At 32.2% G+C, this 71324-nt stretch overlaps 9 protein-coding genes across 17 annotated transcripts in view; 7 read left to right on the top strand and 2 right to left on the bottom strand.

Moving 5' to 3' along the window:
• LOC115722082 (uncharacterized) overlaps nt 1-872 on the top strand; it is a 1169-nt gene extending 297 nt beyond the window's left edge. The window contains exons 1-2 of the mRNA XM_030651205.2: nt 1-241; nt 352-872. The exon at nt 1-241 is cut by the window's left edge and continues 297 nt beyond it. Coding sequence (XP_030507065.2) covers nt 1-241; nt 352-872 — 762 coding nt within the window. The remainder of the gene's footprint in view (nt 242-351) is intronic.
• Nucleotides 873-16648: 15776 nt separating this feature from the next.
• LOC115711021 (uncharacterized) lies at nt 16649-25914 on the bottom strand. The gene is made up of 2 exons (XM_061108606.1): nt 24217-25914; nt 16649-23704 (listed from the first exon to the last, which is right to left on the bottom strand). Exons 1-2 carry the CDS (start codon nt 24505-24507, stop codon nt 23255-23257), a joined length of 741 nt encoding a protein of 246 aa, XP_060964589.1. The 5' UTR covers nt 24508-25914; the 3' UTR covers nt 16649-23254.
• Nucleotides 25915-26001: 87 nt separating this feature from the next.
• On the top strand, nt 26002-29101 carry LOC115712599 (eukaryotic translation initiation factor 2 subunit alpha homolog). The gene is made up of 7 exons (XM_030640904.2): nt 26002-26587; nt 27218-27274; nt 27350-27436; nt 27513-27659; nt 27757-27861; nt 28479-28577; nt 28744-29101. Exons 1-7 carry the CDS (start codon nt 26207-26209, stop codon nt 28891-28893), a joined length of 1026 nt encoding a protein of 341 aa, XP_030496764.1. The 5' UTR covers nt 26002-26206; the 3' UTR covers nt 28894-29101.
• Nucleotides 29102-29139: 38 nt separating this feature from the next.
• LOC115703957 (probable methyltransferase PMT23) lies at nt 29140-32760 on the top strand. Its single transcript, XM_030623330.2, has 8 exons — nt 29140-30295; nt 30416-30565; nt 30730-31000; nt 31088-31198; nt 31336-31510; nt 31664-31918; nt 32063-32257; nt 32373-32760. The coding sequence occupies exons 1-8, from the start codon at nt 29774-29776 to the stop codon at nt 32560-32562; spliced, it is 1869 nt and encodes a 622-aa protein (XP_030479190.2). The 5' UTR covers nt 29140-29773; the 3' UTR covers nt 32563-32760.
• LOC115703955 (protein VAPYRIN) lies at nt 31188-34877 on the bottom strand. 2 transcript variants are annotated; one of them, XM_030631182.2, is made up of 3 exons: nt 33645-34877; nt 32914-33344; nt 31188-31477 (listed from the first exon to the last, which is right to left on the bottom strand). In XM_030631182.2, coding segments are annotated over exons 1-3 (1431 nt in total). In that variant the 5' UTR covers nt 34644-34877; the 3' UTR covers nt 31188-31476. The 2 variants fall into 2 exon arrangements, with proteins under 2 accessions (XP_030487042.2, XP_060964588.1); XM_061108605.1 differs by lacking the exon at nt 31188-31477 and having other exon boundaries at nt 32746-33344.
• An 852-nt stretch (nt 34878-35729) lies between these two features.
• On the top strand, nt 35730-38987 carry LOC115703954 (probable methyltransferase PMT23). The gene is made up of 8 exons (XM_030631181.2): nt 35730-36334; nt 36454-36603; nt 36691-36961; nt 37061-37171; nt 37291-37462; nt 37572-37826; nt 38384-38578; nt 38699-38987. Exons 1-8 carry the CDS (start codon nt 35927-35929, stop codon nt 38892-38894), a joined length of 1758 nt encoding a protein of 585 aa, XP_030487041.2. The 5' UTR covers nt 35730-35926; the 3' UTR covers nt 38895-38987.
• A 2357-nt stretch (nt 38988-41344) lies between these two features.
• LOC133033623 (uncharacterized) lies at nt 41345-44265 on the top strand. 8 transcript variants are annotated; one of them, XR_009685775.1, is made up of 6 exons: nt 41345-41623; nt 41735-41966; nt 42049-42699; nt 43051-43185; nt 43297-43716; nt 44072-44265. XR_009685775.1 is itself a non-coding variant. In XM_061108604.1 (6 exons), the coding sequence occupies exons 3-6, from the start codon at nt 43090-43092 to the stop codon at nt 44111-44113; spliced, it is 351 nt and encodes a 116-aa protein (XP_060964587.1). In that variant the 5' UTR covers nt 41345-41966; nt 42049-42699; nt 43051-43089; the 3' UTR covers nt 44114-44265. The 8 variants fall into 8 exon arrangements, 3 of the variants coding, with proteins under 3 accessions (XP_060964587.1, XP_060964586.1, XP_060964585.1); XR_009685777.1 differs by having other exon boundaries at nt 41345-41966; nt 42049-42154; nt 42236-42699; XR_009685778.1 differs by having other exon boundaries at nt 41345-41966; nt 42049-42357; nt 42590-42699.
• A 10292-nt stretch (nt 44266-54557) lies between these two features.
• Nucleotides 54558-60369, top strand: LOC115706800 (sister chromatid cohesion 1 protein 1). Its single transcript, XM_030634535.2, has 20 exons — nt 54558-55019; nt 55458-55526; nt 55614-55672; nt 55761-55805; nt 55927-55946; nt 56093-56169; nt 56428-56551; nt 56898-56973; nt 57109-57187; nt 57337-57443; nt 57620-57681; nt 57800-57958; nt 58292-58457; nt 58532-58614; nt 58697-58862; nt 59000-59078; nt 59203-59348; nt 59425-59509; nt 59596-59708; nt 59841-60369. Exons 1-20 carry the CDS (start codon nt 54967-54969, stop codon nt 59921-59923), a joined length of 1851 nt encoding a protein of 616 aa, XP_030490395.2. The 5' UTR covers nt 54558-54966; the 3' UTR covers nt 59924-60369.
• Nucleotides 60370-61338: 969 nt separating this feature from the next.
• On the top strand, nt 61339-62571 carry LOC115702014 (uncharacterized protein At5g39865). Its single transcript, XM_030629476.2, has one exon. The coding sequence runs from the start codon at nt 61524-61526 to the stop codon at nt 62253-62255; it is 732 nt and encodes a 243-aa protein (XP_030485336.1). The 5' UTR covers nt 61339-61523; the 3' UTR covers nt 62256-62571.
• Nucleotides 62572-71324: the final 8753 nt, after the last annotated feature.

Genomic DNA, 71324 nt, shown 5'->3' with positions numbered 1-71324 from the left:
CATCCTCAAGCTACAAGCAACTTGGTTGGAAAGGTTATAAAAAACAAGTTTGTAAACCCAAAAAGAGATTACACTCCAACAGAAATTGTGGATGACATGGCAGATGATTACAATGTCCCTATACCTTACCAAAAAGCATGGAGAGCTAGAGAAAAGGCAATTGTGGATGCTCGTCGCTGCCCACAAGAATCATACAGTGAGATACTATCAATTTTATACATGATGCAAATATCAAACCCAGGTAATAAAATACTTCGTCTACATAAAGTAATAAATAATTGATATGAATAAACATAATAATATGCTACATAGGTATTTATATAATAAACTAATTGGTTACTTTTGAAACAGGAACAATTACAGACCTAGTGACAGATGAAGATAACAAATTCAAATATCTATACTTTGTAGTAGGTGCTTCAATAAAAGGTTGGCAACACTATACTCCAATAATAGTCACAGATGGAACTTTTTTAACAAACCAACATGGAGGCACTTTGTTGATAGCAAGTGCACAAAATGTAAATAGACATATATTCCCACTTGCATTTGCAGTAGTAGATTCCGAAAATGACAGCTCTTGGGAATGGTTTTTTCACAAAATAAAGAAAACTTATGGCGAAAAAGAAGGTCAATGCAACGTATCAGATAGACATGAGAGTATACTAAAAGCAGCAAAAGAGACCTTTCCAGATATAATGCATGGGGTATGTTGTTACCATTTGATGAAGAATATAAAAATGAAATTCAAAAAAGGATGTGATGAGCTCAAGATTGCATTTAATAGTGCATCTAAAGCTTACAACATAGAAGATTTTGAAAAGAGCATGCAAGACTTGGATAATATAGATGTAAGAATAAGAGATTACTAGGTGAATGAAATTGGTGTCGAAAAGTGGACAAGACTATATGGCATGAACAGGAGATACAAAATAATGACATCAAATATTGCCGAATCAGTCAATGTGTTACGAAAATTATAAACACTATGCAAGTATACGCAATCAAGTAGTAAACTCACACAGGTGAGGTCGAACCACAGGGAATTGGACTAACTACTACTAAACTATACCTATAATTCTATTTGGCAAATCGAAAATAATTAAGATTTAAAAGAATTAAAGAAATTCAGAAAACTTATAACACAATAGAGTTTAAGCAAGATGAGATAATAGGGAGGAGAATCCTGTTGTTGTTTACCCAAATCGTTAATGCCTAATTCCTATCCTATTCTTGAAATGAATGACAGATTATAAAGTAACCTAGCTCTTTTCAGATCTTCTAGGTTCTAAATCACATGTTATCTAATTAATTCCTTAATTAAACTAACATGAAATCAGCATTAGGTAATAATCTACTCGTCACATAAGTCATGTAAATACTCTCGTTTCACATAGAACATCGATTATCCAAATTTTAGCATTCTCAATTCTCACTTTTTAGATTTCGAATTGAGATCATAAAGCATGCACAAGGTGATCAATCTTAAACATGAAATTAAACACAAATTAAGATAATTTCACAAACAAGAATGAAGGAATGGCAATTAAACATTAACTAGGCAAAACATTAAACAACAATCATCATCCTCCCTAAATGGGAAATTTAGTTCAAAAATAAATCCATAACCATTCCTATAACAATATTCAACATAAAGAAATTAAAGAGGAATAAAGAAAGAAACTATTGGTGGATGAATTCTGGATCTTCACGTGAATCACTCTACTCTTCCTGCCGCTCTCTACTGTGTTTTAAGGTTCCAAATCGCTTCCTTTGACTTCTAATCGTAGTTTTCTATTTATAACTAATTTTTAGGGTTTGTCGGACAAAAATACCCCTGACCGTACGGACACTCGCCGCGACCAAAAGTGGTCTCGCCGCGGCCAGAAGTGCATCAAAAAATCACGTTTCTGTTAGGTTTTATGCCCTAAATAAAACTCATTTCAATATATTCAGATTTACTTATTAATATAGATCAGAAATAACATTTAATGTTGCATGGTTCACATGATTTATTTCATGATTATATGTACATAATGTATAAATTCATCTGAAACCCTTTTCACATACTTGATCCTGTTTATTGTGCCGTCAACACATTGGAAAGTAAACATGACTATGTGAATAAAGATTCCTATATTTATCAGACATAGGGTTTTACTGATATGATAATCTACAACAGAGTTTACTTGCATTTGGAGAAGTGCTATGTTCTTTCCAGAGCATTGTTAAAGTAAAGCTCAGGTTGGATGCATGGAGTATGCATCGGAAGGGACCGATATTGAACTTTGACTTAGATTTATTAAACTTACCGTAATATCTATTCAAGTCAATATCGCCAAGTTGATCCTAGATCAAATGTTCTTAATCCTGTTATGATTAGGCTTAATCTTGAAAGGCTATTCCTGTTCTTTGATTTGTTAGTTAAGCCTACTTTTAGGTCAGGGTGATACGTACATTTTGGGAACGCGGTAGTGCAATTGAGTGGGAGCGCTAGCATAAACATGGAATCTATAGCTTCTATCTGGCGAATAGTAAGCAAAGGATGATCTCCTTCGAGCTTGACCAAACGAACATAAATGGTGGAGTACTCATTTCACATAAGCTAAAATATCATTTATACGGGGTCAAGTGTTTTAAGGATAAAATACATAGTAGGGTGTTACGGTAATCTAATCCCTTTACAGTGTAGATCATTCATATAGAGGATCATTGATCAAATTAGGATTATAACAATGGATAACTAATGATGTGTCTATATGGTGGAACATATAGAGCATTCTATATAACTGAGAGTGCAATTCTAAGTTCTATGCGTGGATTCAACGAAGAATTAATAAGTTAGTGAATTTTAGTAATAAATTCTTGATCTACTTATTGGAAGCTCGGTTATATAGACCCATGGTCCCCGCACTAGTTGAGATAATATTGCTTGTAAGACTCATATAATTGGTTTTGATTAATCAATTATAATTCTCAAATTAGACTATGTCTATTTGTGAATTTTCACTAAGTAATGGCGAAATTGTAAAGAAAGAGTTTATAGGGGCATATTTGTTAATTATGATACTTTGTATGGTTTAATTAATAAATATGATAAATGACAATATTATTTAATAATTATTTATAGTTATTAAATAGTTAGAATTGGCATTTAAATGGTTGAATTTGAAAAGGGAAATTTCATTTTTAATGCTTAAAAAAATACCTTTTAACAAAATTTAGACTCATAATTAATTTATACAATTTAATGCTATTGTTTTCAATTTCTACCTAAAATGCCCCCCTTTCATTTTCCTTCTCTCTTTGTCTCTTTCTCTTCCTCACTCTCTTTCCCTCAAACTCAGGCAGACCACCAACCACCACCACTGAACCTCTTCTCCTCCACCACCGAACCTCCTCATCTACCCAAAACTTAATCCAACAACCCCCAAATCTCACCTACCCAAATATTTTTCTCTTCCTCCTCCTCGACTTCTCTCAACCACCATCGCCATTCGCCACCGCGCACTTAACCCTCCCCTAATCAAAAGCTCATTGAATTCGTATTTGTTTGAGACATTAGATGGTGGTGGAGGGTATGATTTTCTGGCCAAAATGGAATTATCGATAGGTTATCGATACTTTGTCGATAGTTTATCGATGGTTTTGTCTACGCACTGCTTTTTTTGTGTGCAAACAGAAATCATCGATAACTTATCGATAACCTATCGACAACTTATCGATAAATGTCATCGATATACTATCGATAACCTATCGATAAATGTCATCGATAAACTATCGATAACCTATCGATAAATGTAATAAAAAAATCCAATAAAAAAAATAAACACGAAGATGAAGACGGAGACAGAGGTTCGGGGCCTCTGGGTTTTTCGATGCTTGAGTGCTATGGAGGTCCGACCGGTCTTGGGCCTCTGGGTTTCGTCTGGGTTTTTGGATAGATGAAAAGGTTCGGTGGTGGATGAAAGGAAGTTCGGTAGTGGTGGTTGGGTGGTCTTGGTGCCTGGGTCTGGTTGGTCTCGGTGGTGTGAGGAAGAAGAAGAGAGAGTGAGGAAGAGAAAGAGACAGAGAGAGAGAAGGAAAATGAAAGGGAGGGTAGTTTGGGTAAAAATTGAAAATAATAGCATTTGATTGTATAAATTAATTAGGAGTCTAAATTTTGTTAGAGGGTGTTTTTTTAAGCATTAAAAATGAAATTTCCCTTTGAAAATTGGCGTTTTTGAGAAAATCAGATGCAGAATTGAGAAAACAGCAAAATCCAAGTAAGGCCCATTACTGTACATGGCCGGCCACTTGGTTTAAATTTTTAAATTGATACTTTCATTATTTTAATGCCAAATAATTCAAACCTAACCCTAGTGGAATGCTATAAATAGATAGTGAAGGCTTCAGAAAAATTACACTTAAATTTTCTACTTTTTCATTCAGAAAAAACTGAGCCTTCTCTCTCCCTATCTTTGGCCGAACCCACTCTCTCACTCTTCCTCATTGAGATTTCGAAATACTTAGTGTATGATTAGTGCCCACACACATCAAGTGATACCTCAACCATAGTGAGGAAGATCGTGAAGAAAGACTTTCAGCAAGAAGGAGGTTTCAGCATCAAAGATTCAGAGAAAGAGATTCAGGTTCAGATATTGATAATGCTCTACTACAAAAAGGAATCAAGGGCTAGATATCTGAACGGAAGGAGTCATTATGTTCCGCTGCACCCAATGTAAGGTTTCCTAAACTTTTTTTTGATAATTCAGAAATTCATTGCACCACAACACAATTTTTTACAACCTAAAAGTGCCTTAAAATAAAAGGCCTTGAAATTTTTTTCTATTCCAGCTGCTGTACAAAACTTTAAAAAACAACTATACAAACTTTATAACCTCTCAAACCATTCTCTATCTTGTTGTGTAATTTTTTTCGGCCATATAGACAAAATTCTGCTTTTAACAAACCACTTAACTTGCTTGTAAACCTCTTCCACACCAGTTTTTTTCCCGCCATTGATGCTCATTTCGGGTCTGCCAGAGTAAGTAAACCAGAGCTGCTAAACCAGCAGCCTTCACTTTCTTCTTGAACCTGCTACACTTTGCCTTCCTCATCCTCTTCATGAGACTTTGGAGGGATGTTTCCTTTGTATTCCAGCTGAGCCAACGCAACACCTGTGACAGAGAAGCAGTAGCAAACACACAGCCAAAGAAAAGATGTTCTATTGTTTCTACGGCTGCATTGCATAATATGCAATTATCAGATTCAATCACTCCATGCTTGTATAACCTGTCTTTGGTTTTGAGTCTATTCATCATAGCTAACCAAAGTACAAAGCTATGCTTCGGTGTATTTAATCTAGACCACACTTCATTACACCAAGATACCTTTTCGAACTCTTGAGCAAACCATGTTTGACCCTTCCCAATTTGATATTCATGTGCTGAAAAATCACTCTGTTGCACATAATATCTGATTTTGTCTTTAAGCTCAACCATTTTCCTCCAATACCAACTTGCATTCAAAGGAGCTTTGTAATCCCACCACGAATCTTGTTTGATATACACACAATGAATCCATTTCACCCACAAGTTATCCTTCTTTTTCTCTATTGCCCACACATGCTTCACCATAGGTGCTGCATTCCAGTGAGGAATGTACATCAGCCCCAAACCCCCTGTTTTCTTTGGACAGCACACCTTTTCCCAAGCTACAGCCCCAGCTCCGCTCATCACGCTTTTCCCTGACCATAAGAAGCTCCTACAAATTGCTTCCAGCTCCTTAATGATTTGCTTAGGGAGGAACATAATTTGACACCAATATATGTGAATGGAAAGCAAAACCGATTTAATAAGTACCAATCTCCCTGCAAAGGACAAATGTCTCGAGCTCCAAATCCTAATTCTTGCTACCATTTTCTGAACCAGGCTACTACTATTAGAAGCCGAAATCTTCCTAGCACAGATTGGAACACCAAGATACTTGAAAGGCTCATTTTGCTTTGTAAAACCTGACATTTCAAGCACCCTTCTAATTTTATTTTCATCCATACCACTACAATACACTGCAGATTTAGAATTATTAGCAACCAAACCCGAAGTGATCGAGAAGAGCTTGAGAGCTTGCATCATTAAATAGACACTTTTGAAATCCCCTCTGCAAAACATTAGAACATCATCTGCAAAGCTTAAATGATTCAACTCCATACCAGCACATCTTTCATGGAATCCGAATCCATCTTTCTTCCCAACTTTCCTCATCAATCTACTGAAATACTCCATACCCACTACAAACAACAAAGGAGACATAGGATCACCCTGCCTAAGCCCTCTCTTAGCTGCAAAGAAACCATGCATGGATCCATTGAACATAAGAGAGAACATAGGAGTTCGAACACAACTCATTACTAAATCAGTAAACTTTTTAGGAAACTTTAAGGCATCCAACATTTCCTCTAGAAAATCCCAATCCAAAGTGTCATAAGCCTTTTGCAAGTCAAGTTTAATCAAACAATTAGGCTTAGCTCCTTTTCTTCCATAATTCCTAATTAGGTCTTGACAAATCATGATGTTATGAGCTATATATCTACCCTTAATAAACCCTCCTTGATTCAGAGAGACTAAATCCGGAAGGATGTTCTTAAGCCTAGAACATATTAGTTTGGTAGCAATTTTATACAGCACATTACAACATGAGATAGGTCTAAAGTCACTCACCAAATTAGGGCTCTTGATCTTTGGGATGAGCGTGATCACTGTAGAATTTATCTCCTTCAGAAGCTTCCCTGAATGCAGAAACGATCTAATGGCTTCACACACCTCCATCCCAATCATTTCCCAATTATCCTGGAAGAAGAAACTCCCAAACCCATCCGGTCCCGGACTCTTGTTCCCAGGAATGCTAAAAACTACTTGCTTTATGTCTTCATTTGAATACTCAGCTAATAAGGCTTCAGCTTGGACAGCCGAAACAGTAGGCCCCTCAGCTATGACAGACAATTTCACTTTCCTCCTGTTTTGCATTTTGGTTCCGAGAAGCTATTTATAGTATTGCAGAAATGCCTCAGTGACATCCTCCACATTATCCACTCTAATCCCACTTGCATTCACAATAGATGTGATCCTATTTTGAATTCTCCTTTCTCTTAGGCTAGAGTGATAAAATTTTGTATTCTCATCCCCTTCCTTAATCCAATTCACTTTGGATTTTTGTTGAAGGAAGGAAATAAATGCCTTATGGACTTCCTGGTACTCTTCTCGAGCTTCCAATTCCTTTTGTTGAGCACCCCGATCCCTAGGATTCCTCTGAATCTCTACTTGACACTCTTCCAATCAGGCCTTGGCCTGCAATTCTTGATTATGTATATCCGAGAAGCCTTGGTGGTTTAACTGTTTCAACATACCTTTCAAATCCTTCATTTTGGACACCACCTTGAACATGCTTGACCCCTGAACATCAATCTTCCATGTATCCTCCATCCTTTGTTGAAAAGAAGGATGACTTGACCACATCCGAAAATATTTGAAAGGTTTCCTACCATTTAGAATAGTAGGAAATATAGTTAATATCGTCGGAGTATGATCAAATAACCCTTCATTGAGGAACAAAGCTTCAGCATTCTCGTATGTATCCAACCACCTCTGATTAGCCATTATTCGGTCTATCTTGGAATAAACCCGCTCTTCTCCTTGTTGTTTATTATTCCAAGTAAAGAAACTACCACTTTGCTTAACATCCTCCAATTGACATTCCCCAACACAATCTTTAAACTTGGAATGACTATAATGCTCTCTCTTCCCAATCCTCTCTCCTTTTTCTAGGATGTCATTAAAGTCCCCTAACACAATCCATGGCTCTTGCCTTTTTAACTCTATTAAGTCTTTCCATAAAACATTTCTCCCCTCCTCATGGTTAAAACCATAGACAAAGGAAACATAGAAGCAATTTCTCTTGTCTATTGTAGTAACCCGAAGATGAACCAGCTGGCTAGAGCAAAAAATAATGTCTACATGGTAACTCCCAGGATTCCACGCTACAATCATCCTTCCCCCTTTAGCCCAAGCAATGTTCGAGGTAAAACACCAATTCCTAAACATTCTTATGTACAAGGCTCCAAGCTTTGGAGCCTTCACTCTCGTCTCGAGGAGACCAACCAGCCCTATTCTATGTTTCTCAATAATGTTCTTCACTTCTTGTTGTTTCTGCAGACTGTTGATTCCCCGGACGTTCCAACTTAGGATTCTATCCATGAGTAAGAGGAGGTTCTCCCCCTCCTCTTGTATCACCTACTTTCGGCCATTTCTCATCATTCAAAATCCCTTCATCTTGTAAGTGCCCCTCTATTTCATCTAACACATTGAAAGCATTAGATGTTTGAGGATCATCTACTGTATTCTGCCCAATTTTCCTCCATCCATTAGCAACCTGCCTAAAACCATCATTATCCACCATTTTTCCTTTATCTTCTACAACTTTCTCCATCTTTTTCTCTTTTACTACCCACTCTTGTTTTTTACCTCCTTTCCTCCTACACACATCTGTGTTATGCCCCATACCATTGCAATTTTTACAAATAATTGGCTTCCACTCAAAAATAATCTTCACCGAAACCTCATAGCCCATTTCATTCTCAAAGTAAATCCTCTCGGGAAATTCTTGATCCATAGTCACTTCAATTAAAACTCTCGGATATGCAAGCTTATCTCTATCCTTGGTAACATTATCCACCATAATAGGCTTTCCTACCTGCCCTATGATCTTAAAAAGAGACCTCTCTCCCCAATACTTAAGTTCCAAATCCTCAAGTTGAACCCATACAGGAACAGATCGAACATCCTCTTTCTTAAGATTAACATCAGGATCCCAAGCTTTCATTATAACTGGCCTCTTATTAAAGAAAATATATCCCCCTGATAAAACTTCATCTCTAAATTCACAACTATCAAATCTGATAATGAAGATACCATAAGAGATCATACCTATTTTATCCACCTTTCCTTTCCAAATCCTTCTAGCAAAGCCATCCAGAACCGAGAGAGGGGGATTTGCACCAAGCACATAGCAAACAATAGCAGACTGCCAGTATGAAATTTCTTCTGCAATGTCCTCATCTGAGATTCGCACCTTCTGCTCTGTTTTATGCCCTGAAAATGCTCCTTCCAGGTTTCTGATGACCCCTCCAGATCTGAGAATTGGTGGAGCAGCCCTTTTGCCAGAAGCTAACGAGTCCTGGCACGCTCGATTCGCAGATAGAAAATGACCAAAATCCTCAGCAATCTCTTGTTGAAGAACCTCTTTCCAAGATGACTTCGGAGATAGAGGCTGAAACACATCTGGTTCGTCATCTCCTTCTTCCTCCGTGAGTTCCAAGGGTTCAACACCAAGGATCGCTTCCATGGATTTCGTCTTCTTGACATCCGCCGTCGACGTCGCCCCTTTCTTCTTAACCTTCTTCCCTGAACCTTTCGATTTCCCCACATTCCGTGCCCTCAATTTCGCCATGGCACCAACTCAAGTCGAGTTGCAGAGCGCCCGAAGAGAGAGAAAATCTTAAGGTTTCCTAAACTTTATATGTGTTTATTTCATCGTTTTAGAAAGTTCATATTTAGGGTGTTAATAAATATACTTGTGAGTAGATCTAAGATCCTGGTAAAATAAATTCCAACAACTGGCCTCAGAGCCATGGTAATTGATTTACTTGCAAGAAATTTGGACTTTAAAACGATTGTTTGATGTTTTGGATCGTATCATGTTGTATTGAGTGTTATTTGATGATTGATTGATGTTTGTGAATTTTCGTGAAAAATAATTGAATATCTGTTTCTAGAATTATTTTTATTGGATAGTATAGAAAAAATTAAGCAAGTTACTTTTTTACAGAACTCAATTCGATTTAATTTGAATTAGTTATGATTTTTTGAAGATTCGAAAAAATCGGAGTTGTGCTGAAATTTTCCTGCGATCGCGAAAACTGTCCGTACAGCTCACAATTTTTTCGTTTTTCTTTGTTTTTTCATGCTTTTTCATGGAATTAACTTCTGATTTTTTGTGTAGTTCTGTATTTATACTATTACTATTCCTAATTCAATTCTAATTATCATTTTGAATTAATTTAATATTTTTTAAATTTAATTCAAGATATTAGTGTAATTTGAATTTGAAAATAGTTAGTATCTATTTTATTTGCTTAATAATCTATCTTATTTTTTTAAATTTGATTATATCTTATCTTATTTTTAAATTTAAGGTCAGATTTTAAGTATTTTATATTTACTTTTTTTTAAATAATTTGACCTTATTTAAATTTAAAATAAGATAACTATAATCATGTAATTTTAAAAAGATGTAAGATATTTTGCTAACTTTTAAATTTTGTTATTTTATTTATTTAAATTACATTTAAAATCTTAAAAAGCTATTCATTTATCTTTTTTAATTTTTTATTTAATTTTTATTTATAAAATAACATTTAAATTTTAAAAGTAGTTAGCAAATTTTGAAATGATATTTAAGTTGGTTGAAACCTAATTTTTTCAAAATTGTAGGTTTAATTTTAAATTTAAATTTTTTAAAAAAAATTTCGAATTATTCAAATTTTATTTTAAATTTTCGAAAATAAATATTTTATTTATTTAATTAATTATTTCGAAATTATTTATTTATTTAAAATTAAATAAATCCTACATCCAACTATCCAGCTAACCTTGTTGCAGGAGTATGTGTTTTAGCTTATTTGTAAGTTTTCAAAACCTATTATTACTTGATTGCAAATAGCCATGGTTACTTTTTGCCAGATCTAATGATCTGATGGCTCCCTTGGTCAAGTAAATAATTTGTAACAGGTATATTTATAATCTTCTTTCATCTGTGTATGACCTAGCAACATGATAGGACCCATCCAAAGTGTGCCTGTGTGAGCCTATGTGTTTAATTTCATTATAGATGCATATAGGTTGTTGTTGCTAAAATAAATTATCATAGTTCTTGATAGAATTTATTTAGGCCCATTTAGTTTTTGGGCCTATTCAATTAATAACAGTTGTTCTTATTAAGGTTAAATTCTTCTCTTTTGGGCCTTGTGTGAGAGTTGGGAGCCATAGTAGTGGGTACGACATACTGAACCCAGCACCCCCTCACATGAACCACCCCAATTGTGAAGGCCCATTTGTCTGATTTGAATAACTGTACTAGGTTAATTAAACCAGTTTAACCTAATAAAATTGATTAGCAACATAATTAATTTCATTTATTTTGAAATTAATTTAAGAAAATTATAGTTTCAAGAATTTTTTATTCTAAGCTAAACTATATGTATTTTCTTGTATTTAATTAAATATAGAATTATAACCGTCTAGATTCTTTCTGAAGCTTAATTTAAATTTTTCATTAAATATTCCTATTTAAATTGATATTTAGTTATCTCTAACTAATCAACTTAAATCTGAATATCTTTTGGATTTAAAATTTCAAAATTAAGTTGAGGAATTTTAGGCATTGGTTATTAAGATTCTTTAGATATTTTTTAAGTTAATATCTTTTCGAATATTAAATTAAAATGGAATATTTTAGATATTTTTTATGTTAATATCTTTTCGAATATTAACTTAAAATTTAATATTTTTGAATTAAGTGGTTACAACTTAATTTTTGATATTTAATTAAATTTAAATTTGAAAATATTTAAGTTCTAGATTTTTTCTAATACAACTTAAATTAGATATTTTTTTAAATTTTGTGGAAAAGATACTTAGTCAAATAAGATATTTTCTAGATAGTTATTTCTAGACTACTTATTATTTCTAATATTAAATAGGAAAATATTATACATTATGAAATTAATTATTTATATAATTAATTTTGGTACAATTTATTTTAAGTATATTTTTCCTAATATTAAACTAGAGATTAATAATTAAGCCTTCTCTACACTTAATTATTTATTTCTTGAATTTAATACATTTAATTAATTTGAAAATTAAATATCTAAGTTGATTTTCATCATCATACTTAAATATTTCTTTTTCATGACACTTAATTAAATGGAAAATTATTTTTAGTTGAAATTTATTATTTTTTTTCAACTAAATTTAAATAATTTTCAAAATATATTTTTTTCTTTATTTTATTAATCAAATTTCGAAACTGCATTTCTTAAATGCTAGAATTTCGAATTTTATTTGAAAAATAGATTAAAGTTGTAAATTATTTATTTTAATTTTGGACCAACTTAAATCAATGATTTTTTCATTAATTGATTAATTTAAAATAAATAAATTTAAATATATTATTAGAAATTGAATTAATTAGTCAAAGGAAAATCTAGATAGGTGATATTTTTGCTTGAAGTATTTTTCTAGTGTATTTAATTAAATAGAAAATTAATATTTAAGTTGATTTTCATCATCATACTTAAATGTTTGAAATTTTTCTTATATATTTAATTAAATAGGAAAATTATATTTTTTGTTGTAAATTAATTTTATTAATTAATTTTGGGCCAACATTAAATTAGAATAATTTTTCCAGAATTTATTTTAATATGCAATTTCGAAAATTGTATTCTTAAATACTTTAATTTTTCGAAATGCAATATATATTTATAGAAAATTAAATTTGAGTTGTAAATTAATTTAAATTAATTTTGTAACAACTTAAATTAAATATTTTTCTAAATATTTATTGGAAATTATTACTAAGATAGAAATAATTCATATTATTTTCATATCCATCTAAGTAAAATTTATAAATATTAAATTAAAATTTACATTTAGAATTTTTTTTTATTCTAAATTGGAAATTTTAATTAAATAAATATATATTTAAAATAAATAGATTAAATAAAGCAAATCAAAGAAAATACAACTCACTTCAAATAATGAGCGTTATTATTATTAAGATATTCGATCTCCATTGTTGGTCTTACAATAGTTAAATTTTTTCAATATAACCTCGAGATGCTAGACTTCGTCCCCCTATGGATGGTTATTCGTTGAACACTTTTAACACCGTAAGATTTCATTTGATAAGTGTTTTGTGAGTTTTCGTCTCTATTTAGACTCTCCCCTACGGTGACTACTTAGAGATAAACTCATAAAACATGAAACAATGGTGGAAGCTCATAAAATGAGAATAACCTTGACTCTCGCCTACCGGGACAACGTTGGATTCTTATTTTGATCGAATAAAAAGTTGCTAGAATGGTTTCTATTTTAGCTGAGCTGACAACTCTATTCAATAAATGATACTTTGACTCTCGCCTACCGGGACACTGTATCAGTTTGTTGGAAACCTTGGAAATTATTTAGGATTGTATGTTTTAGTATTTTCACTGGTCATTCCTACTTGCTATATGTTTAATAATTTCTGAATTGTGTATGAATTTATATTGAACCATGTTATTTTCTGTTATTAAATTGTAGTTTAATTTCGAATCTTCATTGGTGGTCTAACATGTTTGTTTTTCTAATGAGATAAATCCCTAATGGATTTTCACCATTAGGCATACATAATAGTGTAAGATCTCGAAAGATAAATATTGTATATGTAACATCTAGCTGTTCATCAATTGATGACACCTTAGACTAGTATTTTTACAATATGAAACAAGAAGATTACATAAATAAAATTACTTTGTCTTTCGCTAATCGAAGCATCGTTGGATTCTTATTTATAAACGAAATTATCCTAATTCCTCTTAGCTTATTCATTTTGAATTAGCTCAATAATATATCAATGGATGAATGGTCTATAAATCATTTCATGTCATTATATTTTCTCTTAAGAAATTAAATGACGCATATGATTATAATCCCGAAATTCTATTCCCAATTGATATAAATCATCAATCTTATAAATCTCCTACTTGTATGGGCAAATCTGACTTAGAGTTTGTATTAGTAGTGCTGGTCCAAGATAGAATTACTCATTATATTTGGTATAAATTTAAGTCTTTGACTTTAATTTTAGATTCCAAACAGAAATTTTCTTATATTTCTAATTCCAGAATACAATACAGTTACACTTTCTCAAGTGTTTAATATCCATCTTCTATTAATGGATTCAAACTGTATGGAATATGAGTTAGGTATTCTGTGACCAGGATCCACTTGCAGTATTCTAAGAACTCTTTGATGTAACTATACCTAAGACATCAAAAGACTCAACCACATTTTTTCTATTAATCTATGGCATTTGTATCTTGTTCATAGTGGATTTGACAAGATCAATCTCTGCAAAGAGTTAATATGCCTATATCCACTGAAAGTAGTTCATCTCATTCGCAGATGGATGTACATTCAGGGGTGGATATGAATTTTTCGTTGTATTCTTAAAACAATAACTCTAGATTATACCTTTTAGCAAGAAATTTGAAATGATTAAAAATTTCATTAATTTCTAGCAATGGATAAAACCATTAAGGTAAGTGGTTAAAGATCTTGCGAACTGATAGGGGTGGAGAAATAGTTAGTTGATATGCAGTTCAAAGATCATTAAATTGATTTTTGAATTATATCCAAACTTACCTCCCCAGAAATTTCGAGTTGCATATTGATGATTAGTTACTAGTCATTGCCTAAATCCTTCTATGGTAATACAATTTCAGAATGATGTACTGGTTGTATACTTAATGTAAATCATTACTAGATTCATGGATGACCTAATCAAAATCTTAAGAAAAGCTAGAACTATTAACCATGGTTTGTTAGCTATTCTAAGTGATTAGGGGTGGACTATCCCATAGTCAATAGATAAGAAAGTGTTTGTTCAAACAAATACTACTTTTCTAAGATAATGACTAAGTCTGAAAACAAGTAGCAAATAAAGGAGATATTTATTTCTTGATTCCAAAAGTGTTATATCATCTTATATGACATATGATGATCCCACTGCCTCTGTTGTCTTGTCACAACTGAAGAGATCAATACCATTAAGTTTTCTTAGACATAATTCACGGTACCTTGTCGTAGTGGGAGAGTTTCTAGGAACTCACCTTCTCATGACTTGGGAGACACTAGTGATTAAAATTCATTGTGAGTTTAAACAAGTAATGGATTGTCAAGATAAGAAACTAAGAAGAAAGCCAAAAGAACTATGGTGTAATCCATTCACATGGAGTAACCTAAAGTTTCTATTACAAGGACATAAAAGGAAGTTTTAGTTAATAAGTCTATTCTATGGACTTAACAAACTTCATGTTCCTAGTATTATAGGTTTGAGTTTATCTAAACCTATGGCTTGTGGTATACCTGGTAATTACTTACTCTAATGCAAGCAACTTACTTTAGTAAGATGCTGAAGCATTTTCTTTCTAATGGCAATCTATAGAAGCTTCACAACTTCTTAGGTATAGATTTTATTTATCTAAGGAAAAGTCTTAACTATTCCAGAAAAGATAAAGCCATGAAAGAATTTCTTAAATCAACAGTGAGAGGTCTTAGATATGCTTTTGTATGCCTTAGACCAGACACATGCTGTTGAGTGGGAGTAATGAGTAGGTATCAGATTAATCCAGGAGAAGAACATTGGAAGACAATCAAGTAAATCTTAAGATTAAGAAGAGGAACTATATGTTAGTCTATAAGGGTGTGTTTAAAACTCTTAGACTACACCATATCAGATTTCGAAATTTGCCTTTGTGCTAGAAAATCTTTCTGATAAGATGGTGGTTACTCTGGGGGTGGAATAGTGATTTTGGAGAAGTGTAAAAACATATCTGAAGTCTTTAGGTCTACCAGGAAGGGACTGAATGTTAAAGTTGCAGGAAAGGTACTTATTCAGTCTAAGGAAAGTTCTATACATTTTTGGCATCATTTCAAATTGCCTTAACTACTAGTGTTAATTTCCTGATTGACAAAAAGTAGTTGCCAAAGGTATAGAATCCAGTATCCCAAAAGAGTAGACATATAGAGAGGAATTTCACATTATCAATGATTTTGTGATTAAGGAAGAGTAATAATGGAGGAAAGGTTGTGTTTAATTCAACCTTTCAGATCCTATTACGAGGAGTTTACTACTACTACACTTGATTTGTATATCAAGGTGTTGAGATTATTTGAAACGCACTTTTTGTTTTATATTAGTGCAAGTGGGAGTTTGTTGGGTTTTATGCCCTAAATAAAACTCATTTCAATATAATCAGATTTACTTATTAATATAGATCAGAAATAACATTTAATGTTGCATGGTTCACATGATTTATTTCATGATTATATGTACATAATGTATAAATTCATCTGAAACCCTTTTCACATACTTGATTCTGTTTGTTGTGCCGTCAACACATTGGAAAGTAAACATGACTATGTGAATAAAGATTCCTAGATTTATCAGACATAGGGTTTTACTGATATGATAATAATCTACAACAGAGTTTACTTGCATTTGGAGAAGTGCTATGTTCTTTCCAGAGCATTGTTAAAGTAAAGCTCAGGTTGGATGCATGGAGTATGCATCGGAAGGGACCGATATTGAACTTTGACTTAGATTTATTAAACTTACCATAATATCTATTCAAGTCAATATCGCCAAGTTGATCCTAGATCAAATGTTCTTAATCCTGTTATGATTAGGCTCAATCTTGAAAGGCTATTCGTGTTCTTTGATTTGTTAGTTAAGCCTACTTTTAGGTCAGGGTGATACGTACATTTTGGGAACACGGTAGTGCAATTGAGTGGGAGCGCTAGCATAAACATGGAATCTATAGCTTCTATCTGGCGAATAGTAAGCAAAGGATGATCTCCTTCGAGCTTGACCAAACGAACATAAATGGTGGAGTACTCATTTCACATAAGCTGAAATATCATTTATACGGGGTCAAGTGTTTTAAGGATAAAATACATAGTAGGGTGTTACGGTAATCTAATCCCTTTACAGTGTAGATCATTCATATAGAGGATCATTGATCAAATTAGGATTATAACAATGGATAACTAATGATGTGTCTATATGGTGGAACATATAGAGCATTCTATATAACTGAGAGTGCAATTCTAAGTTCTATGCATGGATTCAACGAAGAATTAATAAGTTAGTGAATTTTAGTAATAAATTCTTGATCTACTTATTGGAAGCTCGGTTATATAGACCCATGGTCCCCGCACTAGTTGAGATAATATTGCTTGTAAGACTCATATAATTGGTTTTGATTAATCAATTATAATTCTCAAATTAGACTATGTCTATTTATGAATTTTCACTAAGTAAGGGCGAAATTGTAAAGAAAGAGTTTATAGGGGCATATTTGTTAATTATGATACTTTGTATGGTTTAATTAATAAATATGATAAATGACAATATTATTTAATAATTATTTATAGTTATTAAATAGTTAGAATTGGCATTTAAATGGTTGAATTTGAAAATTGGCGTTTTTGAGAAAATGAGATGCAGAATTGAGAAAACTGCAAAATCCAAGTAAGGCCCATTACTGTACATGGTCGGCCACTTGGTTTAAATTTTTAAACTGATATTTTCATTATTTTAATGCCAAATAATTCAAACCTAAGCCTAGTGGAATGCTATAAATAGATAGTGAAGGCTTCAGAAAAATTACACTTAAATTTTCTACTTTTTCATTCAGAAAAAACTGAGCCTTCTCTCTCCCTATCTTTGGCCGAACCCACTCTCTCTCTCTTCCTCATTGAGATTTCGAAATACTTAGTGTATGAGTAGTGCCCACACACATCAAGTGATACCTCAACCATAGTGAGGAAGATCGTGAAGAAAGACTTTTAGCAAGAAGGAGGTTTCAGCATCAAAGATTCAGAGAAAGAGATTCAGGTTCAGATATTGATAATGCTCTGCTACAGAAAGGAATCAAGGGCTAGATATCTGAACGGAAGGAGTCATTATGTTCCGCTGCACCCAATGTAAGGTTTCCTAAACTTTATATGTGTTTATTTCATCGTTTTAGAAAGTTCATATTTAGGGTGTTAATAAACATACTTGTGAGTAGATCTAAGATCCTGGTAAAATAAATTCCAACAGTTTCTGCCCAGACTTTATGGCCGCGGCCATGGAAATCTCGCCACGGCGAGATGGAATTTTCTACTTCGATCTCTTTTAGTAAAATGGGCATAACTTTCTCATATGAACTCCAAATTAGCTAATTCGAGATGCGTTGGAAAGATAAAAAAGAGATCTAAAACTCTTATGTTTTGACTTTGTCCAAAATCTGATCAGAACATATTCGAATTCAAGCTTAAAGTTTCAGCTTTATTCTCTTTCAAAATTTTCTCTATTTTATAGATGACTGTTTTCCGAAATTTGTCCAATTTATACATCCCAAGTGTAGAAACCTGAAATCAAAGAAAACAAGCGTAATTATATTCCAAAAATTATAATAAAAAAGAAAAACAACTATAAAATGTGACCCGAAACTTAGGCTAAAAATAGCCTAACACAATCCAGCCTTGAAAGCAGTAAGAGACCTACCCATCGCAGCTCTACTAGAATGCCTACATTCATTGGTGCAAAGATGGTATTGGGAAAACAAGAATAGAGCCCAAAAAACTACAACAACACTGGCAAAAATACCTGAAAAAATATTAAAGAAACAAAAAGATATGAGTTTAAAGTACAAGGTAATTATATATACAGAAAAATAAAAATTGCTTACAAACATATTTACTCTGCTGTAAACTTAATAATGGTTTATTTGATTAATACAGGTTGAAAAAGCAAATCTTCTGGTATACCAAGTACACGACAACACTAGATCTCACATAGTAAACTTGGAGAACAAAACATGCAGCTGCCAACGATTTGAATATGATGAAATGCCTTGCTCTCATGCAATGGTTGTACTAAGCAAAAGGAACCTGTCTTGCTACAAATATTGCTCATACTACTACACAAAAGAAGCTTTTATGGCAACATATGAAGACAGTATACTCCCATTAGGTGAGGCAACATCATAGAGTATACCAGATTTAATAAAAAAATATTGTAGTCCTCCCACCTAAACATAAGAGAGCTGTTGGAAGACCAAAGAAACAACGATACAAAAATGGACTTGAAGCAAAAGCACAAGTAGTATGCGGTCAATGTCGCCAAAAAGGACACAACAAAAGATCATGTAAAAATGACCCAGTACTAAAACCACCAAGAAAAAGAAAAAGATCATAAGATCTTGATTACAGCATAAAGCTTTGCCTTTAAACTTTGAAGTAAAATAAATAAATGTTGATGTAAACATCAAACATGGTTACTAAATAGACAGTATACAAAAACAGTTTACAATGATAATTGTTAGTTGATAAAGCTTTTCAATGTATTAATACCAACTTTTAATAAAATGATTACCATTCGCTTAAATTCAAGTAAGTTTTTTTTTTGCCTCCTCTATATGAAATAATATGTTAAAAATAACAAGTTACCAAATATATGTATACATAAATGTCATTTGGTTTATAAGATCAAACAAATTAAACAAATATCACATAAAAAAAGCTAGAACACTAAAACTAACTTCTAATTCCAAAAGATTAACATATTGTCTCACAGAAGTACAAAAACTTAAAAAACTGCAAACATAATGTGCCAATAAACCAAAAGGTTACTTCAAAAGTAAAATAGGCAAGAGTCTCCTAAAAATATTACTGTTCCAAAAAAGTTACTTAAATAAACACAAACCTAAAATCAAAACAACATGACATAAAAATACACATAAAGTTCAAAAAAATGTAAACTAAGAATCCAACATGTTGTTCTATTACAGAATTCTATGGCATCCTTCCTGGCTTCTACGAAGTAGACTCGTACCCACCCAACTCCTTCTTCTTTGCATGAACAAACAGATCAACACAAACTTCTAACGAGTGAATGCAATGTCCAACTTCTTAGGAATCTTATCAATCAATCCATGCATAAAGAAATGAGCATACTTTATGACAAAAACACCACAATCACTACATCACAGAATAAACCCATAACAATTGTCAGATAACAAAAAATAAACAATAACATAGAATCATAATTATAAAATAAACAAAGATAGTTACCTATCCTCTTGTTGTGGTAAATTATCAACCACGACAATATCAAATGCATCAGTATCTTTTTTACATTGCCAGTGCCTACTACTCCTGTCAATATCTTTTCTCCCCTCATAGAAATTAACATGTGACAGCAAGATAGGAATTATTACAGCAAATGCACGAACAAAACTCTCTGAGTTGTTCTTGTACCTCCCAAACCTCATAGAATTCAACACTTTTAAGCATCTCATCTTAATGTCAAGAATACACAATATCCAATGAGCAAGAACAATCATGTTAACGGGCATTAGAACGAAATCAAGCTCAGCCCAAAGTTTACTGCATAACATATAAAACCCGGCTATGTATGCAGCTGCCTTAGAATCCTTCTTAACCGATTCAATATTTTCACCATTTGCAACAAACTCATTATATAAATCAAAAATTAGAGAAGCAAATCAGTAGTGTTACCAGAAATTTTCACAGACTGATCATACTTTAACTTCTTTCTCAAATAGTAGAAACAAACATCAATATGCTGCAATAAACATAGAACAATCCAAACTTATAAACAAATACACAGAAAAAGTAAACAATAAACAAAAAAAAATATAATAACACACTAACCGAGCATGACAAGTTCTTCCCAACAGTAAGCAAATCATAGATACACATCTTATCGTCGATTTGACAAACCACAAAATCCAATGGAACCTTAAGCTTCCTATGACATTCTTTAAACTTCTTCACTTTGTTTTTATCATTAAACCCAACCTTAAACCACTGATCAAAAGATTTAGCTTGCACATCATCGATCACATTGAAAAAACCAAAGCCAAAAGCACATGATCCAGGACGTCCACCTTTTGGTTTACCAATACTACCTCAACCAAATTCTGTGGTATACGGACTGTTGTATACAGAACTAGGTTTCCTCTCTCTATTTCCAACTGTAGGAGTTGTTTCCTCTAATTTTATAGATTTTCCCTAGCATTCAAAACAATTGCAAACAAATAAAATAATGTGAAAAGAAAAAAAAAATCAAACTAACAAATAAAATAAAAAAATTAAAAAAAAAAACCTTTTTCAAACTGTCTTCATAGGAAACCAAATGATCATTAACAACCTCCATGGTAGATACAGAAAAACTTTCTTGAGAACCATATTTCTTCTCACCACCAACATCAATCATAATATCATGCAAAAAAAAAATACAAATATATTTAAAACTACTAAACCAAAATCAACACTTAGAACATAAACAAGAATAACAAAAAGTAAACAAACATTGTCCAAACCATAGGTAGATAAAACATCAGCATTTGTTGCCTCTAATTTATTTAAAGACTTATCCTAGAAACAAAAAAAAAAAATTAAACATGACAAAATGAATCAAAATATAAAATAAACTAAATAAAAAAAGTATACAATAAACAAAAAAAAAGGACAAACCTTTTTAATGCTTCCCTCATAAGCATCAATCTTTTCATTTATAATCTCCAAAGCAGACACAGTAATACTATGATCAGTTCCTTGACTATCAAACAACTTTCCTTTACTAGCAACACCCTCGACATCATTTACACTTGCATCTACATCAACTGCTTTCCCTTCAACATTATCTTTATTACTCCCATCTGCAACATCTTTTGCTTCTTCAATATTCTTTCCCTCAACATTGTCTTTATTTGTCCCATCTGAACCAATAGTTTTAACAGCATCACCACCCCCCCAAACCCTGTAAATATACAAAACAAAATAAAGAACATTTGACATAGACCAAAAAGAACAAAGTAACCAATCATCTAAATAAAGAAAAACCTAATAATAAATAAACTTGCCTGGTCATCTCCACCATCATCTTCATCCTCCTTAGATTTTTTAACAACATCCTTAAAAAGGTCATGATCATCAACAACCTGTTCTTCATCATTCACTTTATCAGTATTCTTTTTTTCTTCAGTAAACCATTCAGGGTTACTAGAAATAAAACTCATAATATCAAATGAATGAGCATCATCATTAAAAACCTACAAAAAAAAAATAAATAAACCCATTAAACAATAGAAACATTAATAAAACAAACATAAAATATTCAAACAAAAACAATAAATAATAAACAATATACTAGTTTACAAAACAAAAATAACCTGGGTATATTGAATATTCTCATCAAGTCCAATAGTTTCCATTGCATCTTGATTTTTCACACCAATAACTTCAACATCATTTAAATCATCATTCTTGCAGAAAAAGAAAACAAAATCAAAACAACATATGAAAACAAAGAAACATGAAATAAACTAAAAATAAATAAACATAATAAAAAAACCAACCTTGTCATCACTCTCATTAGGACTATCATTTCCATCTTTAGAAATTTTTGCATTTTCAATAGCTTCCATCAATTTATTAAACTTCAATTCCATAATAATAAAAAAAAAAATCAAGCCTTCACTGATCTTTGAGTCAATATACGACTGAAGATTTAACTGCAACTCCTTGAATCTACACTCCAACACCTTATCCAATACTTGAATAGACTCATCAGTCTTCTTTTGCCTAGAAACAAAATCTTTCATCTTACGCATCACACCATCGACATCAAAACTACCAGTAAACTCCTTCTGTACACCTGAAGATCCACCTCTATCAACATTAAACTTTAACAATGGAACATCATCAAAGTCATCTTCTGACTGTTCTCGGCCAATAAACTCCATTCCAGTAAGGACCAATAAACCATTCCTTTTAATATCAGTAGGCACAATATGTTTTCCTTTCAGCTAGCAAAACAAAAAAAAATAATTAGTTTACAAGATATAATTAAAACAACAAAATAAACAATTTACAAAATATATAAAATACCTTATTTGAAGATAGAACTTTCCTCTCAACTTCACTTGAATTTGGATTTACAATACTCTTCCATCTACAAAACCTATATGGTTTACCAGAATCATAGGAACAAAACCGAGCCTTCAAGCACAAAGGAATGGTTTCATACAACCAAACCAAGAATGCAAAAGGTAAACCAGGAAGTTTATAAGAGCGATGAACCTTTTCCAAATATTTCCCTTTAACCTTAGCAAGAGGCTTAGAAACACCTTTTGCCTTCTTAACACCCCTTAGCCCAATTTTTAAATTGTTCAAAGTTAATTCAAACACTGGTATACCCCATGGGAAACTACCATACTCATCAACCCCAATTATGTTTAGGATCTTAACAGGAACTTTTTTTGAGTAAACGCTACTAATCAAACAATTAGTAACAAGGTACAAAACAACCATCTTCACAACATACTCATCTGACTTAAAATCACTATACATAACCTATGCTCAATAGCACTAACCGTCACTGACTGATCACAAAAATATCGATCAACAAAAGCATTTTCTCTGTGTGTATAGTTACTCAAATCAGAATCACCAACACACAGTAAACTAGACACAACAGCAAACTCAGCTAAACTGAATCTGAAATTCTCATCACCAAACTTAAACCGCATTTCTTTTTCATTTTTCTGATATACCTCCCTATGTAAGGCATTATGAACTAGTTGAGACTGAAAACCAACAGGATGACTATCTAAAAAATAACCAAAACAAGTATCATGAAAAAGCTTACGTTGATCTTTAGTCAACTTGGAATTGATATTTTTGACAACAATGTTATCTTGATTAGGGAATAACATCACTTTTCCCTGAATCTTTTCACCAGGCTTGAAATATAAATCCCATTCCTGTAAAAACAAAATGAATTACAAAGAAATTCACACATTAAACTAAAAAATAAACGTCAAGAAACAACTGCACAGTATGCAATAATCATTAAAATTTGTAAACCAAATTTTCCATTGTAAACAAGAAAAATACACATCAAATACTTAAAACACTATAATAAACCATAAACATACAAAAATAAACACAATAAACTAAAACATAACCTAAATAAACAAAATCGAAAAACATTAACAAATAAACTAAAAATAACACATAAACAGTACCCTAAAAACAAATAAACAAACCTATAATAAACAAAAGAGATGACAATATCATGAAAATAACAAAACATAAATAACATCCAAAAAGACACAATAAAAACCGATTACCATATAAACTAAAAAAAATTACAATCAAACATCAAAAACATTTCAAAACATATAACAATAAACTATAAATCTAAAAATAAATTAGATACCTAAAAATTGTAAAGCAAATAGAAACAAATAAAAAAATAAAAATCATAACATACCTTCAAATCATTACGAACTTCAACCTCCAAGTCTTCACTATCATAATCCTCAGGCAAATCTTCAGCAACTTGCTTCATCTTTTTCATATTTCGAACATCTTCCTTCTTCACTTTCTCAACAACTCTTTTCCTCTTGGTTTGCAATGCAGAGCTACGGCTACCATCAAATGATCCACCAGAATGATCAGAATCATCACGATCTCCATCATCAGAAACATTATCCATTTTTTTCTTATCAGGAGCTATCTTTATAGAATGAGAAGGAGAAATTGAAGAACGAGTTTTAACCATTTTTTAAGTTTACAGATGATAAGAACACCAAGACAATAAACGAAAATGATGCACTCAAACACTCTTACTAACACGAAAATAAACCACCCCAAGAAGATGAAACCCTAACCCGTATACTCTGCATAAAAGGAAAACAGAGCAAATAAAACTGAAAATGTATATTTATAAACAAACTTTACCTATTTATACAAACACCTAAAAAACCATAAAAATCGTAAAATAAAATATAAAAAATAAGAGAAAATAATGATTATAAACCTTTAAAAACTGACTGCAATTTGAATTACAACTGCAAAAAATTGGGCGCCTGAACAGTTGAAGCCTGCAGCAACAGAAGACGTGAAGGACGTGATATTATGGCGTCAGCACACATCACACACGTCAGTCAGCTTTTTCAATTTATTTTTTTTTAAAAAAATGAATTAAATTGAAAACGGTACCCAAAACGGTACACTTTGGTATAAAAATGAAAGCATCACATTTTTTATCTTTCTTAATTTTTTTTTACCAAAGTTCTTTTACAAAGTTGTCATCACTATTATTATGACTTTAAAAGATAATGGCTACCATATATACAATGCATATAATTAATTATTGTTGTTTTTATTAATTGTTATGTCCAATTAATTTATTATACAAATATTATATTATCTATTCTATATAAAATGTGGCTATATAACAGAATTCTTGGTTTATGAGAAATTAGTGGGTGACTTTTTTTTTAAATAAAAAAATAAGAAATTATTAGATGTTGCCACGTGGTCAGTAGTTATTTAAACCTAAATATAATTAATTAATAATAAATTTGTTCATATTGTTTATTTTTTTATTAAAAATTATTTTCAAATCTTGATATTTAGAATTAGTTAAATTTTAAATATTATTTTAAATTAAATTTAAATGTTTTGATAGTTTAACGAACATTTTCATTAATTTCGAAGATAAATTTAGGACGAATAATATTTTTTTTAATTATTACAAAGTAGTAATTTTTGTTTTTATTAATTTAAATCACTATGCTTTCAAATTTCAATGATTATCACTACATTGAATATTATTAATTTTAAAATTATGATATTAAAAAAATTAAAAACTAAAATAAAATTAACATACGTGACTTGATATGTAACATCTATCTAGTATATATATACGTGGATGTAATTCTAAAAACTCCTAATACATAAAAACTAACAATTAATAATTTGACTATAAGTGAGATAAGATGACGATGACAACTTTGAATATAATATTAATCACAAATGAGATACGGTAATGACATTATATTTGAAATGATATGATGTATTTTTTATATATTTATCAATTACTTTTTTTTTAATTTCTATTTTATGTGAAAATTAGTAATCATATATTTTTTAATTTTTTTTAAAAAAAGTTAGGAAAGAAAATAGCAAATTTTAAAATTTAATATCAAACTTTAAAATTTGATATTATTTTCTAACTTAAATATCACTAAACAAAATAAAACCGCATGTTCCGGTTTGTTTGCTAGCTTCCCAAATAATAGTCAGCCTTTGCAATCGCACAGTGTCTTCGTAACATAAAACCCTAACTCCGAATTTTCCAGCGCACCAAACAGTACCCGGATTCCCTACTCAAGACGAACCCTCCTTCATTCCAAAAAAAAAAAAAAAAAGGAAGGAAAAAAATCCAGGGTAATAGCCTTCACTCAACCCTAACAATGGCTTCCCATCCGAACCTAGAGTGCCGCATGTACGAGGCTAGATATCCAGAGGTCGACATGGCCGTCATGATCCAGGTCAAAAACATCGCCGACATGGGAGCTTACGTTTCGCTCCTCGAGTACAACAACATCGAGGGTATGATACTCTTCTCCGAACTCTCCCGCCGTCGTATTCGTAGTGTCAGCAGCTTGATCAAGGTTGGCCGCATCGAGCCCGTCATGGTTCTTAGGGTGGATAAGGAAAAGGGTTACATCGATTTGAGTAAGAGGAGAGTTTCTGAGGAGGATATTCAGGCCTGTGAGGAAAGGTACAACAAGAGCAAGCTAGTTCACTCCATTATGCGCCACGTTGCTGAGACGATGGGAATCGATTTGGAGGTATTTTCATTTTTGATAATTCAATGATTTTATAATTCAAGAACAAGACTCTTAATTTATTTTTGGTATTCCTGATGTAATTATGTCTATAGGAGAATGATGGGTTAATAGTTTGGTTTAGTTGCTGGGAGAAAAGAATGATTTTATACTGACCATAATATGAACAATGAATTATTTCAAAGAAGCCAAATGGTTATGTCTTTCATAGGTGGGGGTTAATTCTTAACACCTAATTACGTTTGTAGAAGTATTTATTTGATAAGAGCATAATAGTAGTGCATTTATGCATATTGATTTTATGGTTGAGCCCAGTTTTGTATGCCTGCCTTCAAGTGATTGATTTGATTAAAGATACAATTGTTTTTATTCTTGACTCTTTGATCAACGTTATTTTTAGCTTGTTTAGCAGCTTAGTTATTAGAGGTACCATTCTATGTATGATTCTAATTTTTTTCCTTTTAACCAATATTTGATTCTTTCATGCCATACGAATTTTTTTACCGGTATTATTATAGATATAGATATAGGGGTTAATATATAGATACAGATATATGTATATATGCACATGCATATTTGTTTATACATTATTTTTGTTTCATTTGGTTTTCTGAACTCAATCACTTGTTGCAGGATTTGTACATTCATGTTGGCTGGCCTTTATACCGAAAATATGGTCATGCTTTTGAGGTGAGTTTTTGACTAATTTTAAGGTGCTTTTGGCTTTTACATTGCAGCACACAGCCTAATTGATTGAATTTGCAGGCTTTCAAAATAGTTGTGACAGATCCCGATACAGTTCTAAATACACTCACTCGTGAAGTCAAAGAACTTGGCCCTGATGGACAGGAGGTAACCTTTTTCTGTAACCTTAGGCCGAAATTCTCAAGTTCATGTTTATAGCTGCTTTCTTCTTTTTTTTTTTTAGGTGACTAAGGTGGTTGCTGCATTGTCTGAGGAAGTTAAAGATGCTCTTGTGAAGAACATTAGGAGAAGAATGACTCCACAACCTTTGAAGATCCGTGCTGATATTGAGATGAAATGTTTCCAGTTTGATGGTGTTCTTCACATCAAGGTCTGTTTTGTTTTTGCCTATATACATTTATGGCTTTCATTTCTAAGTAGTCTTTTTGTTATTTATTCATTTATTTATCCTTTTCGACATTTTGTAGGATGCTATGCGGAAAGCTGAAGCTGCAGGCAACGATGATTGTCCTGTCAAAATTAAGCTTGTTGCTCCTCCACTTTATGTTTTGACTACTCAGACTCTTGACAAGGTAGTGCAAAGTTTCATTTAGATTAATGACTGTGATTATCCAAATCATTTTATGCATATTTGCGAAATATGAAACTGTCTGTATAGACCAGCTGCAAGTAAAACTCTTAGTCTTAGGTGAAGTTAGCCCTTTTACACCCTTTCTTTTCTTTTACCCCTGGAGTAATGACTCCTATGGAGAGTCTGTAGCTGTAAATTTGTGCCTTTAGACTCTACCTCGTATCACAAAATTACATTACCTTATTAAAATAGGGAATTAGGGGAATGAATTCTATTTGACATTTAATGTTTGTGCAAGTATTATGTAATAATTCAAGTAGCTGGAACTCAGTTATGAATTTGTGATAGCAAGTGATTGCGTACTATTCAGATTTCAGTCCAGCTATATTCCTCCATTTGGAAAGTGACAATAACCTTCAAAAGAATCCCAGCTCCCATTTTAGCCTTCCTTGAAAAGAATCCCAGCTCCCATTTTAGTCTTAATTTCTGTAATAATATTCTATGCTGTTCTTTTTCTGGCTCACATTTCAGAACACTAGAGGAAGTTATCTTTTTCCATAATAGAGTTTCATTTTAGTTTTTATTTTTTCTAAGAATGTCATTTTCTAATGTGGGCAGGAACAAGGGATATTGGTTCTAACCAATGCTATCACAGCTTGCTCAGAAGCAATAGAGAAACAGAAGGGGAAACTCGTTGTCAAGGAGGCACCCAGAGCAGTGAGTGTCAATCTTCTTTTTTCTTTTAGCTATGTTATGTTTGTCGGCATTCATGTCTCGGTTGAGTATGAATTTATCATCGAGTCTTCTGATGCAAAAACTGGATAACCTGTTGAATGCTCAAAAATTTAAGTGGTTAATCTTGTGTGATGTATCATCGATGCAGGTGAGTGAACGTGATGACAAATTACTGGCTGAGCATATGGCTAAGTTGCGTCAAGATAATGAGGAAGTTGGTGGTGATGATGAAAGCGAAGAAGAAGAAGACACAGGAATGGGGGAGGTTGATATCGAGACTCCTGGCATTACTGAGTGAAGAAAAGAAGAAAAGTTTAGCTTTGAAAGAGATATTGACACTTATTTTTTGATCAATTTTTAGTTGTTTTATTTTGCATTTAATTTCTTTTAGTCTTTTTCTTGATCGATGTATAAAAACCTGTGATGAGAAATTACATCCCCCTAGTTCTTGAATGTCGGTTGACGACATTTTCATTCAAGATTGAGTTATTTTTTTGGTCGAAAAAGTCTCGTTCCTCCATTTATTGCTACAGTCACTCTTTTGTTACTCAATAATTGACTGTGATTATTGAGTTTTTTTTTTTTGTTTTGGGTGCCTTTATTTTTCTGTGAATTTGCGAGACTTATTTATTTAATTTATCTATAGCCAAGGAAACTAGGGGCACTCCCATAGGATGCATAATTTTTGTTTGTTTACTAATCTAAACTGTAAGCCAAATTAATTAAAAGAAAAAGAGAGAGACCACAGTGATGAGGCATGAGTTGAATATTTGGCATAGTCATATAATAATTAAAAGCCGAGCCTGTCGTTAAAAAGATATATTTGTTATAATACATGTTAATTAAGCTCAGATAACTATATTTCGAAAGCATTCGTTAAAAGTACCGCGTATTCGTCCTTTTCTCTCTCTCTCTCTCTCTCTCTCTCTCTCTCTCTCTCCGTCTCCGACCGTTACTTTACCTGCTTATTTACCCATACCATAATTTTAGTCTCTCTCTCTCTCTCTCTCTCTCTCTCTCTCTCTCTCTCTCTCTCTCTCTATTTATAATTACAGAGGAATTCAGTACAGAATACAGATCTAGTTTCTTCCAATATTTGGTCAGCTGATTTATTTAATAAATGTCGTTTTCCGTATAATTGACGACACCACTCATTTCAGGAAAATAAAGAAAAAGAAATGGCAATCTCAGTCCACAATCTCTTCCAAGAGAGAAAATACCCATTCATTTTCGCACTCTCTGTTCTCCTCTTCTGCGTCATCTTCCTACTCTTCACCAACACAATCCAATACCCTCTCTTCCTCTATCCCGATACTCAATCCCGACCCCTTGTTTCACTCCCCGTCTCCGGCTCATCTTCTCACCCTCCTCCTCCGTCCGTACAACAATCCTTCAAGCTTCCCGATTCAGTAACACCTTTTGTCCCGCCTCCGCCGAACAACGAAGATGTCGGATTTCTCCGGGATAACGCTACCACTACTTCTTCTGACGATGGGGGTTTCGAATGGAAGCTCTGTCGAGATCCCGAGGCCGTCGATTACATACCTTGTTTGGACAATTACAAGGTGATCAAGGCCTTGAAGTCCAGGAGGCACATGGAGCATAGGGAGCGGCATTGTCCAAATCCTAGTCCAAGGTGTTTGTCGCCTCTTCCCAAAGGGTATAAGATGCCAGTTTCATGGCCTAAGAGCAGGGACATGGTGAGATTGATACTTCGGTAAGCTTTTACATATGTCTATATGTATAGAAAAACTCGACTCATAATTCATGGTTTTGAATCGTTTGTTACTAATTTTGATGTATATATTTTTTAATTTCAGATTTGGTATGATAATGTTCCACATTCAAAGCTTGTTGAGTACAAGAAGGATCAAAACTGGGTTCGCAAATCAGGAGATTACTTTGTTTTCCCTGGTGGTGGTACCCAGTTCAAGCAAGGAGTTGATAACTACATTCAGTTCATAGAGAAGGTGACAGAAACGAACAAATAAACTATTATTTGAATGCTTTTATGGTTCCTAATTCCCAATCAGTGGATTCATTTCTTGAGAAACTTAAGCAGGCTTATATTACCTTATTTGTTATAAAATATATTTTACGTATAATGATTGTAATTGTGTTTGTTGTGCTTTAGACTTTGCCCCTAATTAAATGGGGAAAGCACGTGAGGGTTATTTTAGATGTTGGGTGTGGTGTTGCTAGCTTCGGCGGAGCTTTGCTGGATAAAAATGTTCTTACCATGTCATTTGCCCCAAAGGATGAACACGAAGCTCAGATACAGTTTGCTCTTGAACGGGGAATACCTGCTATTCTTTCAGTCATTGGAACTCAAAAACTGACTTTCCCAGACAATGCTTTTGATTTACTTCATTGTGCACGATGCAGAGTTCACTGGGATGCTGATGGTACTTTGTTTTGACTCCCAAGTTCTTTTCAATTCATTCAACCTTTTTCATGTTTTAGTTTTGACTAGTGTGGTTGGGTATGATTAGGTGGAAAACCATTGATGGAACTCAATAGGATTCTTAGGCCTGGCGGGTTCTTTGTGTGGTCAGCGACACCAGTGTATCGTAAAGACGAAACCCATCAGAATAAATGGAAAGGTTTGTTAGCTGAAACCTATCTTAATGCGTGATCTGATCAGTGAGATACTTACATATCAGTATTAATTTAATACCTGGAAAGTTACAAAAAAATAGACTAAAGCTGATAAAGATATATGTACTTGTTTTTCTTGCAGCTATGGTGAATCTGACGAGCTCTCTGTGTTGGAAGGTTGTTGCTAAGACCCTTTCTGATACGTCAAGAATTGGGATTGTCATATTCCAAAAGCCTGTCTCCAATACTTGCTATGAGAAACGCAAAGAAAAGAATCCACCTATCTGTGACAATGAAAATAGGAAAAACAATTCATGGTATGCTTCCATAAAATATCTAACAATCATATAAAATGTGCTGCTGCTACTTTTCACTGATTGTCTTCTTATTGTAGATTAGATGGTGTGTGATTATGGCCTTAAAGAATTCATTTTTCTACACACTTTTTATTAGATTACACTGTGTGACAGGTACGTGCCCCTAAGCAGTTGTCTGTCTCCACTTCCAGTCGATAGCATGGGTAACATATTCAGCTGGCCTGAGCCTTGGCCCAAGAGGCTCAAGAGTGAACCTATAAGCTTATCAACTGAACAAGATGCGGTGCAAGAGTTCTACAAGGACACCAAGCATTGGTCTGGACTAGTTTCAGATTTTTATTTAAAAGGTCTTTCTATTCAATGGTCAAGTGTGCGGAATGTTATGGACATGAATGCTGGTTATGGGGGGTAATCTATTCAATCATTTAGCTTAAATCTATTATTTTCCATCATTACCCCGTTTCCCCTCCATCCTCTTTTTCTTTCAATCTTGAATCTGCAAATAATAAAAACTAAAGCTATAAACTAATTTTAAGTTTTGTTTTTTCTCAGTTTTGGTGCAGCTCTTATTGATCAACCAGTATGGGTAATGAATGTTGTCCCTATTGATATGCCAGATACATTGTCTATAATTTATGACAGAGGGTTAGTTGGAGTATATCATGACTGGTGTGAGTCTTTCAATACCTATCCTCGAACATACGATCTACTACATTCCAGCTATCTCTTGGGAAACCTTACACAAAGGTATTTGGATACCTTTTTCTTGCCACTCTGATATAAAAATTAAATGCAAATTATTACGTTTCTTTAGTTGGGTTGGTTTTAAAGTCTGCTTTTGTTTTCCTTTGTTTCTTCCCAGATGTGACATGGTAGAAATTGTTGCGGAGATTGATCGCATATTGAGACCAGGTGGATATCTACTGGTTCAAGACACAACAGACACGATCAAAAAGCTTAAGCCGATTTTGGAATCACTTCACTGGTCCTTAACCCTTCATCAAAATCAGTTTCTTGTTTGTAAGAAGGGTTTCTGGCGTCCAAGTAGTTAAAGGGGTATGACTGATCATTTTCACTGAAAAATCTTTGTCCCACTCCCAGGTTTATATGGGTCCAGTGCAAGTGTAATTTATACAAGGACGATAGAACCCCTAGCACCTATTTTTGTTTACCGCTTATAATTGATATCCTATAGTTGAAATAATTTTACTTCAAATTACTATAATTAATATATCTTCATAATTTCTTTATTTTCCTCTTTCTTATTTTTGGTAATATCTTTCAATTTGTCATAGTTCTTTCTGTAATAATTCAGCAACAACTACCAAATTCCTATATATTTTAAAGATCATTATTTTACTAGTGGAAATTACGAGGGAAGAAGGCCATTAAATTTTCCATACCATAGATTTAAAGTGGTAAGAGAAAGCTCGGAGGAAGCTCCTTTGCTAATGAGAAACTCTGCAATTTCCCGTTGCCCCATAGTTGTTGCCATATACAGAGGCGTGACCTTGCTATTGTTCTCAACATCCACATGAGCTCCTTTACGTACCAACATAACAACTGCCTCTAAACTTCCGCCTACAACTGCCGAATGCAGCGGAGAATGCCCTTCATCATCCCGGGAATCCAAGTCCCCACCAAATTCAACAAGCATTGCAAGCACATCCTCATGGCCTTTCATGGCAGCAACGTGAAGAGCTGTCAGACCATACAAATCACGATAGTTTATGATTGCGCTGGTTTTCAATAGCAATTCAAGGCACTCTGTGTCGCCCCGCCTTGCAGCCATTAACACTTCCTCTCCCCTCTCCAAAACTTCCACCACTTCACTCTGCATTGTTTTTCAAGTGAGAAGCCTTTATAAGTCAACTAAAGTGATGGTGATTTTTAAAACAGAACCTTATTTTTGATATAAAATTGATTGATTATTATTAGTTTTTTTCAAAAAAAACTGATTGATTAACACAACTTTTTGTAATGTTATATTTTAGGTGGATATCATTACTCTTTCTTAAGTTATAAACTTAGAAAGTGTTAAAAAGAGGAGAAGGTAGTGGCTTTCAAGTTTCATCTTTTTCAACAGTTCTCGAATAACTAACTATAACTGTCTTTGTCGGTAGTATCTACTTACGTGTCTCTTATCTCGAGCAACATCAAGGGCCGAACGTCCACGATCATTTCGAATAGTGGGGTCCGCACCCATTTGGATCAGCATGCCTACCATCGAACGGTCACCATTAGCCGCTGCTCTATATAAAGCCGTGCGGCCATCACGGCTCCTAGCGTCCTTATCCGCACCGGATTCCACCAACACCCGCGTACACTTGATATGTCCCTTAGCTACAGCCACATGCAGAGGAGTCCTTCCCTCCTTATCTACGCAATTCAACGAACCAGATCCCCTCCCTCTCACCAAGTCCAAAACCTCCTCCGCACGATCAAACGACGCCGCCACGTGTAACTCATCCCAGCCTTTACTCGCCCACTTGGAATCCACTCCACGAGAGTTCGCCTCCTCTTCTTCCAAAACCTCCGTCGCTCCAATCTTCAACCCGGAATCGAGAAGCAAGTTCACCATTCCTTCCGGATCAGCCAACTCGGTCGCGACTCGTAGGATCGACTCAGACTCCTTGGCCGAGAATCCGGCCAACACAGATTTCTGCCGCTTGATCAAGTTCCTGGCGGCGTCGCAGTCACCGAGGGAGACGGCGCGGCGGAGGAGAACGGGGCCAACAAACGCGACCTTAAGCTTATGGTCTTGAGTGGATAAATTTGGCCTGGAAGAGAACCAGGAGTTGACGGAGTCGGGATTTGGCGGCGGTGACGGAGATGCAGAGGCGGGGAAGAGAGCGGTCTTGATGAGGAAGCGGTCGGAAGGAGAGCGAGGATAAGAGTGAGGGAGTTGGGTTTGAGGCTTGAGAATGACTTGGAAAGTGGCGTAGGATAAGGGAGGGATGAGTCCTGTTGGGGGATTAACCATGAATTTTTGTGGGGAAGAGGTCTGGATTTTGAATGCAACTGGAGAGGTGGCGCATAGGGAGGTAAGGCGGACGTTAGCGCGGCATTTGCAGTTAAGTGCGAAGTCTATGCGGACCTCTTGGTCGGAGACCTGTACTAGCTTTCTCTCCATTAATGGAAGTCCTGTAACTGGAGAGTGAATGTGGAGAAGATGAAGAGATGAAGAGAAATATACTTCACGTGAGTTTAAGTTGTAATGGTGGTCCCATTTGTATTTTCCCAAAACACAAATATTTGGCTTTAAACTTTTTTTTTTGCTGAGTATATTTGGCTTTAAACTTAATAAAACTAGTTTTATCTCATTATCTGTGTTTCTTGAATGAAAGAAAGTTTGTTAAACTTCAATCTTCTGACTAATTTTTCGAGAAAAGTTTATTATAAATTTCACACCCTTTTCTTAATTCCAGATAGAGCTGACATTACAAATAATAATGCACAAATTACTCACTTTAACTCAGGAACTAAAAAATAATGAAAGAAAACTAAAAAATAAATTTAAATGTTGTTTTTTAGTTAAAAAGTGAGCATATTATTCACACAAAAAGTATAAATCGATATTTTATCATTTATTGTAAATAGATATCATTTTAATTCATTCAATTAAAATGAGTCTGATTTAAATTTAGTGGGTGTTCTATTTTTCAATTTTTGGTAACAAATTCTTTTATTTTTAGAAAGAAGTCTTTGTATCTTTCCCAGAGCACAACACAAATATTACAGCATAGTTTGGATTGAAAAAAAGTACCTACAACTACAAGGCTACAACAACTAATCAATAATTATTATCTATTTATTTCAACAAGAGTCAGGGTATATATATAGTTCATTCATACCACTATTAATGGTCACTTGCTACGACACCTTATATAATTATTAGAAGAAAGATCAGAAAATTTTAAATTTATTGATGAAAGCTTCGCCTTTGGGATTGGGATACAAACGTCCATTTTACTTAAACCTCATTCACTACCACAAATTTTTTTTCGAAAAATGCCATAGTACTAAATTATTATTATTATTTTTATTCAAATAAAAGTTGTAAAAAATAATCATAAACAAAACACAAAATTTAGTACACAACAAACAACGTTGCGTTTCATTAGATTTACTTAAGCAGAAAATAACGTTGTACTTGTTTATTAATTACTTTTGCACAGATAACGGCATTTCGAACGCGAATCCTTAGGATAACTATTATCCTCATCTATCCTCAAGACTCATTTTCGTTTGGAATTTAGAGAGCTTACACGTCGAAATAAAAATGAGCCTAATTATAGAAAAAAATTAAATATATTTTTCTTCACAAAACATGGTAAACAAATAATCTTCATTCAACTCTCCATTTCATTCTCACCTATACCAATTTCTGATTCAAGTTAACAAAAAAAAGAAAAAATGGGAAGCCAAGTCCAAAAAGTATTGAAAGACAGAAAATTCTCATCCATTTTTATTCTCTTCAGCACCATTATTCTAGTCCTACTCTACACCAGCACCACAGACAACCCTTTCTTCCTTTACTCTGATAATAATACTACTCCAATTATAATCCCTTCAGTCTCGACCTCTTCTTCTTCTTCTTCTTCTTTGTCCGTACAGTCCAATCTCCAATGGAAGCTCTGTGATGGTCCAGTTGCCGTTGATTACATACCATGTTTGGACAATTTCGTGGCTATAAAGGCCTTGAAGAACCGGAGGCACATGGAGCGCCGCGAGCGCCATTGTCCCAAATTCAGTCCCCGGTGTTTGGTGCCTCTTCCTAGACATTACCGGATTTCGGTTCGCTGGCCTAAGAGCATCGACATGGTGAGATTAGTATTTTGTTAATAAGACTTTGTTTGTTTATTGGATATTTAAAACAAAAGGGTACATACATATGAATATGGAATTGGTTTTGGTCACATTATTATGTGTTTTACTTTTAGATATGGTATGATAATGTTCCACATGCAAAGCTTGTTGAGTACAAGAAGGAGCAAAATTGGGTTCGTAAATCAGGAGATTATTTTGTTTTCCCTGGTGGTGGTACCCAATTCAAGGATGGAGTAGATAACTATGTTAAGTTCATAGAAGAGGTAAGTAACATCATGTATTTACAATAGACAAAAATTATAATATATTATATATAAATCCATTTTGTGATTGTACTGATTTGACTTCAGACTTCGCCACTTATTAAATGGGGAAAGAACATAAGGGTTATTTTAGATGTTGGGTGTGGTGTTGCCAGCTTTGGGGGATACTTGCTTGAAAAAAATGTCCTCACCATGTCATTTGCTCCCAAGGATGAACATGAAGCTCAGATACAATTTGCTCTAGAACGTGGCATTCCTGCTATTATTTCAGTCATTGGAACTCAAAAACTGACTTTTCCAGACAATGCTTATGATTTGATCCATTGTGCACGATGCAGGGTTCATTGGGATATGGATGGTACTGTGTTTGTTAATTACTATAAGCCCATTCTATTCATTTAACTCTTTTATCTTTTTATGTCTAATTAGTTTGATGTTTTTGGTTGAAAATTACAAGGTGGAAAACCACTGTTGGAGCTCAATAGGATTCTTAGGCCTGGTGGGTTCTTTGTTTGGTCAGCTACACCAGTGTATCTCAATGATGAAACACATCACAATCAATGGGAGGGTTTGTCATCTAAGCCATATCTATTAGTAATATTATTTATCTATTTATTATATTTGATTAGTAGTCCTGTACAATTTACTGATATATTCTCTTGTGGTGGTGGTGGTGGGGATGGACAGCTATGGTGAATCTAACTAACTCTATATGCTGGAAGACTGTTGCTAAGAGTGTTGACTCATCTGGAGTTGGGTTTGTAATATACCAAAAGCCTGTCACAAATTCTTGCTATGAGAACCGGAAAGAGAATAATCCACCAATATGTGATGATACATATAGGAAAAACAATTCATGGTAATAAATAAGAATGATCATGGCCTTAATGAATCAAGGAATTGGGTTTATTAGTCTTTGCACATTATACATGAATAATTAATTATATCATTTTGGATTTGTTTGACAGGTACGTTCCCCTTAGTAGTTGTCTTTCCCCAATACCAGTTGACAACAAGGGTAAATTGCTTAGTGGGCCTTTGCCTTGGCCCAATAGGCTTACTAGTAGACCTGTAAGCTTATCAAGTGAGCAAGATACTGCCCAAAAGTTTGAGGAGGATACTATGGTTTGGTCTGCACTTGTAACAGAGGTTTATTTGGTTGACCTTCCTATAAGTTGGTCAAGTGTGAGAAATGTAATGGACATGAATGCTGGTTATGGAAGGTAAAGTTAACCAACTAAATTATTCCTTACAGTTTATTACCCATTGATTTAAACTTCTTTGTGCAAATAATAATGGAGAATATATGCGGAGCTGCTGTGGTAATGTATTTTCTTTTTTGTTCCTATTTAGGGTATACATTTGGATAAACTATAATCTTAATTTTATTTCTATATACGTGTAAGTTATAGTTATAGGGAATTGTTATTTAACTTTTTAAGAAATTATGAATAATTTACTGTGTTGAATTATTTCAGCATTTAAACAATTTGTTTTCAAGCGGTGCAACTTATTGTTTGAGCTCTAATTTTAAAACACACTAAATTATTTAGAATTTTTTAAAATTGTGTTGAAAGTTCGTTCTAACTACAATATGACAGTTTTTTATAAACAAATTAAAATTATAAATTATCTTAATATCCTAAACTGGGGTTGTCACAACTGGTATTGTGAAACCAATTCCTACTCAAAAATTCCTTATCATGTATTTTAAGTGTTGAATAGACAAACAAGTAAAGGGTGTTAAGAAAACTGATTAGATTTTTCTCTTCTTTCTCAGTTTCGGTGCAGCTCTTATTGATCAACCAGTATGGGTAATGAATGTTGTCCCTATTGATATGGCAGACACTTTGTCTATCATATATGAGAGAGGGTTAATTGGAGTCTACCATGACTGGTGTGAGTCTTTTAATACCTATCCTAGAACATATGATCTACTACATTCCAACTATCTATTCCAAACTCTTTCTCAAAGGTATTGATTCCATTCTCATTTCATACCCCAACATCTAAAATATTTTAGTCAATAATATTGATTTCAACTTTAACTTCATAATTACGATATAAGTGATAATGAATTTTTATGTATTTGCAGATGTGAGATGGTAGAAATGGTGGCGGAGATTGATAGAATATTAAGACCAAACGGTTATTTAATAGTTAACGACACAATGGAGGTGATTGAAACTGTTAAGCCAATTTTGCAATCACTTCATTGGTCTGTAATCTTCCATCAAAATCATTTTCTTTTGGCCAAGAAGGGTTTCTGGCGTCCAGGTTTGAGGGAGTAATTTTTGTTCAAATTAATGTACATTAGATTCTTCAAGTTTTATAAGTTTATTTATTTTAAAGTTTAAACAATGGACATCTTTGTACTTGATAAATATTGAGAAGGTAAAAAGGTGTATGAATGTAGTAGATTCAATGTCCTTAAAAAAAAAGAGTGAAATTATAGTAAATAATTCAAAAATAGAGATTTCTATTAGCACCCCCCACAAAACTATAAATATACTCCAATATTTAAAAAAATGAAATTTAAAATAATTTTTAAAAATTACATGCACTTAATATTTTTTTCAAAAAAGTAATTTCACATTATTTTGTGTTAATTTCAATATTTATTTTAATTTTCATATTTTTTTTAAACCATGGATAATATCTTTTTTTCTAATAAAATTTCATATGATTTGTTATTTTAATTTTTTTTTTATTATCATACTTATAAATACAATTTGTTTTTGTTTGAACGATATATTTTTTAAGATATATAATTAAAGATATATATTTTTATATAAAATAAAAATCACTAAAATAGGGTGCATTTATAAATTTTTGGGTTGCGAATAAACTTATATAGTACTACGTTGATAAATATCTTTATTTTAAAATTTGTAGAAAAATGAGCCTTTTATGCTATTTATTACTTAAATTATATTTTGTTACATAAAATTTTCATAGTTCTTATATTTTTAATGTTCAATTTATATATATATTCTCATTTTTTTTAAGATTTAGAAGCACATTATTTAAATATCATGATATATTCATATTAATCTTGTTAAAATTATTTTTGCTTTAAACTTATGTCAATTTTTTTATGAATTATTGTGGGTTGTTAGTATAAATAGTTTGTTCCTATAAAAAAAAAATAGTATATATAGTTTGTTGTATAGTATATTTATTTTTTGTTGCATCATATATTATTATTCTTAGATAATATTTATTTTTTATTTTGTTATGTATATAATGGTGGTATATATTTTGTTAGCATAATATATATTTCAATGTAGGTATATAATTTTATTGGTATGCTACATATATTTAATTGTTGTTTTTATATATTTTAATTATATGGTATATCATTTATTTTGGATAATGTTTAGTTTCTCTTTTATTATATACAATGTTTGTATATAATTTTGTTGTCATGGTATATTAGAAAATTTCACTTTTAATATATAATTTTACACCAAAATTAAAAAAAAAAAATAGACAAACCTTTTTGCACAATGTCAAAAATGTGCACCTATTTTTGTTAGAGAGTCCCACATTGTAATATGTAGAAAGATAATAGAATATATAAGAGAAATAGACTACTCATCCCATAGCTAATTGGTTTTGCGATGGAACCTCATTCACCTTATCCCAAATCCTAACATGGTATCAGAGGAAAAAAAACCATCTAATGACTATTCACCCCCCCCCCCCCAAAAAAAAAAAAAAAAAAAAACCAATCGAAGTAGAGCCGAAAAAAAAGACCCACCAAAAACCCAAAAAAAATGATCCAAGAGCGAAAGTCACTTGTGATTCAGGGATAGTGAGCCAAAAATAAAAAGAGCCACCAAAAATCTAGAAATACCGATCCAAAAAGTAGAGCAAAAGAGCCACTTGTGATCAAGGATAGTGAGCCAAAAAAGAGCCGCTTATGATCGAGTTGTCCAAGATGGTGAGCAAATAAAATAGCTACCATCTTGAGGGAGGATGTTAGAGAGTCCCACATTGCTAATGTGTGGAATGATAATAGAATATATAAGAGAAATGGACTACTCCTCCCATAGCCAATTGGTTTTGAGATGGAACCCCATTCACCTTATCCAAAATTCTAACAATTTTCCTAAACTCAAAATTACCCCTCCCATTTGAAAAGTCCCTCCTTCTAACTCACATTCTCTCTCTTTCTTTCTCTTCCATTCTCTCCAAAGCTATTTTTTTCCCCTTAATTCTCTCATTTTTAATATTTTATTAAAATATAAATCTACAAATTGATATTTTACTATTATCTTAATAAATTTTCTACAAAAATATCTACCATAAACTAATTATTTTTTTTTTAAAAAAAAACTATATATATAATATTATGCCACAGGTTTTTTTATTATTATTATTTGACATGACGCTCTAAAATTGTACATTATTATTATTATCATTATTATTATCAATCATCAATATATCTATATATCTATATGAGGCGGTGACATAACGCTCTAAAATCGTAGCAAAATTATTTCTCTCTTCTCTCCTTTATTCTCTCAATTTTTTTAATTTTTAATTATATTTATAAATATTTAAACCAATACACTTATCTATTCTATATAAAGGCGTTTATATAATCAATTTTGCCATGAATTCACGCGACTTTTTATTTTTATTTAATAAAATAATAAAATATTATTTATATATAATAAAATAATAATAAAACAAATTCCATTAATATTTAAATTGATACTTTTTTTTTTATAAAACACTCGGGCAAAAATAAAGTTAAAAAGAAAACAACCGATTGTGAAGCTTCTGTGTCCTCTATTTGAGGAATTGAGATATTTCTGGGTGCACCTCCATAGCCTACGACCCCTTCGATTTCTGATCCGACTTCTCAGCTGTTCAAAATCCAAATCCACTGAAAGAAGCTATTTGATTTAAGCATGCGGTATTCGATTTCTGATCCGACTTCTCATATTATGAAGCGCTACCACTGTTCGTCCAAAGAAGCCTTACAAAGCTCTACTCATGCATATTTTCGGTAAATGTATTTGAAAGCATTCTAATATATATAATCATTGAACTGGTTTTTTTTTTTTTATAAAACACTCGGGCAAAAATAAAGTTAAAAAGAAAACAACCGATTGTGAAGCTTCTGTGTCCTCTATTTGAGGAATTGAGATATTTCTGGGTGCACCTCCATAGCCTACGACCCCTTCGATTTCTGATCCGACTTCTCAGCTGTTCAAAATTCAAATCCACTGAAAGAAGCTATTTGATTTAAGCATGCGGTATTCGATTTCTGATCCGACTTCTCATATTATGAAGCGCTACCACTGTTCGTCCAAAGAAGCCTTACAAAGCTCTACTCATGCATATTTTCGGTAAATGTATTTGAAAGCATTCTAATATATATAATCATTGAACTGGTTTATAGAGAAATAACCATTGAATATGTTAAACCAGATGGGAATGCTGCTGAGGATGCAGTGCCAAAGCAACCATTACTGACTTACTGTTGTTATGTTCTGAGAATGCTTTGTATTTATATTCCTTCACTCACATCATACAGGTTATTATTAGTCTTCTAATTCAGTTTCTAAAGTAAAACTTAGATTTCATGATGTGTTGTCCTTGTTTTTTTGGTCTTTAGGGAGTTAAGAAAGTCATATGCAAGAAAAAGTTTCAATCTTCTTGTTGTTGGGCCTCAACATTCTATAGTTCCACTGATGTTGGCCTTATAACCCTTTTCACCAATGGAAAAATTGAGATAAGGTAATAGTAAATTTTAAAGAAATATTACTGAGACAAGTGTATAATATGCCTAAACATATGTGGGTTCTGGTTTTATTTTCATCTTCTCTTTAACTGGACCAAGGAAAAAAAAAATATAACAATAAAGATAGAAGAAGAAGAAGTCCGATAAATGTCTTTCAATTCAGTTTGTTATCGCTCTAACTCTCTGATTTTCAGTGTACTACTGCTATATTTTGGTCTCTTTGGCCAGTGTTTTTCTTCTGGTGAACAGGTTTCGTTCAACACATTTACTGTTTCCACTTTCCAGCTTCAGTTACCCTTCAACCACTCTCAAGTCCTTTGAATTGCGTTATATAAGAGGTTCAGATGTTATTTTGTTATGACCCTTTTGAGAATTCGATTCAATTAAATTTGATTTCTCCATTGTTATTATTTCAGAGGTTCAATAGCGTGTAATGGTTGATGTGTAATCGTCAAAATTCATTCTTTTTTGTTCTTTTTTTTTTGTTTTGAGGAATCGTGTAGGTTGTACTTGTAGAAACTGATTGTCGTTTGGGAAACCTTAATATATTTTTATCACTCTATTTGTGCGTGAATTGTCTCCTGGGAATCATGTTAACCTTTAGGTTCTCATTTGTCTTATTTCACATAACATAAAGGTATTAGTTAAGAAAAATGCAATGTTAATTGGCATAGTTGTTGAAATCACAGGTGAAGGAAAAACTTTCCATGCTGTCAATTTCTTAGGACATGAAGCAAAAATTGGTGAATGAAATTGTCAAGGAGTATTGCCTCACACCAGATATTTTAGCACATGATTACTATTATGAATGGGTAAAACTGAAGGTACCTTAAATTTTCTATTTAATATAAAATACAATGTGACATTTTCTTTTCTTTCTCTTTCTCTTTACTAAACTAAAATTTCATGTCTTTTGTTCCATAAATGATCAATAGATGAAGCTAACAAGTAGTGAAGACCAAGCATTGACTACAGATGTTCCAACTTCTTATCATGGCATATCTGAAGAAAGATCAGAATTGCATACTTCAAAGCCTTTGCAAGATCTAAGTTTATCTGCTTCTGCTGTTACTTCAGAACCAAAGGTGTTGCCAACCATTTCAAAGTCTCAAGGAGAGAAAGAAGATATTTCTTGTGGAGATCTAAGTTTATCTGCTTTCGTTATCCTTTTTTGTCGTTTGGGAAACCTTAATATATTTTTATCACTCTGTTTATGCGAGATTGTTGTTTTAAGAATTTTGTTGTTGTCCTTTTTTTGGTTCATTGTCAAATTGACACGTGTCCCCTTGCAGGCCATTCTTCTCGCTAATAGTTTTGCTACCACTTTCAGACCTATCACCCTTGAACGCCCCAAGGTCCCTCACTTCTTTCACTATGGGTTTGATATATTTTGTACTGTATATTATACTTAGCGGAGCTAACTTTGAGGAATCTTCGCGGATCTCACATAGTAATGAGTCGGGAACATGGATTCCTCAATTCTGGCACCAACTTTTTTCTTCATCTTTATTTTTGCATGTCCCATTTAGTATCATTAAATTATCAATTCCTTCATTAAACCACCATAATAGGCTATTGGTGTGGTTTAAATTTTACTAGAAATCTTGAATTCATGTTCTTTTCTTGTCTAAGTTATCAGTAACATACTCTCTCGGCCTAGAATCTTTGGAAGCTATAATTGCTCACTCTGCTATGTTTATTGTTGAATAGGGCTATATGGGGCTGGGACGATTCATATACTTTTATTGGTAACATGAACAAAGGAGTGGATGTCATCTCACTTTCAGAAGGAAAAACTATTGTGATATTACAGTGAACACATGAAAGCAATTCCATGCAAATTTAATAACTATTATGTTTATTATATTTCAACAATTCAATTGATAAGCTTACATTTCTTTTAAGGATGTTATTTTAGTGTCTCTAAAATATTATTGTTCCTTCAAGCTCTTAGAGAAAGGATAATAAATTTTGAAAACAAATTGCGTGCATTGATGATGACAATGGATTGTTACTAAGATTTTACAATTATGATTGCTTTTACTATCAGAGTTCCCTACTCAAACGACAATTTTTGGTTTAACGATAATAATAATCTCACCTAATAACTAATAATATTTTTTTCTTTAATTTTTAGGTATATCACTTTTAAATAAAATAGAAAATACCTAACATAAAATTTAGTATACGTGCCTCGCACGTAGCTTTTTACTAGTCTATCTATATATATAAAGGAAAAATATAAGACGTTGACATGACACTCTAAAATCTTTTTAATTAGTATTATTTGTTCTCTCCTTAATTCTCTTATTTTTTTAATTTTTTATTCGCTTTATAAATATTAATTCATATAAAATCTAGGAACTTTTTATTTTTTATTTTTTACACTACATAATTCCATATAGAAACTCTCATAGCAACTAACGGAATAACTTAAATCGCAACCAAAATACACATAGCAACCCACTGGAAAAACTATCGAAGCAACCAAAATCATAAATTTGAAAAAAAAAAAAAAAATGGTATATGGGATAACTTTCCTAAAATATATACCTCTATTTATTTTTTCCTTAATTTTTCATTTTTTAATTTTATTGTTTTAAAAAATAATAAGTCCAAATCTATTACCACTTTTTTAACTTTTTTTTGGTAAGCCAAAATGATAGCGAGTTAGTGAGATACAGTGATGACAACAGGTGATATACAATGATGAGAACAATTTTGAATGATCGAGATATACGGAAGAGTGTTATATAAACCATATCAGGCTTCCATTATAAGAAAGAGATTTTGTAATACATGTCAAGTTGACCTGTTTGTACACCTAACTTCTCATATTATACAAAAAAAATTATATGAAAATCAGTAATGTTAATTTTCTTAAAACATCCGCAGTGAAGTGTAAATTGTTAACTAGCATATATATAAAGGAGAGAAATGAGACGGTGACGTGACAATCTAAAATCACTCTAAATAGCATTATTAGTTCTCTCCTTAATTCTCTCTCTTTTCTTAATTTTTTATTAAGTTTATAAATATTTATATTTTTTTCTCATATTTTTTAATTTTTTTTTTATTATTTTAGCAATATTAATTATATTAATTCATACTTTTTTAAAGTTTTTTTTTTTTTTTAAAAAAAAAAGGTGGCTGATTTTAATTAAAAAAATCTATATATGTTTATAACATTAACATGAAATTATCAAAAAAATAATTTTGAAAAAAATATGTATACTATGTCTATCCTTATTGAATAAAAAATAACTTAAAAAATATTTTTCTAATAGCATTTATATATTCTCATTTATTATAATATTTCTAAAACAAAAAACTATATCTAATTTTTAGCAATATTTTTAAAACAAACAAAAAAAAAAAAATTAAAACACTAACTATACAGAATCCTAATTTTTTTAAACAAACTGTACATACTAATATTTTTTTTAAAAAAGAATCCATAAGTTTTGATTTTAATTTTTTTAAGAAAATAAAGCTATAATACTGAATTAAATATTAAATATTAGTAGGATATGTATATAGATTTTTGCAAATAGACCCTTTTCAAATCATATTGTAATGCCCGTATTTAAAACTTCTAAACTCGAAAGCTAATTTTATTATATTATAATTAATTAATCATATAGGTCGGGATCCCGAGATATAAAATACAGTTGAAACTACATTTGTTATTATAAAACCTCTTAATATTATTATTTTTTAACAAAAGACAGGCATTAACAAAAGCAACTCAAAATGTTGAAAGACCGAAACCCTCCAGATTGCACTGCCGCGATATGTACAATCACTGCTGAGCTCCATCTCACTGTTCTTCCAGCTTAGCTTTTCCTTTACCTACACAAGGTAGCAAACTGATGAGTCAACAGACTCAGTAAGATATGCATAACATATATATAAGCAATGCTATACCGACTTTATGTTATAGCTGCCCTGACCCTGAGCTCAACAACTGAGCCCACCAAATGGTTAAGAACGTTCTTAAGGGAAGTACGACTACTGTACCAAATGCACTAAAGTACCAACTTTGTACTCGTGTTGGTAGAGCCATTATTGTACTCCCGGAAGTTACTAAGTGTTGTACCACATGCACGACATACCCCCTGGTACTCGTGTTGGTAACACTATAACTATCCTAGACTCCTACACTATACTAACATCCTTAAAATTCACATCTCATTTAGTGTTAGTAGTGTAAATAATTAATCTTAAGCATATATTCAAATACATATTATTTATGCTATCTTACCTCGTTCCGCGCTCAAGTGTGGTGGTCAGCCTGAGTGAAAACACAGCTTGACGCTTTACAGGGCCCTAAACCATAATGTTCAAAACTCGATGAGAGACACGCTAAAACACTTATCAGGAATTTAAAATTGAAACTAAAGATAACCCTATCAATAGATAGGATGCTAATACCCTAAACAACACAAAAACGGGGAATATAGGGTTCTAGAAAATGGCCCAACCGACAGACCGGTTCCCAACCGGAAGTTCGGTTCCTAGGTACCAACCGGTCGACCGGTTCCTACAGGTCCCCCAGAACCAGACTTCTGATTGTGCTGGGAACCCGAAAATCGAACCCTACACTTCAATTCGACCCCAAACTTTCTAATATTCTCCAGTATACCTGTATACACTCCAATAAACCCAAATCAAGCAATAGAACTCAACAACTCACACAGAATTTCATTTCACCATTAAAGCTCAAAGCTTGAGCTTCCAAACCCTAACCTCACATAAACACCTCACTTTGCAACCAAATCAGCTCTAACCTACCTAAAAAATCACAACCTAACCCCAGAATATCAATTTGAACAATGCCAATAGAAACAACAACTAAAAACCAAACTTCAACATCAAAACCTAGCTCAACATCAAGAAACACAAAGAAAGAAGGCTTAGAAAGTAATTCCTTGAATCAAAGTACTCAATTACAACTAGAAATCCTTGAACTAGATCAAATAACTCCATTCCTAGCTACTGCCCAGAAAAAATCGAGAGAGAAAGATAGTTATAGAGAGAGAGAGGTAATTTCTAGACTTTCCCTAATCTTTCTTCCAACTTAAATAACTAAAACCTTTTGTTTGTTTTTTAATTAGATTAATTTCTAATCAGCCCATACTTTCCACAACGACAAAAAAGAATAAATATAACATAAAGACTATTTTACCCTCAACATAAAGATTAAAAGTTTAAGATTATCAAGGGTAATTTGGTCACTATCTACCCCCGCTAAACTCCCGACACCTCTAATGTCTAACAATGATACCCTGCTATCTAAAACATTCTAAATCATATGAAAGCGTGACTCTCTAATGGCCCAACGTCGCTTTTCACCGCTTCCGAGCACAATCACAGATAAACGAGAAATTTACATAAATAGCATAATAAACATATATTAACTTCAAAAATTTCCACAATATGCATATTATAAATAATATTTAATCTCATGAATAAACCTTAGTTATTAATTAACCGAAAGTGCTAATCATAAGCGGTCTTTACACATATGCTGTTGTGGTTATTTAAAAATTTAATATTTTAAATTATTTTTAAACTACTATAATATTATTTAATTTAATATTTTAAACTATTCCTATTAATTTTTTTTAATAATTTTCTTTACTTATTAATTTCATAGTTTCTTTATTACTTCAAATTTTTCTATGATAGAGTATTTTTTTATGGCTTAAATAATAATCCATATAGATAATTGAAAGATAATTATTAGAGGTTTATAAAATGTGAGAGTCTCTCAACACTAAGATTTTTTATTGATAAGAAGGTTGTATGAAAATTGTTGGTCCTTTTAATTCTTTGTCAGTTATTTCACACTTAATGAGTCATATAATAATTTTTTTTTATATTATTATTTCCTTAATTTTTAATTTGTCAATCATATTATACTGAATGTGACATGTAATTTATTTTACATGAAATTTAATGCACAATAAAGAAAATTTTATTATATAAGTTTAAGAACTAATTGAGTAGCGATTCTTTGCAGATACACAATTTAAAAATTATTGCAACCACATGTGAATATAGACCACTTTTAATGAATATAAAATGTTATTTTGCCTACAACTTCAGTTAAGAGAATAGAAGAAGAAATAGTTAATATTCTATTCAATGACTTTTAATTCATAACTCCAAATTTAATTAATTTACATATTAATGATAGCACAATATTTTGAGATATTTATTCAATTATTAAGTTTTATTCATATTTAAGTTTTTATTTTAATTAATCTTTATTTTCTAACATTGTCATATTATTTTTATATCTTATTTAGATGTTATTGGATGTTTATGCGATGTGGGTGATTTTGAGATTGTTGAAGTTCGTTTAACAAAACAAAGTTCTAACAAATTAGCACGTAGATATCTTATTTTTCTTTCTTTTTTATTTTAAAAAAAGTTGATGTCATAGTTTATTTGTTTTCTTTTTAATACATTATTGTTAATTTTTATGTCGAGTACATTAGGTCACATTAAAAATTACTAATTCAATTACTTAAATTATTTTATTTTTAAATCAATAATATAACGACCGCGCAAAGTGCGATCACATTACCTAATTATTAATAAGAATAATCTTTAAATTGTAATTAATTATACATTTTTCAAGTCCCAAATTAAGAAAGTATATCTCTATATAAGAATAATTATATCTAAATAAAAAAGATATAATTTATAAATTTATTTATGTAGAATTAATAATTTTCATCTAAATTATAACACATGTACACATATTATATTTACTCAAAAATAATTTTATTATGACATTGTATTAAGGATAGTTTATTATTGTTTTTATATTTTTTTGGTGTTTTTGAATTTTTTTCAGTATACATTTATTTAATTATAACCTTTTTATTAGAATAAAATTTGCTGGGTCCTAAATGCATTTTTAAATAGAGGCTTTAGTGTATTTGATCTATTATCCATTTCGGCAAAAATTATTCAAGCAGTTATTTTCCAACAAATTCTTGATTGTTGATTTTTAAATAAAGACAAATATAGAGACAAGTCATAGGTTTAAGACAATGTTTTCTCTAAAATTTGTGATAATAAATTTAGTTTTAAAATCTTTTAATTTTAATTTAATGTTTGTTCAAGTTGCTTTTTTAATAAATTATGCAAATCTTTTAATAACAATAAGTTATTAAAATAATACGTTGCATTCTAATCGAGACATCTACTTTGTTGGAAACACGATTAAGATTTGAATTAGAAAAACGAGTCAAATAATCAACCACCTAATTTCTAGAGCGTTTGACAAAAAAAATAAAAGTAAGATCAGATTAAAAAGATTGCAGCATCACCGTTAACCTTAAAATATCAATATTCAGTTTCATTTACCGTTTGGAAGACACAATTGTAAAAATTGTTGCAACAGGTTCATTTAATCTCGTAATTTGAACACTCAACTATTGTGCAAAGTGCCTAACTACACTAATAACAACCCCTTCAGTCGCAAGAACAAAATTCCCAAACATCAACAACGATTTGATGGCAAACCATCGAAGAACAAATAAGAACCAACAACGAAACAAATCAAAATAAAACTATGTCACACAAGCAAGACTAAAACATATAAAATTATGTTACATAGATAAGACTAAAACACTCAAAATCATATCACAGAGACAAGACTAACTGCAGTAGCAAAAATTGCATCACAATGGCAAAACACAACCCCGACCAAGCCACACCTATACCTAAAGATGACTAGCAGACCTAACTCAAGAAAAAAGACAACCTAGTTTTTAAATTAGTTCACAACTCCATTTTGGGTATGTGGTTGAAGATTAATATTTGATTCGTTTTGGATTTACGAATATCGTTTGTTTAAGTTCAAATATATGTAATGCTAATGTTTGTTTAAGAGTGGACAATTATTAAAAGGGGCTTTTTTTTTTTTTTTTTTTTTTTTTTTTTCAGTTTTAACTAAAAAAAAGTAACAATATTGTAAAAATACTTCCAGGTGGCCAAATAAACAAATATACAGTCCAAATAAAAAAAATTACACAAATACCACTTACACACATCTTCAACCCAGGATCCATGTTTCCTGGACAGCTATCGCGCAACCATCGCGCAACTACGCAGCAACCCAACGCAAGCGAAACGAAAATTCAACCAGAAAGAGAACTACCATTAATTCCGATGATTTCACCTGAGAAGGCGACCAAAATCAATCAAACAGGGGCTGTTTCGAATTCATAAAAAAAAAGTGTAGAAAACTACTACGAAACTAAAATTCAACCGGAAATCCAATTGAATTTGCATAAAACTAATGTCATGATTTTAATTTTTAGACCCATGAAAGGCAGATCTCAAAAAGTTAAACTAGAGTTCCCAAACAATCCAAAGTATAATCCAAAAAAAATTTACATCAATACTATAGTAAAATATTTATCCTGGTGTATTTTTGTTGTTTTCCAAATTTCTAATGGTGTATTTGTTCATATTAAATCATAAAGAGACATGTAGATAAGAGTTACGCATGTGAAAACATTGTTCTGATTTTTAATGCTTTACAACAGTTGCATTATAGTTGCATAAACATTTTGCTAACAGTTATTTCGTTTGATTGAAACCTTCGTCTGATGCAACCTTTGGCCAACCACCCAACAATTTCCCAGAAACTTTCGTCTGATTGAAACCTTCGTCTGATGCAACCTTCGGCCAACCACCTAGCAACCACTCTGCAACCATCGTCTGGTTGAAATCTTTGTCTGATGCAACCACTGCGCAACCACGCAACAACTACCCTGCAACCATCGTCTGATTGTGTAAGTAATATTTTAGTAATTAAAATCACATTAAAGGTATAAATATTGTCATTACCTTATAGATGTATTTTTGTAAATAAAATGTTAATTTATATTTTCTATATAATAATCTATCTATCTATATATATATAAATATATATATATATATAAAGGAGACGTATGAGGCGGTGATGTGGCACTCTAAAATAGTTTTATTCTACTCTAAAATTTTTCTCCTTTTTTCATATTTTTTAATCACACTAAATATCAATTAATTCAATAATTAATAAAAAAAATTCAAAAAAAAAAAACTAATTAAAAAAACATCACCATTCCACGGTTTTTTATCTTTTTTTTTTTTTTGGTTTTTTCTTTTACCTTTTTTTTTTTTTTTTTTTGATATTTTCTTAAAAAATCTCATGTTTTGCTAAAAAAATTTAAAATGATATATTCTATGGCTTTTTTTTTTCTATTTTTTTTTATCACTTACTAGATTTTATATATATCCTAAACTATATCTCTTAAATTCATAATTTAGTTTACCACTTAGGAGACGTTTGGTTGGGAGGAATGAAAATATAGGAATAGAAATGGGAATGAGAATAGGAATAGGAATTGAATGGAATAAAATTTAAAATGCATAAAAAAAATTGATAAAAAAATAATTAATTTTTTTTTTCTTGTTACATTGGAATGGTCATTCCTTCCGTTTTAAAATGGAATAGCCATTCCACCAAAACGGTGGAAAGAGCATTCCATTGGAATGTCATTCCAATACTTTAAAATGCAACCAAACAAAGAAATGGAATGAAAATTGTTTCCTTTCTATTCTATTCCATTTCATTACCTCCAACCAAACGCCACCTTACTTTCTTTCTTCTTCTCTCATGATGGAGTATAAAGATTAGAATTTGTAGAATGTGGGAGTCTCTTAATACTAAGGTGATTATTATTTATTCATATTTTTCCTCTATTGTTTTTTTTTTTTTATAAGTTTGTAGAATGTTGGAGTCTCTTAATACTAAGGTGATTATTATTTATTCATATTTTCCCTCTATTGGTTTTTTTTTTATCATTTATCAATTATTAAATACTGAATGTGTTTACCACTTATCGTATAAGAAAATCTAATGAATGCAACAATAAGAAAAAATTTAGTTTCTAAGTTTAAGAAGCTATTAAGTTATTCTTAGGTTTTTATTAATCTTTTTAGACTTCTATTAAGTTTATTTAGAGATCTTTCTTATATTATATTAGTGTTTTGTTAATTTTTTTTTTTAAACAAAAAACAAAACGTGATAGCTAGGTGATATGTGATAGATTTGGATTAATTATTTAAAAAAAAATAAAAATTTTAATATTTTAGACTTCTATTAGGTTTCTTTAGAGGTATTTCTTATATTAGTGCTTTGTTAATTTTTTTTTTTTTTTAAAAACGTGATAGGTGATAAATAATAGATTTAGATTTATTATTAATATTTTATAATCATTAGTTAATTATATTTAAAAAATTTACTATGATTTTTTAGTTTCAAATATGAATTTCAATTTATATTTTCTTATTATTATTTTATTTTTTTCTCATTTATTATCATTAATTAAATTTAACATTTCTTCTAAAATTTTAATTAATGTTAAATTTGAATTCCCATTAGATTAGATATTTTCTCATTTTTTATTTAACCTTTCTAATTTATTGTTATTAATTAAATTTATGGTTGATTTTAAAGTATTATTAATTTAGTTATTTATTTTTTTTTTTTAAAAAAAATTGATGAATAAGAGTAAAAAGAGAAACAAAAATAAGTATGTTATTATATTACTTTGTAGCAAATAAGAAAATATTAATAATATCATCAACTAAAAAATGTTAGTTGATGATACCATACCATACATTTAAATTTATAATTTGTTAATTAATATCTAACACCATTTAAATTATAATTTATTAATTAGTGACTACAAAAATTAAAAGCATAAACATATATATTTATACTATAACAAAATTATTGTTAAAAAAATTACTACACATATAATAATATATATATTTTTTTTTTTAAAAAAAAACTACGAATGAGATACGGTAATGACATAAATTTTAAATATAGTGACGACTATAAGTGAGATATGGTGATAACAATAATTTAATTTTATAAGCGAGTGCTTATCAATTATTCATGTTTGATTTTTTTTTTTTTTAGATTTCTTTAGTGTCCTCTATAGATTTATCAATTGTTTAATATTTTATTTCTTATAACTTCTAAATATATATATTATTGGAAATAAAATAATATACGTACAGTTTTTGTTGATTCAAATAAATAAATAAATAAATAATATACGTACAGTGCATTTTTTTTATAGAGATTCAAAAATAAGTATATAAGTTAAATAATGCTTCTACATTAATAATAACATAATATTAAACCCTAAGCCTTATATAAGTTAAATAAGACTTATACATTAATAATTAGGGGTGTTCACAAAGTATTCGATCAAATCCAATCCGCACGATCCAATCCAATCCAATCCGTAAAATGCGGATATCCGCACTTGTGCGGATTGGATTGGATTGAGAAATCTAAAATCCGCACTTGTGAGGATTGGATGTTGTTTGACTTCAAAAAGTAACCGATCCAATCCAATCCGCACTTAATTCTAAATATTTTTAAAAAATTATAATATATAATATATATTAATTAAAAAAAGACACAAACTTCCAATTTCTTAATTTTTTTTAGTAATATATTGAGTTGGTGCATTTTATTTATTTTATAATAAAAAAACACAAGAAAAATAATTCTGTAAATAGACACATACACATAAATCTAAATATATATATACTAGCTTATTTATTTTAATAATATATATATATATTTTAGTGTAAATCTAAAGATAAGTACATATATATGTATATTAGTTTGATTTGTATATAAATAAAGATGGAAATAGATTATTATTGGAGATTAAGAAACAATAGTTTTTTTTTTTTAATTTTTTTCTATGAAATATTAAATAATTTATTATTAAAAAAGTAACCGATCTAAAATAACCGATCCAATCCGTACTATTGCAGATTGGATGTTGTTTGACCAAAAAAGTGCGGATTAAATCGGATGAATACCCCTATTAATAATAACATAATATAAATTAATAGATTATTGATATATTGGAAATGTTTTTTACTTATTATCTTTTATTTAATTTTTATTAATATTGTGAGTAAAAAATTTAAATAACCGCTTGCGAAGCGCGGTTTGTTTCCTAGTTCTTTATTAAAACTCTTGATTAAAAAAATAATGATAAATAAAAAAACTAGCTTCTCCCTGTTTCTTATATAAAATATAATTTTTTTTTTTTTTAAGCAATCGTAACTATGATTTTGTTATTGAAAAGCATAAAAAAGTTGAGAGCTAAGAACGGGTGATTCTGTGGGTCCCACCTATAGCAATAGAAGCTGTTGTAAGAAGGGTAATCACTAAACTCCTTCACCATTCATCAACGCTCCTATTTTACTTTCCTTCTAATCATACACATGGCATACTATTAGTAGCTCCTTGACAGACAAAACCTATACATGTTGGTAACTTTATCATATTTACAGTCGTTGCGAGTCTTACCCTCTCCTTGCTCCCCTACTCAGCTACAATACATGGCGCGCACAAGTTAAAACCCAGAGCCTCACAACAACGTCCTTCACTACACTTACAGAGCTCATTGACCTCCTTAAGCTACGATATTCCTTCACCAATCACATTCACCCTTCTTCAACTTCATTTTCTCTCACTTCGAACTTTCAGTGGAAAAATGTTCTACTCGCACCAGCTCCTTGCTCGTAAAGCTGCTCTAGGCCAAATCTGGTGACTCCTGAACTCTTTTCTTTCTGCCAATGCATTTTTTAATTTTCTTAGATTTTATTCTTTCTATGCTATTTTCTTTTTATTTTTCAATTCTCATTGAATTGAATTTATCGTAGTGTTTCTTTCTCCATTGGAAGTTCTGATGAAGACTAATCTGTTGTTCGAGTTGTTTGATAGCAGACTGTTTGTTTCCTGAGAATTTCTCTTTCTTATGGGAGTTCTTTGAAGATAGTTTTTCAAAAGTTTTAAATATGAACTCACTACATAGCTTCCAATGAGTTTTCTGAGTAAAATCGTGAAGTAGAATCTGTAGTTTTAAGAGTGTTTGTTTCCGGGAATTTTCCTCCGTTTCTGTGATGGATTTTTTCTTTTTAGTCTAGCGTTTTGAATTTGACATTCATTTGTTGAATTTTGGTCTGTTTGTTTTGATAATGCTAGGATGGCTGCAACGATGCATGGGAAGATTAATAGAAGGAAGCTACACAAGATCGACATCATCAAGATCTGGTTCCAATTGTTTCGCCTTTCTTCACTTGGCTAACGTAGTTACAAAGCTCTATGATCAAACTAATCGGTTGGATTTTTCTTTTTCAGTGATGAGATATTGAATCCGTCGGTTCCCATGGCCCTTAGGCTCTCTGGAATTCTTATGGGTAATCAAATTACAATCTCTCACGTTTTCTTCATTAATTTTATTATAACGAAATTACAGAAAGTGGTTCTTCAATTTGTTTTACTCAGGTGGTGTAGTGATTGTGTACGAACGGAAAGTAAAACTGCTATATGGTATCTTCCAGTCTTTTATTTTGCAATTTTGTTGAATTTCAGTGTTAGTTTTTTAATTTCTGAAACAAATCTCTAACGATACTTTTGTTTTCGTATTATTGTACTCTGTTTTTTTGTTCAGATGATGTGACTCGTCTTCTGGTAACTAATTATACTTCATTTTTTTTATAATTTTCATTTCTCTCTTCATTACCAAGTACTCTGTTTTCATCGCTCTATTTTTTAAGGGTGGATGCTGATTTTCTTTATTTAATGTTTTTTTTAATCTTTTGATTGTCGTAATGCAGGTTGAAATCAACCAAGCATGGAAAGTGAAAGCTGTACCAGACCGTACTCTGCTCCCCAAAGGAAAATCTCAAGCCAAGTCAGTCATTATTTTCTTCTTATAGTCTTTCTCTAAAATTAGAAAATAGGCAGGTCTATTTATTAAGTTATTATTTAATTTATTTTTTTTTTGTTTTAATATTTGTGGGGTTGGAGGGAGAGGAACGAAAATGAGTTTTCATTGAATAAATGAAAAGGCTGGTAGAGAACAGATAAAGAGAGGAGAAGTAGAAATCTAAACTCAACTCTAATACTACTTAGTAAGAATTTTGTTCATGTGTATATCTTTGTGTTTTAGGAAAGAAACTGTGACCCTGCCTGAGAACAAAGATACAGATGTTGGGGATATGGAGCAGCAGATGCATAATTCTTTCAGCACCACAGTCGACATGGAGTTCCATCAAACAACCTATTTTCCTATGGTGAGGAAATTCCTGTCCGAACTCATCAAATTGTTAAATTTCTTCAGTTCTTCATAATCATATATAAGGTATCATAATTTTATATGCTTTGTAATAGTTAGAAGCTAAAAAGGTGGCTCAAAGAGTCATTGTAATCATGATTTGATGAGTGATAAAATATGTTTTACTGAAACATTAAATCATAGTATGATTTCTTAATTTCATTTACCTATTGCCAAGTTTCGTATGGTTTATTCTTTCAAAAAGAAAAATTGGACCATATGTATGTCTTCCGTAAGTCACTGTAACTGTAAGTATGATAATAATACATTTTGGCTCTAAACCTATCTTTGCTTGAACTTTGCAGCGACTTGACAGTGTGGATCCGACATTTATTAATGGCAATGCCGGAGATGGAGATCAATCTGAACACTTCCATCAAGGTTATAATGTGGACTCTTATCTTTCCATTACTTCGTATTATTAAATGTTAGATATGTGAAAGTAAGTATCAGGAATGCCTGTACATATGTACATATCACATTTAGTTACTACTAACTTGTAACTATTGCATTCAGCTGACCCAGAAAATATCACAATATTTGAGAAATTTGATCCACTTCAGGCTGATGCAACTACCTACAATCTTTACGAAAGGTGTCCTCCTTAGTTTACAAGCTTGCATATATAATATATTATGTATGTACGTATAAGCATATATACTTCGGTCCTGTAGGCTTTGTACCTGTGTTAAACATGCATGTCTTATGAACTGTAAAATTCTAATATGTCATGCATGTGTCCAGATTTGATGTTGAAGGTGATGATGAGCCACAGGTCAACCTCACTTCGGGAACCCAAATTCACACTACTCCTATTCCCTCTCCACCCCTTCCAGACGAGCCTGAAAGAGGTCAGCAATCTTGAAATTCCTTCAAGTCACTTGAATTTAGTTTGAAACCAAGTGCATTTTAACTAAATTGCTTTTTTTTTTTATCCCCACTTAGTTCCTTTTATTGAGATAAAAATTCGTAATGAGAGAGGATTGCACTTCCTCCTCTTAATGATGGTTATCTGATCTCCTTGCAGCTTATGAAATTAATCCAGAGCCCGAGCTTTATCAGAACGATGAATCCAAGGAAATTAACCAGGTAGCAAAGTAGCATGATGGTTAGATGATATACGCTATCAGCCGTGCATTTCGTAGGAGTAAGAAGATTTAAAACTTCACATATATACTTGACCAATGTAGTAGTTTGAATAAAGCAGGTTCAACAGAATCAGGGGCCCAGAAACAAGAGAAGAAGAAAATTAGGCGCCGTTATCATGGATAATGAACAAACTATTGTTCCAGGTCATGTATACCAATCCTGGCTTCAAAATCCTTCGGATATCACTTTAAAAAGAGGAAGAGGAAGAAATAGAAAGGTATACCCCCTTAACTCCATTTATCAGTTCATAATTAGAGCAGATCAAAGCTCAATTGGTGAACTGACTTCGAAGGTTAGCTGAAAATTCTACCCAGCTTAATTTAATAAATAGAGAAATTAACAGTGTTTGGTTCGTATTGTCCCTGCTCTTAAGCGTTATTATCCTTGAAAATATAAAGAATAACACCTCCTTGCCTTTTATTGAATTCAATTTATGAAATTATACATTATCTATAGCAGTGTAACTTTTGACGATGTAAGTTTGAAAGTGGCTCTAGCTCAATACAAACAATAGAATGGCAGATAGTTTATTGTCCGTTCTGTTATGCAGCGCACCGGTTTAGTGTCCAATATGAAGATAGCTCATCTCATGGAGCTTCCTCCTACGGTACTTATGGATGATTTATTTAGGACCGGAATCAGAGAGGTCTATTATCCGCGACCTCTGATGGAGATGTGGATAAAAAGTGTCCAAATTCCTCAAAAATCACCATCTGGTCTGTGTTATTTGTTGGGAAATTATTTTTCGTAAGATATTTTGTAATTTAACTAACTCTTGTAGTTTCGTCAGTGAGGACCTCGCCAGCTCTGTCTCCTGAAGCAAGAGTATCTCTACCACCTGAAGGAATAAATTTTCAAGATCCAACAGGATTTGTAAGCCACTCAACAAGAGAAATTGTTTATCAAAAACTTAAGCTTATACCTGGTAATGAGAATAAGAGTTAAAATGATATAGGAGTTTCAAGATTTTCAAAGTGGAGTTGGCTCTCGCCAGTCACTAAATTCTTTCGAAAGACAACGAGCGGATACTGTAATTCTTATGGACGAACTACGAGCTAATCTTATGAAGAATGGATCTGGGAATACTGAAGCAAATTTCATGCGCACTCCTGTATATTCAGGTAGTATAAGCCTCCGTTAATGATTGTCATATACACGTTAGTTTTTAGGTATAATGATCTTTTATATCAATAATGTTTCAGAAACCCAACAAAAATACAATAATGTTTTTGTTATGTTTACATTCATGTGCTTACAGGCGATGACGTGAGATCCATTCCAAGCTCAGTTTCTGGACATACAATTATTTTGAATAATGTAGAAGTCAATTCGGGACGGTGAGTAGTGCTAGTATAATATATATTCTAATGTAAGAGAAAACTTTTTACATATGAAGCTCAATTCGAATTTTATGCTATGTCTAAATACGGTGTAAAGTATTTTGACTATCAAAAGTTACAGGTCCAACAAGAAAAGGACTTATTCTTCATCCAGAAACAGCAACAATGGACTTGAACCTGTAGCGGAAGAGAATGCATGGGATAACCCAGATCCCAATTTCAAATTACAAAGACTGTCTGAGAATAATGGCCCCACTCCAGATTATGGTATATAACATCATATTGTTGCGAAAGATGCAGTAGAGATTAGATTTCATCGTCAACATTTTTGCTTTGTTGACAGAATTACTGGTGGAAACTGGACCTACACAGACCCAGCTACCAGTAAACAATCAACGGATTGACAGAATAACTGACTGTATAAGCATGTATGCTTTTTTTTATTTTTTTTTTTTTTATATCTATTTATCCATAGATTCATTAAACTTTTCATCATGGTAATTTCACTTCACAGGCAAATGAAGGCACATTTTGATACACCAGGCGCACCTCAAGTAGAATCCTTGAACAATCTAGCTACTGGAATGAACCCCAAAGAAGCGGCTTTGCTCTTCTATCAAACTTGTGGTACAAACTTCGCTTCAAGATCTATATGCTATATTCTTACTATGCATACTACTTTTATGCGCACATAATCACTTTTGAGCTTTTAGAACTTTGGACATACTAAAATCTAAGAATTAGCAACTATATCTGCAGTTCTAGCCAGTAAGGATGTTCTAAGAGTCGAACAAAAGGTTCCGTACGGAGATATTTTCATTTCCAAAGGAAGAAAAATGTGAACTGAGGTGCAGTGAATTTAGCACACGGAAGGTTTTACAACATATTACCTATGTCACAGCTAATACTATTGGGAGTAACTAGTTTATATGTTAGATATATTTTGTCCTTTTAATCTACTAAGGGTCATAGATTTCACGTAATTCTCCTACTCATTATCAGAACAGGAGAAAGTAAAAAGTGTCCGTCTTGCTTAATATTCTCTGTTTATAAATTGTTCTTAATTAGAATCACAGAGCAAGTTTCTTATTAGCCTAATTTGTTTATAGGGTGCTTGCTATTGTTGTTGTCAATTACATATAATATTTTCCATTATGACGTATGAATTCTACTACTCTTCATATTATCTACGTAGCATCATGTAACAAACTGGCTATATAATACCATCGTAGAAAGTTTTATCAATTGCTTACCTGACTGTATGTGATTATCAATTTCTTTTCCTTTAGTCTTATGTTGTTTTTTTCTTTTTTTGACAAATGCTTTTTTTTTCCTTTGATATTGGACAACATAAATAAATGGGAAAACATAGTGTGGATATTATGAAATAGAGCGCCCACATGAAAGAAATTCAGTGCTTATAGAATCTTAAAGGACCAAAACTGGAGACGACAGATAGAGGCCACCGGGGATTAGTTGAAGATATAGTGGTTACACATTGTGCACTTATGAACAACTCATATATAATTTCCACAAGGATAACATTATTATAATAAGGGATAATAATAATATTAATAATTCAATATATTGTTGCACATGCTTTCACGGTTATAAACTAGCCATTTTATATTTAAATTCTTTATAACTGTCACTATATCTCTCTGTATATGCTTCGTACTCTTTTTTGATAAATAATTTCATACGAAGGTTCTCTGGTCAATGCACTTATTTGGTAAGATATAGTTCCTTCTTACGTTTCGAAGCAAAACTAAACGCATATACAGAACATCTCTCAGTACACCACAAACGTGACAACTGTTAATAATTAAAAAAAAAAAACAAATTATCATTCAAGATAAAATCATTAAATTTATAATATCCATTCATGCGATATTCATTTAAAATTCAAATCCTTCCTGTTTGGGTATTTTATTTTGGTAAAAGAAATTAAAATACAATGGAAATAAAAAATTCTACTCCACAATTGTATTTACTGTTGTAAAATCATTGTTCGTCGAACTAGAGAAACCAAAAAATCAGTACTTTTGATTCTGTTTGACCATATATACTAATATTATATAGCAATTAGAATAGTATGTTAAAAATTATTTCACCCCTTTAACGTACAAAATGCATTCCGCAAAAAGAACTTTATTTTTCTTTTTACAAATAGAAAATTAAACACTTTCCTTAAAATCATTTTAAGACAGAAATATAATAATTCTGGACTTTCCCTAACGTACATGAATATTTTTATTCTTATCTTTGTATTAATGCCTCAAACTTATTCCTTTATTAGGTCACTCTCCCGTTATATGCTCTATTATTTAATGACCCCTTAAATTAACTTAGCCTACGCTACCTAGTTCCCCATTAACACCACCTCTACTCTCTCTTTCTCTCTCTCACCTAGTCTTCTTAGTTTTCTTCTCTCTCTCGGTCATGTGGTCACCGCCATGGCTAAGATCACCCAGCAGAGTTCAGAGACCAAAATCACGGCCACAAACATTCTCTTGCTCATCCTTTAAGGACATACAAACCCTACTTCAAGAAGAAAAACCCGAACCTGAGACCGAGGTCGGGTTACTCAGCCCAAGACGGGCCTCCATTTTTCACCGGGTCCGGATCGCCAGCTCAGTCCTCCGCTTCTGGGCCCACCACCGTAACCCCTCCCACCCAACTCTGTCCTTACCAGACAGTGACCAGCGGGTGGTGATCTTCTACACCAGCTTACGCGTGGTCCGCAAGACCTTCGAGGACTGCAGAACCGTCCGATCCATACTTCGAGGGCTACGTGTCCCAATCGACGAACGAGATGTGTCAATGGATGCTGAGTCTCTGGACGAGCTACAGGGGATTGTGGGAACGAAGAGACTGAATCTGCCGATGGTTTTCATAGGTGGGAGATTCGTAGGTGGCTGCGACGAGATCCGGAAACTCAACGAGTGTGGTGAGTTGAAGATGCTGATCCAAGGGCTGCCAGTGGTCGATTCGAATGGTTGTGATTCTTGTGGAGGGCTGAGATTTGTTGTGTGCGATGAATGTGATGGAAGCCATAAGGTTTACAGTTACGCTGGGGAATGTGGTTTTAGGACTTGTTTGGCTTGCAATGAAAACGGTCTCGTCAAATGCCCTTCCTGCTCTGCTGTTAGAATTAGACGCAAACAGACTTAAAAAAAAAGCCTTTAGAAAGAAGAGAGATTTAGATTCAGAAACTTTCCTCCCTTCTCTTTGGATTATTTTATTTATTTATTTTAGTTCATAAACTTATAAAATGTTAAGGGTTTAATTGTACCTAGATATGAATTTAGCATTTTAGAAATTTGACTTATACAGCTGAATCTTTTACTTGGGTAAATTATTCAAATTGAGAAAGTGGAGGGAGGGAGGGAGGGGAGAATTTATTTTGACAGCTTGAGACACATTTGATATGATGTTTCCTGGTTGACAAAATGGATAATAGAATAATATTCTTGAATCATTTTCATTATTTTATGTTTTTTAACATGCTTATTTATGGATTTAGTTGACGCAAACTCGTTTATTTCATAGGCATAACCAATCCTGGAACACAACTATATGCCGCTGGAAGAGGTGTTTTGGCATTATTTTTTTTTTTTTTTTGTGTAATACATGACAATCTGCACTTTCAAAATCTTTTTTTTAAAAAGGAGAGACTTCTATAAATATAAACAAACTGTTTTTTTACCTTCTAAAATTTGGAATAAAATAGCTTTATATTTTGAAAAATATAATATATAAAATAACTATCATATATGTTCTCACATATAAAATATAAAAAATAAAATAATATAAAATAGGTTATAAAATATATCACAGAAATATATATGAAATAACTATTATATATATTCTTTAACATTGGCCCAAGTGTTTTTTATTCATCAAATTTCATATAATAATTTTATTTTTTTTAATGTATTAATAATAAATTTAAATTTTTTGTTATAATTGAAATTTTACGTTTGATTATTTTTTTTTATACAAAATATGATTATGAATTTCTTAACGAAATTAACGACTTAACTAACTTTTAACGGTCTGTGAATCTACTAATTAATTTAACTTTGATCAAAATTAAGTTATATGCATTTATCCAAATAAAGTAACTTATTTACAATAGTATTAAATTTTGTTACAACTTAACTTATAACCAGAAGCAATTATTATCATCATCTGTATTTTTAAATTATACAAGATCCGATTCTAACGTACATAATTATAATTATAGTGTTAACTAATTTCTTACAGCTCATAAATTTATTAAGTAACTTTGACATCCATAATAAAACTACCAACTTAACTAATTTTTTTAACGATCATAAATCTATTAATTTAATATTAGTTCAAATTAGCTTTTATTGGGTAGTATTAAATTTTGCTGCAACTTAACTTATACCAAAGCAACTATTTTTATCGTTTATACTTCTAAATTATTATAACATACAATTCTAACGTCTGTAATTAAAGTTATAATGTTAACTAATATCTACAACTCATAAAATCTGCTAAGTTTGACATCCTTAATAAAACTAACAACTTAACTAACTTTTTAAGGATCACTAAATCTACTAATTTAATTTTAGTTGAAATCAGCTTATAGTATTAAATTTTGTTGCAAATTAACTTATATAACAAAAATAACAATTTGATCATCTATATTTTTAAATTATTGCAAGACACGATATGATTCTAACGTCCATAATTAAAATTATAATGTTAACTAATTTTTCACAACTCATACAATATACTAAGTAACCTTGACATTCATAATGAAACCAACAACTTAACCAACTTTTTAACGATCACTGAATCTATTAATTTAATTTTAATTGAAATTAACTTATATACAATTGTATTAATGTTGTTGCAACTTAACTTATATGCCAAAAGCAACTGCGTTCACTGTCTATATTTCTAAATCATTACAACATACAATTCTAACATCGATAATTAAAATTATAATGTTAACTAATTTCTTACAGCTTATAAAATCTACCAAGTAACTTTGACTTCCTTAATTGTACCAACAACTTAACTAATTTTTTAACGATCACTTAATCTACTAATTCAATTTTAGTCAAAATTAGTTTATATATAAATTTTGTTGCAATTTAACTTATATACCAAAAAGAACTTATTTTGATCGTCAATATATATTTCTAAATTATTGCAAGATACGATTTTAACGTTCATAATTAAAATTATAATATTAACTAATTTCTTACAATTCATAAAATTTACTTAGTAACTTTAACATCCTTAATAAAACTAACAAGCTAACTAACTTTTTAACGATCACTAAGTCTTTGAATTTTATTTTTGTCAAAATTAACTTACATATAGATGAATTAAAATGTTGTTACAACTAAACATATATACCAAAAATAACTATTTTCATTGTCTATATTTCTAAAGGAAAATTTCATTTAATATACTTAAAAAAAAAACCTATTTTAAAAAATAACCTCTTAATTATTTTATACAATATCATCCAAATAACACTTTACCCAAAATACCCTTACTTTTTTTTTCAAAACCTAAAAAAAATATCAAATCTCTCTCTCTCTCTCTCTCTCTCTCTCTCTCTCTCTCTCTCTCTCTCTCTCTCTCTCTACATCCCCATCAACCAACTCCTTCCCCTTTCTGTTATATCCAAAATTCGATTAACACATCAGAGGAAAACACGTGTCAAGCTAGGAAAAATACAAACCAAGGCACGTAATTATAATTACATTTGAGGTGGAATAACTCATTAAAAGCATAATTAACATAGTATATTTACAACTCAACTGACTGAATAGTCTTATGCGAGATAAATATATACAAATTGTTGCCTTGCACATCAACGAGAAACCATGTAACTTAAGGTGTATAAGACAAGGCACTAACCTCGATTTGGTTGATGAGATATACTGACTGTGAAGACACTTAGCGTATAATATGCAAACTAAGTATAACAGTCGGGCGAACCTGAACAACTAATAGCGAGGCGCCAATCTCGTTATAGGAAGGCATGCTCCTGTTTCTTTCACCTATCAACTTCAGACGTCTTTCAGTGAGACTTACAGTCTTGACGAGTTAGAAGCTGACATTCGAATGATGACTATTGAAGTATTCTTTTCATCATTAAGAATTGTGATTGTCAAAGTGAAGTGTTATGCCTTCAAACGAAGAAACAACGAGGCGTACATCATCAATCTCGAAAAGATAGGGGAAAAAACTCCAGCTCGCGATCAAGGTCATTGATACTGAGTTCCTGCCGAGACATCCCAGAACGCTATGATTTAAGACGTGTTTAAATACACGATCATTTTTGTCCAGTGCCCCATACCAGAGCAGCATTGGAGCCAAGAAAAACAAATCCTGATGGATTTTAGGTAGTAACTAAAGGCAGGAAGGTTAAAGAACAAGAATAAGTTACTGAAACAAAGATTGACAATGCTTTTCAAGTTTTAATCAAGGTTTCTGATGAGAATGAAGAAAATGAGGAGCAGGATCTGGTTCAAAGTGCATTGAATAACACAAGAGAGGGGGGAGGGGCCCTCTCTTGGTTATGGATAAATTTCTATGTTGGAATGTCTGAGGAGCTAATAATCAGCAAAAACAGAGCCTAATTAACTAATTCATTCGATCCCAAGATGTTGGTTTGATTGGCTTCCTCGAGATTAGGGTCAAGGTCTAGAAACTAGGGACCTTGTACCTAAATGTATTTCATGGTTGGTGTTTTTCAACTAATATAGCATGGCACCATAGAGGAAGAATAGCAATAGCTTGGAGCCCTTTAAGATACATTGTTGATATTATCAAATGTACGGGTCAACTTGTGCATTTGAAAGTTTCAGCAATGGATGGTCACTACAGTAGCTTCCTTACTATAGTATATGCTTTTAATGATAGAATTGGAAGGAAAGAATTACGGAAGGATTTATGTGGATTGGCATCCTATGAGAAAATGGCTATTAATGGGGGATTTCAATGCCATATTAGCTAAAGAAGAGAGAATTGGTCATAAGGTGAAATATCATGTTGATGCAGATTTTATTGACTATGTTACCCGCTATCAAGTTGAAGATGTTAAAGCAAGTGGGAATTTCTATACCTGGACCAATAAACAACAAGGGAATGACAGAATATTCTCAAAAATTGATAGGATCATGGCTAACCAGTCTTGGATTGATCAATTTCCTAATGCTAAAGTAATATTCTTGAATGAGGGGCTCTTTGACCACTCCCCTGGGATGCTAACTCTATATCCTGGTAGGTCAAGTGGAAAGAAGCCTTTCAAATACTTCAGGATGTGGAAAACTCATCCTAAGTATGATACAAAACTATCTAAATTCTGGACACAAGAGGTAAAGGGTTCCAGAATGTTTCAGTTTATTAGCAAACTGAAAGCTCTCAAGTTAGTCTTCAAGGAGATAAATAGGAAGGGTTTCTCTTATCTACAAACAACCACTATTCAGGCCAAGTTGAGCTAGAAGAGGTACAAGTGAAGATCCAGCAAGATCACTTAAATCCTGATTATCATGATGCAGAGTTAGTAGCTAGGAATAACCTTTTAGAGGCTCAAAGAATTTACCAGTCCTTTTTGCAACAAAAAGCGAAGGCAGCATGGATTTAGAATGGTGACAACAACACGTCATTATTCCATGCAAGTATCAAGCAAAGGATTAGGCAAAACAAAATGTTCTCAATTGAGAAGTAGGATGAGAGTAGGGTGAATGAACCATCTCAGGTAACTGAAGCCTTCATTTCTTATTATAAGTTCTTATTGGGTTCTCTATGGAAGATAGGAGAAGGATTTTTCCCAAGGTGATTGATAGAGGGCCAATGTTGACACCAACACAAGCTGAAATGCTGACTAAGGAATTTACTAAAGAGGAAGTGAAACAAGCTCTCTGGGATACCTGGGAACAAAGCCCTAGGGCCTGATGGATTTTGAGTTACTTCTTCCAAGACAATTGGGAGCTGATGGGGGAGTATTTAAATAGAGCAGTCACTTTTTTCTTAGGAATAGGGAAAATCATAAGAGAGAGATTAATTCCACAATTCTTGCACTTGTGCCTAAGGTCAATTGCCCCAATATAGTTAAAGATTTTAGGCCAATTGCTTGTTGCAATGTCATTTATAAGATTGCAACTAAGTTATTGTGTTCTAGAATCAAAATTATCCTTCTTGATTTGGTTTCCAAGAATCAAGGAGATTTTACCCAAGGGAGGTTCATAGGACACAACATTATGATATGCCAAGACCTTGTTAGGAATTATGGGAGGAAATCAAACAAAGCTAGTTGCATGATCAAGCTTGATTTGCAAAAAGCTTATGATACCACAGAGTGGGATTTTTTGGAGGAGATGCTTTATGGTCTATATTTTCCCATTGCATTCATTAAACTAGTGATGAATTGTGTGAGAACCCCTAAATTCTCTTATGTTTAATGGATCCCTTCATGGATTCTTTGAAGCTAAGAAGGGCCTAAGACAAGGGGATTCAATGTGCCCTTTGCTATTTATCTTACACATGGAATACTTATATAGGATTTTGGGAAAAATTGGAGCTAAGGAGGATTTTCACTTTCATGATAGGTGTACTGAGCTCAAGCTTAACCATCTTGCTTTTGCAAATGGTGTTTTATTGTTTTGCAGGGGTGACTTCAGAAGTGTGTATTACTTGTTACAGGGTCTCAAATTGGTCTCAATGATTTCAGGCCTGCAACTTAACCCACACAAAGATGAAATTTATTGCAGTAACATGCCAAAGGAAGATGTAAATTGAAACCTAGAGGCCTCTGGTTTTACCTAGCAAGAAATGCCATTCACTTATTTGGGGGTCCCCATCTTTGCAAAGAAAATATCTGGGAAAGAATGTGCTATAATTGCTAAGAAAATGATAGCAAGAATCAGAACCTGGAGCTCCAGGAATCTATCTTTTACAGCTAGAGTAGTGTTAAACAATTCAGTGTTGATGACCATACATGCTTACAAGTGCCAGGTGATGATTTTACCCAAGAAAGTGATTAGGAATATTGAGTCTATTTGCAGAGCATTCTTATAGAAGGGACAAGCATTATTTAATGGGCTAGGTTCTATTGCTTGGGATTCTATATGTCAAGCAAAAGCTACTCGTGGTATAGGTTTTAAAAAAGTTTTGGAATGGAACAAGGCTGGAATGGGGAATTACATATGGGCAATAACATAAGAGAAAGACAATTTGTGGCTAAGGTGGATACACAGTGTGTTTGTCATAGAGGAAGACTGGTGGAGTTACAAAGCTCCACTCCAGGGGAGCTGGTATTGGGGATGTCTTATAACTCTAAAGGATCATTTCAAAAATTTGCTAGATGGACAACATGTACTGCAGTAAAAGTATAGTGTGTCTAATGGATATAAAATGCTTTGTCCAAGCCTTAATAAAGTTCATTGGAGTCAACAATGTTAACTCAAACTTTTCGATCTCCTTGTTTTGATGATTAGCAAATATTTGATTATTATTTGTTACTAATGATTTATTGATTTTGTAGCAAATTTAAAAGAGAAGATAAATATTTTGGTATTTTTACCAAACTTTTAAAAGCAACACTAAATGGACTCAACAAGCATGTCAAGAGCAAAAGATTCATCAAGGGATCAACAACTCAAGACCCTATTCAAAAGAGGTCTTCAAAATCCCAAAGTCAAAAAGTCAAGCCGAAAGTCAAAGTCAAAGTCAAAGTCAAGGTCAACTCTCGGGAAAAATCAACTTGGGATCAAAAACATGCAAATCAAGCTAGGAGGCTCTTCTACATCAAGACTACTAAAAATTAAATGGTATAAATCTACTTTAGTCTTGTTAAAGTGATTTGCATAGCACACTAAGTTTTTATAAATTTGAATTTTGGCCCATTCACTAACTTGTGCAACAAGTTTTCTCACACGATAGTTCAAAAAATTTTTTGATTGAATTTCTAAATTACATTTTGTTTAACTAAGAGAACAAAGTTGGAATTTCTGAAATCGGATAATCGAGTAAATAGTTATGCGCGTTTAAGTCCCGAAAAATGGCACTTTTGCCCTTTGGTCGGTCATCCGGAATTCGGATGGCAACCGGAATTCCGGTTGTAATCAATCCGGAATTCCGGTTCCCATCCGGACTTCCGGTTCATGGCTGACCTCACCTCGGGAAACGTGCTAACGGCTATAAACGGCTAGTTTTTTATCAAACACTATATAAACTCGATTTTTCTTTCAAAAAACAAGTTGGTTGAGCATTTATTACATATATCTAACCTATCTAAGTGAGATTAAGGAGCTTCTAAGTTTGAAATCCAAACCAACACATTTCACACACTTTGAGCCAAAATTTGATTTTATTCATCTTAAGTGTGCTTGCTTTTCACTCTAGGTTTCCATTGTATCATCATATTTCTAGAGTGATTTTAGCTTGTATATCAAACACATTTCCATATTGTGATTGAGGTGAGGTTGGCACCGGTTTTGTAAACAACCCGTAAATAGTGAGATTGGCACTTTAACAATCCGAGAAAGAGGTTAATAGTCCTCGGGGGTGCGAAACTATTGTAAGAGGTTTGGAAATACCTTGGTGAAAATTTCCCGGTTGTAAGGGTTAGTCAAGCCCGTTAACTTGGCTCGATATTGGAACTCAAAGCTAGGTCCATAGCTTTGAAGACCAAGGACGTAGGTGGCATAGTTCTACCGAACCTTGTAAAAATCGAGAGTTTGCATTTTCTAATCCTTAAACTCTTTACTTTACAAGTTTAATTATTTGTCTTAATATATTGCTTGCCATACTACTTGCTTTTACTTGATTAATTGACTAATTGCATAATTTTGTGTTAAAAGTTTTAATTTTCCGAAATTAGTTTAAATTTCCAATTCACCCCCCTCTTGGAAACATATCTTGGGCTAACAATTGGTATCGAGCAAGGGCTCAAATTATTTGATTAGATTTCACAATCTAGAGCATGGCGTTTCCAAGTAATTCACAAAATAACATGTTAGAAGGTTTTAGCACAAATAGAGCACCATACTTCAATGGAGTAGATTTTCCTTATTGGAAAATTAGAATGGAAACTTACCTTCAATCTATTGACTATGATTTGTGGCATATTGTGTCTAGTGGTCCTTATGTTGCTAAACATGTCATAAATGGTGTTGAAGTAATTAAGACTTATGAAGCATATGATGAAAATGATAAGAAAATGCTTTCTAAAAATGCTAAAGCTAAATATGCTCTTATATGTGGTTTGGATAGAGATATTTTTAAAAATATTGAACAAGCCTCTACCGCTTATGATATGTGGAAAATGCTTGAAGTTACTCATCAAGGAACTAGTGCTATGAAGGAAACTAAAATTCAAATTTATTCCACTCAATATGAGAACTTTAAGATGAAATCGGATGAAACCATTGCTAATATGTATACTCGCTTCACTACAATTACTAATGGTTTGAACTCTCTTGGCAAGGTACTTACTCAAAAGGATATGGTGACCAAGATTTTGAGAAGTCTCACCAAGGCTTATCAAGGAAAGGTGGTTGCCATTCAAGAAGCCAAGGATCTCTCAACACTTCCCTTGGAAGAACTAATTGGCTCACTCATGAACCATGAAATTTTCATGAGTGCTCAAGAAGAAGAGGAAGTTGAAAAGAAAAAGAAGACTATTGCATTCAAGTCTTCCTCCTCCCATGCCATTAGTGAAGAAGATGAGGAAAGCTTATGTAGTGACATGGAGGACTTGGCACTCTTCTCTAAGAAATACAAAAAGTTCATGAAATTCAAAAAGAACTTTGGGAAGAGGCCACAAAGAGGGAGTGACTCAAAAGAAAGAAAAAGCAAAGATGATCCACCGATTTGCTTTGAGTGCAAGAAGCCCGGACATATGAAGATGGATTGTCCAATGAGAAAGAAGAACAAATACAAAGGAAGGGCAATGTTGGCGGATTGGCTCAATAGTGACGAAGAGGACTCCGAAGAAGAAGGAAAGAATGAAGTGGCAAACATGTGCATGATGGCACTTGATGATGGGGTAAGCATTTCTAACCAAAATGATTGTGATAGTGAAAATGATGATGATAACTTAGATATGTCATATGATGAGTTGTCTAATTCATTTAAGGAACTATTTGATGATTTTGGTAAATTGCTTGTTAAAAACCAAACCCTTAGAGAGAAGACCAACATGCTTTTAAAAGAAATTGAGATTTTGAAAATAAATGAAAAAGA

The sequence above is a fragment of the Cannabis sativa genome, chromosome 1, assembly GCF_029168945.1.
Source record: "Cannabis sativa cultivar Pink pepper isolate KNU-18-1 chromosome 1, ASM2916894v1, whole genome shotgun sequence".
Taxonomy (NCBI): domain Eukaryota; kingdom Viridiplantae; phylum Streptophyta; class Magnoliopsida; order Rosales; family Cannabaceae; genus Cannabis; species Cannabis sativa.
The sequence above is the reverse complement of the archived record's forward strand: the minus strand, read 5'-3'. Positions and strand labels throughout refer to the sequence as shown.

Bases quoted from the DNA above. Each gene is read 5' to 3' on its own strand.
- LOC115711021 (XM_061108606.1), bottom strand. From the start codon at position 24,507: ATGGTTAAAACTCGTTCTTCAATTTCTCCTTCTCATTCTATAAAGATA. The intron at 23,705-24,216 runs GTATGTTATGAT...TTGTTTTTACAG, and splicing joins AAGTTCGTAATGATTTGAAG to GAATGGGATTTATATTTCAA.
- LOC115712599 (XM_030640904.2), top strand. From the start codon at position 26,207: ATGGCTTCCCATCCGAACCTAGAGTGCCGCATGTACGAGGCTAGATAT. The intron at 26,588-27,217 runs GTATTTTCATTT...CACTTGTTGCAG, and splicing joins CGATGGGAATCGATTTGGAG to GATTTGTACATTCATGTTGG. The intron at 27,660-27,756 runs GTCTGTTTTGTT...GACATTTTGTAG, and splicing joins ATGGTGTTCTTCACATCAAG to GATGCTATGCGGAAAGCTGA.
- LOC115703957 (XM_030623330.2), top strand. From the start codon at position 29,774: ATGGCAATCTCAGTCCACAATCTCTTCCAAGAGAGAAAATACCCATTC. The intron at 30,566-30,729 runs GTGACAGAAACG...GTTGTGCTTTAG, and splicing joins ACATTCAGTTCATAGAGAAG to ACTTTGCCCCTAATTAAATG. The intron at 32,258-32,372 runs GTATTTGGATAC...GTTTCTTCCCAG, and splicing joins TTGGGAAACCTTACACAAAG to ATGTGACATGGTAGAAATTG.
- LOC115703955 (XM_061108605.1), bottom strand. From the start codon at position 34,643: ATGGAGAGAAAGCTAGTACAGGTCTCCGACCAAGAGGTCCGCATAGAC. The intron at 33,345-33,644 runs GTAAGTAGATAC...AAAACAATGCAG, and splicing joins TTGCTCGAGATAAGAGACAC to AGTGAAGTGGTGGAAGTTTT.
- LOC115703954 (XM_030631181.2), top strand. From the start codon at position 35,927: ATGGGAAGCCAAGTCCAAAAAGTATTGAAAGACAGAAAATTCTCATCC. The intron at 36,962-37,060 runs GTACTGTGTTTG...GAAAATTACAAG, and splicing joins GGTTCATTGGGATATGGATG to GTGGAAAACCACTGTTGGAG. The intron at 37,463-37,571 runs GTAATAAATAAG...TTTGTTTGACAG, and splicing joins TATAGGAAAAACAATTCATG to GTACGTTCCCCTTAGTAGTT.
- LOC133033623 (XM_061108602.1), top strand. From the start codon at position 43,090: ATGAAGCAAAAATTGGTGAATGAAATTGTCAAGGAGTATTGCCTCACA. The intron at 43,186-43,296 runs GTACCTTAAATT...AATGATCAATAG, and splicing joins ATGAATGGGTAAAACTGAAG to ATGAAGCTAACAAGTAGTGA.
- LOC115706800 (XM_030634535.2), top strand. From the start codon at position 54,967: ATGTTCTACTCGCACCAGCTCCTTGCTCGTAAAGCTGCTCTAGGCCAA. The intron at 57,444-57,619 runs GTCAGCAATCTT...ATCTCCTTGCAG, and splicing joins TCCAGACGAGCCTGAAAGAG to CTTATGAAATTAATCCAGAG. The intron at 58,458-58,531 runs GTCTGTGTTATT...TAGTTTCGTCAG, and splicing joins TCCTCAAAAATCACCATCTG to TGAGGACCTCGCCAGCTCTG.
- LOC115702014 (XM_030629476.2), top strand. From the start codon at position 61,524: ATGTGGTCACCGCCATGGCTAAGATCACCCAGCAGAGTTCAGAGACCA.